At 30.5% G+C, this 72,089-nt stretch overlaps 1 protein-coding gene and 1 pseudogene across 1 annotated transcript; both read left to right on the top strand.

Moving 5' to 3' along the window:
• The first annotated feature begins 24,044 nt into the window (after positions 1–24,044).
• On the top strand, positions 24,045–25,674 carry LOC111316999 (thaumatin-like protein). The gene is made up of 2 exons (XM_022919284.2): positions 24,045–24,422; positions 24,819–25,674. The coding sequence occupies exons 1-2, from the start codon at positions 24,356–24,358 to the stop codon at positions 25,517–25,519; spliced, it is 768 nt and encodes a 255-aa protein (XP_022775019.2). The 5' UTR covers positions 24,045–24,355; the 3' UTR covers positions 25,520–25,674.
• An 11,049-nt stretch (positions 25,675–36,723) lies between these two features.
• Positions 36,724–53,040, top strand: LOC111316990 (uncharacterized; annotated as a pseudogene).
• The last annotated feature ends 19,049 nt before the right edge of the window (positions 53,041–72,089 follow it).

The raw sequence follows: 72,089 nt of genomic DNA, 5'->3' as shown, positions 1-72,089 counted from the left end.
TGTCATGATAGCTTGGCAATTCTAATGGAGATACATTTTTATAAAGTCAAGTCAAAGATTGGTTGCATGTTACCTTAGATTTTGGTTTAATGGTCCTAATTAGTGTTTAATCTTAATTCCTTAATTTTAATTTTCTTATTTTCCCAAAAAAAATGAAAAAATAGAAAAAAAAATCATAAAAATTGTTTTAACTGTAATTTTCTTGTTTCCCAAGAGCATAAATATAAAAAAATAAAATGTATGTGTGTTTTTTACATTCCATGCATATTTTATCATGGCAGTTATTTTAAATTGTTATTTATTTTGCTCTTAATAAATTGTGGGGCATTTAAATATGGGTATTTTAGGAAAGTGTGAAAGGTTTGTATGTTCCTTCACACACACTCACATTTGTATTATGTGCATAAGCTCTATACCCAAGCTCTAACCCTTTTTAGGAGGAAGTAAAGTAGCTACATTCTCATGAGATGTAAACCTTCATAATGGCTAGTGAAACACTCCTACTTAGATTGAACCTTTTTTTTCATTTAAAGCTTGTAATAGGTGAGGATCGAGCTTAGTCTATCATGGGCAATGATGTGAAGAATAGTTTAAAAACTTTTAGACGTGTTAATTCCTGACCCAACATATAGTGAGTTTTAAGGAGCCAATCTTAGGTAGAGCCATACTATACCCTTTTCGTAAAAATTACTTAAATTAGGACACATGAGGAACACTCTGATTGAATTTGTATTTATGAGGTAATAATGGTGTACATGAAACCAACATTTTTGAAACAAAAAGGATTAATAATAAAAGAAAAAAATTATTTTCAAGAAAATTTTCTTTTTGAGATGTATTTCTTTCTTGTATGTTTGTCCAAAATTTGCATTTTCAAGAAATAAAAAAAAGTAGAAACAAAATTTTCAAAAAAAAAAAAAGAAAAACAAACAAAAAACAAATAAAAAGTTATTCCTTAAATTTTTTGTTTATTGCCCTAATAAAAAAAACATAAATGTAAAAAAAAAAAAAGGAAAAACCTTTGAATCCTAGTTATTTTGTGTAATAAAAAAGATGCGTATTCTTGAATTTAAAAAAAAAAAGTTTTAAGTTTGAATGTTGCTTCATTTCTTGCATTTCATTTAATCATTTTTAATACATTTTTGTCATGCTTTTGGATTAAGAAATAATAAGATAGAACATGCACCTCATTTCATGTACATCTTGATAAAATAATACTTGTATCCCATCTCATATACACCTTAATACATGCATTCCATGTCATACACACCTTAATAGATAATACATGCATTTCATCTCATGCACATTTTAATGGATTGTACATGTACCCTATCCCATGCACATATTAATAAGATAAGTATATGCACTCCCTTTTATGCACATCTCAATAGATAATACATGCATTCCATTTTATGCACATTTTAATAGATAGTACACGCACTCCATTTCATTATATATCTTAAGTTAGTGTCAATTTCATTAGGTTGGCATAAGACGTGCATTGTATTTCATGTAAACAAATCTCATGCATACAATGTCAATGCATTTCATATAAACATGTTGCATCAATCATAGGTATACATCTCATTACTCATATAGTATCATTGCATTTCATGCATGTGGATGCATGAATGGTTAGATTTTATAAAACATGCCTTGCATTCCATGGGAAAATGCCTCATGACTCTTACAACAGACATTGCATTCCATGTATGCATATTTTTGGGTAATGTGAATTTTATCATTTGGGCCTTGTACATATGAAAATCTATTGTCTTAGGCATCATTGTATTTCATGTTATTCTGCTGCATCATTATCACATTCATGCATTTATAAACATGTTTTGTGAGTCAGAGATTATTTTATGGTATTCATTCAATAAGAATAAGAACATAGACATTTTTTGTCTAAACCCCTGCAATAAAATATCTTCTTGGTGGACATCAAAAAGGCAAAAATGAAAGATTAATTGGATGTAAGGATCAAAGCATTAGGATTGAATCAAGAGGAATTTGGGCACAAGTTTCAAGAGATGAAACGATAGCTCACTTAATTGGTAGAAATGATTAAAGGTTATGGTAGGGTTAAGTTTGTTTTTCAAGGATCTTTATCACTTCCAATCCAATCAGATCAAGATCAATCGATCCTTACTAGGTCCAACATCTATAAAAAAGATCTCGAGGCACATGGTATCTCAAGTGAATATTAGAGTTTGAATAAGCTTAAGAAAAGAATGGATGGATTGGCCGCACATATTACTGAACTTAAAAGTTTGATTTTTGAGATTGGGTCACTAGATTTCAAACAACCTTCACCAGTTATCTCAAATCCAAACCTACACTTAAACTCTTCTAATGATTACTTTTGACCTTTTCTTTTATCCCCCAAGATTAAGCCCCTAAACTTCATGCAACCATTAAGAATCTCACATCTGAATCTACATTCTAAACCACCTACTCCACCTCCTATTCCATAACCATTTATTCAACCTGCTACTCCTTGATCACCTATTCAACCTGCTACTCCTTGATCACCTATTCAACCAATGCTCTAAGTTCCTACCTTTACACCTTTGGGTCAATCCCTCAAGAAAAAGACAAAAAAGGATAAGACTCAACTAAACCCCATTCTCATGACATATGCTGACTTGTACCCTTGCTTGGTAAATGCCTACCTCATTACGGTTGTACTTATAAAACCTCTCAAACCCCCTATATCCCAAGTGATATAATGCTGATGCTTATTACGGTTATCACTATAGTAATATAGAACCCTCCATAGAGAATTGCCCAACCTTAAAATACAAAGTGTAAGGTTTGATCAATGCCGACTTGCTAAATTTTAGCACCAAAACAAAGCCAAGCGTTCATGAAAGTCCTTTATGCGATGGTAAAAGTGATGAGAAAATGATTTTGACAAAACATGTACCTAAGTGTTTAGTTGAGACTAGTTCGGCTCTGAATAAGTTAATCCTTCAAAACATAGAAATGAAGAGTGGCAAGATTAAAGTGAGTGATGTAGATGATGGTGAAGGAGGTAATGCATATAAAAAAAAGAAAACAGAGGCACAAATAGTCACACCTCAAGGGTAAGAGACCTTAGGTGCTAAGAAAACTCAACCACCAAGAAAAAAGAATCAAAGACCTAGGTAGTAACCTTTGGAAGCCCACCACCTAGACCTTTTATCTTGTACCACCCATATTTGACCCATTCCCTCTATTATCCTTTAGCTAATCAAGTCTCTCAAACACCAAACCCTTATCGATCAATACTAGCAACAACTTTTCATCCTATGTTTCTAACCTATATTACCCTATCCACCACTAGACCATTTTAAGGCTACATATAACAAGACAATTGGTTCCGAGAAATCACGAGTTTATCAAGAAAAAAATCACATTAACCCAATTTTTATGTCATATGTTGAGTTATTCCCAAAGGTCGTTAAGAGTCATTTGGTATCAACTGCTCATCTGAAACCATTAAAGCCTTCTTATCCCAAATGGTTTGATGCTAATACTACCTATAACTATCACAATCGAAACATGGGTCATTCCATAGAAAGTTGTCCAACTTTTAAGCACAAAGTTCACAGTCTGTTCAAAACAGGCTTAATAAGTTTTGATAAATAAAAGAGGTTGGATGTTAAATCAGAATCAGACTGTATAGAGGTGTAATTCTCAAAATGATGAAATAGGCAAGAGTTGTTTGAAAATGACTTTCTTGAATTTCTTTTAAGGGTTACTTAGAATTTTTTTTTATGTATAATGCATTTTCATGGCGTCTCCACTTTCATCCAATTGAATCATTATTTTCTCTAATATTATTTTTGTGTTCATTCTCAAAGGAGTAAATGTTTTGTAGATTTTATAAGATTTTGATTTTAAATAAAAATTAAGAATAAAATGTTACATAACTAATTTCCAAAATCATAAAAAGAGAAGTGTCTTAAAAAAGAGAAAAAAAGAAAGGTTTTTTTTATAAAAAAAAATATGAAAAAGGTATCAAAAGAATTGACAATCTCTATTAGAAATAAATTCATTAAATACCCTTACACCTTTTTCAGTTCATTTAAAAGATTTCACTCATCAACCATAATCCCTTAAGAAACATGAATTTGAATTCGTGAATCTTACCTTCTCTTAATAATATTGTAATATAAAAGGGTGATGATCTTTTCCTAGGTGATGAATAATGGGATAACTAATTTCAAAACAAAAAGAAAATTAGATTTCTAAAAGATCAGGCAAACAAGATATTTCTTTAAGAATCTAGATGTGATAACTTGATAACTGCCAAAGCTATGTTGTAAGCTTCAAAATTTCCAAAATCAACCCAAATATCTTAAAATAACCTCAAACATGCAAAACTTTCAATTTTCTACCCTAAAATTGTCCATGTCCAGTGTATTGGACTCCCATCACCCTTAAAATAACTTGAGTTGTAATCAATCTATTCTTTTTATAGAGTAACATGAATTCTTTCACCTTAAATGAGTTCATTCATTAACTTTATTAAGGGTGGTTTGTCAAAATAAGGTATCTTTCTTGAATTGTGGTGGGGCATGCAAAGAAAAAGAAAAAAAAAATTAAATGAAAAGAAAGAAAGAGAAAGAGAAAAAAAACCTTTGATTGTGACATCATGCACTCAAGGCATTTGAATAAATAAAAAAAAAGAAAAAAAAGAAGATATCTCAATAAATTTACAAAAAAGCTGATAAGAGAAAATCAAAGAGTTTAAAAAGAGCTAAAGACTGGGAAAATCCCAAATAAAGAAATAAAAAGAATAAAAAAAATAAAAATTTTTCTTTAAATCTTTTTTTTTGAAAAAAATTGCTATTCAAATTTAAGTAAATTATGCTTAAGATCATAAATGGCTATATTTCATCACCGTTTCATGAATATAGAAAATTTTTCCTTGTTACCCCTTTAAGCCTAATAAATTTTTTTCAAAATGAACCCTGACCAAAGATCACCATCTGCATTGGAAGGCAAAAAAGATATGTTTAGGGGTTACGCATGGTAATATCTAAAAAGGAGCCTTATATGTTAAGGGCAAAATATCCAATAAAATGTTCTTAAAAGTTTTGAAACCATTCAAAGAAAAAGAAAAAGAAAAAGTGAAAAAAATGAGAAAATAAGGAAAGGGACAAGAAATGAAGGAAAAAAGAAATAAATGATTGAGTGAAAAGCATAGAAAAATTAAAAGACAAATAACCAAAAGTGAATCCTTCAAATGAAAAAATAAACCTTGGTTTAGTCACCCTTAAACACTTATTTTAGGCCTTATCTATACGTTTGTTTGAAAACCTTAAACCTTGGCCTATGTTACATCCCAAGAAAAATCTATATTAGATCAAGCATAAATGCTTAAAATTGAAGAACATCTCTTTGAGGAATGGCCATAAAGCTCATGAATCTTTTTTGTCTCACTTTATTACCTAATTACCCATTTGGACCATTAATTTATTTTGGATAAGTTTGAATTCTTAAGTACATGGTGTAATAATAAAAAACAAATAGGATGAATGTGGCTCTTGGGTGAAAAACCTGTAAAAGGGTAGTCTAGATTAAACATTAAAGGCCTAAAAGTCACTCATGATACTAAATGAGATGGATGCTAACCAAAAACAACCTATATCCATTGAAAATCCAAAAATATCAGTGTCTCAGAAGTTTCAAATCTAGTAAAAGTGTTAATTTTAAAAATTTGAGCTTTCTTTCCTCATCCCTAAATGACCTCTTAAAATTTTGAACCCATTATAGCTAACTTTGATATCTATCCAAATGTCACATTTGGATAAAGAAGAAAGCATCAAACATGTTTGATTTTCAAGGGATTCATATTTTTAGAAAATCTTATGTTTCATTTATGAGCCTGCATGAAAAAAGTGTACATCTCTTTTATCCTCTTCAAGTGTTGAAACCCTTATGAATAAACTAATACCTCAACGTGCTGAACCATTCAACCTATTTGAAAAAAAAATCATCACATAATTCATTTCCAATAAAGTATGCCAATTTCTAAGAGATTGCCAGAGTCACATTTGTCCATATATTTCATTCCTTTTGGTTAAGGAATTTATTTATGTGGGGCAAATTTTGTTGACCATTTTGAAAGTTTTGAATAACCAATCACACATTTTTGGTGTAAAAAGAAATTCATGAAATGTAAATCTTCAAAACCAGTTTGGATTTAAGGAATAAAAATATTTTTCACTGAAAAGTTATTGGTGTTGAAAAGGAAAGAGGAAAAATGTTTTTAGAAATGGTGGTGTGTTTTCCTATTTTCATAATTAAGTCTAAAACACATGTTACATGTTGCAAGTTTGCATTCTAGAACTAAAAATGAAAAGGAAAGCATGTTGAAAATGAAAGGAAAATCCAAAAGGATGGTGAAATTGGAAAAGATACAATAATGAAGATAGGTGAAAAAATAAAGAAAAAGACAAGAGAAAATGGAAGATGAGACTTTTATGAAAGGAAGTTAGAAAGCCAGTTTGATGAGTAATGAAAAATTTATAGAATTAGAATGTGCAAAATGGAAAGAAAAAAGAAATTTTGCCATTTGCATTTTGATACAAACATTTATATCATGTAAAAGGAATGTACTTTTTCCTTATGGTAGCGATATTCGCATCTATATTTATATATTTGCATTTACATCATGGAAAAGCCATTTACAGTTGCATCATTATGAAATGTTTGCATTACTGGGATAAAAATTTGCATTTGTATCTAAAAAGAGACATTTGCACATTTGCATAGAGCATTTACTTGCATATTTACATAGAGTAAAATTTGCATTCACATGATCATTTCAACGGCCTTTTGCGTCTTGGTTATGTTTGCCAAATTTCAATGATAGAACAAGAAATAAAGGACATTTATCCTTTGAAAATGCTTAAGAAATGAATTGGGTCATTTTTGAAAGAAAAAAAAAAGGATTATAACAAAAATGAAATATTAAGCAAATTTAAATCTAAATGATAAGATGCCTTAGAATAAAGAGTGAAGAACTTTTAAGATGAAAAGTGAAAATTTTGAAATGAAAAGACTTCAAACTCTAAAGAAGATTATAACTGGGAGAATGAACATGAGAGTTTCAAGACCTCCTAGTAGAATTTTAAATTTTTGAAAGAATTTTCAAGACCTACAGGTAAAACCTTAAATTTTTGAATGATTTCTAAGACTTTTCAGCAAAACCTTAAGTTTTTAAATGATTTCCAAGACATTCGGCATAATTTTAAAATTCTGAGTGACTTACAAGACCTCAGGACAGAACTTTAAAATTTTTAAAGACTTTTAGGCAAAACTTTAAATTATTGGATATTTTCAAGTATTTCAAGCAAAGTTTGTTTTAGTATTGATACTTATAAAACCTCCAGGCATAGTTTTTGAGTCCTTTAAGCAAGATTTGTAAGTTTTTCAAATTGAATTTGTTTTAAATTAAGATTTATAAAACTTTTGGGCATAGCCCTAAGTCTTCCAAACAAGATTCGTAAGCCTTTTGAGTTGAATTAGTTTTAGGTGTAGAGATTTGTAAGACTTTTAGGTGTAATCTCCAAGCCATTTGGATAAAATGCTTCAAATTTCAAAAGTTGTGGAGCCTATAATGAAAGAAGTATTTTCAGAAAAAAAAAACACATAAACAACAACAACAAAGAAAAAAAATTAAGAAGAATAAAAATGGATGCAAAAACAATGAATTAAAAAAATAAAAAAAACATGTGTCAAGATTTTTTTGGTGGTAATACTTTTTTTTATTCAATTCCTTCGATGGTGGTATCCAAGTTTTTTGTATGTTTTGATATGATTCATTTCTCTCAGTGGTAATATTCGACTTTTCTACGTACGTTATTATTACATGTGAATAAAAACTTCTCAATGGTGATATCTAACTTTTCTGTATGTTTTGGTGATAATATATGGATTTTACTAAAACTTCTTGGTGGTAATATCCAAGTATTCAAAAACTTCATATTTCATTCAAATCCCATTGGTGATATCCAAGTGTTCAAATTCTAAGTTCTCAAATCTTGATGGTGATATTTAAGTGTTCAAAATCCAAAATTTTAAATCTTAATAGTGATATTCAAGTCTTTGTCATATTTCTCGATGGCGACATCTAAGCATTGTTGAAGTCTTATAACAATATTTTTATATGCATCACTCGAAAGTGATGTCTAATCATTTAAGTTTAAATTTTATTAAATTTTCTTAATAGTTGTATCTAAAATTTTTCAAAATCACTTAATGGTAATATCCAAGTATTCATGTTTGAATGTCTTTAAAATTCTTAATGGTGATATCCAAGCTTTTTCAAAATCACTCAATGGTGATATCCAAGTATCATTGTCTGAATTTTATTAAAAACTTTGGTCAGAGCTTTAGAAGAATTCACTCAATGGTGATATCTAAGTTCTTTTCTATGGTGATATCCGAAGTCATTTGCATTTACTTGATAATGATATCTGACTATTCTATAGTAGTGATATATGAAGTTATTCGAGGTCTCTTCAATGGTGATATCCAAAGTCATTGGCATTTGCTCAATGGTGATATTCAAGTACTTTTCGATGGTCAAATTTGAAGTCATTTGTATTTACTCAGTGGTGATATTCGAGTATCTAAGTTTTAATTTGCATTCCACTTCAGTGGTGATATCCAAAGTCATTTCTTCTTGGTGGTAATGTTTGAGGTCTTTTTTATGGTGATATATGAAGTCATCTTATCCTTCGATTGTGGTATCCAAGTTTTTATTTAGATTTATTTTCAAAAATCTCTAAAAGTGAAAAAAAATAATAGCAAAAAAAATGCAAAGTCCTTTCAAACCTTGATCCCGAACAAAATTGATATATTTGGTCTTTACATTATTTCTAATTTTCAAAAATATGAAAAAAGGGGCAACTATAAATATCTAATTTTGTCTTGACAAAATTTGGTCAATTGTGAATCTTTTAAAATCCAACTTGGTTCAAATCCAATATGTCTTTAATTTTGACAAGTTTTAAAAATCAATATTTAGCCAATTTGACCGAAACGCCCTAAGGTCAAACTTAGTCAAAATTGGTGACAATCGGTAAAAAAGGATGAAACTTGAGTTAATTTTCAAAATTTACAACTAATTGGATTCAATATGGCTTGGAATTGAGATTTATGATTTTAAAGCATTGAAAACCTGATAACACTCTGGGAAGGATAAAATAAATGATTGCCTTCAAGGGTATTTTCATAATTTAGCCTTCTTGAAGTTGGATTTTCATAAAAACTTCTAGATCGAGATTACATATTTTTAATGATTTTTTTGTGTATTAAAAACCTTGATCACACTTTGAGAGGTCTAAAATTACTAAATACCTTAAGAGTATTTCGAAAATTGACCTTTTCTCAGGTTGAAATTTTGTGAAAAGCTTTAAATCATGATTTTATATTATTTGATAATTTTTCAAATATTGAAAGCCTTAATTGTACCTTGAAAGGTGTGAAATTACTAAAATACATTTTATGAATACTTTTATAATTTGACCTTTTCAAGGTTGATTTTTTGCAAAATATTTCAAATCATATTTTTAAATTATTTGATGATTTTTAATGCATTAAAAACTTTGGTTACACCTTAAGAGGTATGAAATTACCAAAATACCCCTTATGGGTCATTTTGTAATTTGATGTTCTCGAGGTTAGGTTTTCACAAAAATTTTCAAATCATGATTTCATAATATTTTGAGATTTTTGGTGCATTAAAATCACAAAAATGAATAAGGGAGCATTGTTTTCCAAGAAAATGGCCAAAAAATTGAAAACTTTCTAATAAAGGTAGATTAGTCTTTTCACATGATTCCAATAGCATTAAAAATCCAACCTTTGGTCATGAAGATTCTAAACCATGAGATGATCTTAAGGGATTGGATCCAATTGTGAAAGGTGGTTCTTTGCAAAATAAAACAAAGGATAAATGATGACATTAAATGAAGATTTGATTTAATGGCTTGCATGGCTTGTGCATAGGATATTTATTTTCATCAAAGGGTTAGGAGAAAAGGGAGGTAGCTGGGAATTCACATAAAAATAGTAGAGAAAAAGAAAAAAAAAAGAAAAAATTTTGGAGAGCTTTATAGAGGTATAATTCTTACTAGCAGTTTCCTTTGCATTTCATTACATTTCATTACATTTCATTCCATTTCATTTTGTTTTCATATTGTTTATCTCTCAATTTTCCTATTTTAGATAAAAAAAAACTCCATAGTTTCTCATCTCTTTTAATCCAAGCTTAAATCAAGATTTCATTCAAGTAAATAATAGTTTGGATTGAAGCTAAAAGGATCGATCAACATTAACAAAAAGTCCACAATTGTTGGCCATTTGAAGGTTTAGCCAAGCACCATGCCACCATGATCGAACCTTCTTTTAGTTCTCCTTAGATGTTTTTCCTGCTTATAATAATGATTATGATGATTTGAATGTTATTTCATTTGTTTAATGTGTGTATATTGGTTAGTTTAATAGTTTATGCTTGGTGTTTCACTATATAAGTATGTTTTCATGGTTTCTCTATTTGTTAGTTTGTTACATGTTTGATAAAATTTCATTCATGTTATAAATGTTGTTATGATATAGTATTACGAAGTTGAGGCATGCTTTAGCTAATTAAAGTGTTTAGTAATTATGTGAGGCCATGCTGGCATTTGACCAAGCTTCTCATGCTTGAGTTGAATCTCTCTCTTATTCTTTATGGCTAAATGTTGGTTATACTATATGTGTTTGCTTGTGTTCTTACTTTGTTCTTCAAGTTTTCTATGTGTTTGATCAATTTTCCAACAAAATAAAAATGTTAGATTAATAAATATTTTAGTTTTTTCATGATTATTGCATGAATTTCAAAGAAAAAAAAGTTGTGGAACATGTCTTTTAAATTTTTTAAAACTTTATTGTTTGATCCATTTTCATCATGCTATTGCATGCATGTAATAAGTTTGTTCCATAGTCATGTATTTTTCATACATCAATATATTACATTTTTACCAACGGTATTTTTTAATTTATTTTTTTCACATGCATTTTTATGAAACCCCAAATTTCAAACCCTAAATCCAAACCTCAAACTTAAAACCATTATCCCAACCCTAAACTATCATCTAAAACCTCACCTATACCTTAAACCACCATCTAAACCTTAAATTACCATCCAAACCCTAAACTACCATCCAAACCCTAAATCCTAAACCAAACCCTAAACCTTAAGCCCCAAATCCTAACCTAGACCCTAAACCTACCCCAAACTCTAAAATCCCAAAGCAACCCTTGAACCCTAAAATTAACTCTCGATCCTATTCATGCATTTGTATTTCATTTTACTTTATAGTTACATGCATTTTTAAATTACCATACATTCATATTTTGTCATTTATACTTAATTGTCTTACATTCATATTATTTTCATGTTCATACATACCAGGCATATATTTTCAAATTAGTTTTCAAAGAAAAATGTTTTTAAATAAGATGACATCTTAAGTAAAAGTAGCCTTTGAGATTTAACCTAAAATATAAAGGGACTTTCGATGGTTATCATTTATGTAAGATGTTTTCTTGTGTTAGCCTTGAAATGATCCTTATTTTGAAATGACAAAACATTAAGCTAAATAAGCTTGATCAAGATTTTGAAAAAGATTTATTTAGTACATGTTCTAAAGTTTTATATTTTGGTACTAAATAAATAATATGTTTTTCAAAGTGTAAACAAGCCTTTCTTTGTTTTCATATTTCTCAAACCAAATCTATCTTTAAAGAATATTTATTTAAGCTTAAATGAAAGTCCAATTGTTGTTTTTAAAGTGAACTTATTCATTTTGGACTTAATATAATTTTGATAAAATTGGTTTTGAGAAATAGATTAACTTAAGAAAGTTATTTTACAAGAACAAAGTTTTCCACCATTGAACTTGTTTTATTTTTTTGTATTAATTCACAAAGTTTTAATATTTTAATTTTATATGGTTGGAAAGCCCTTTGAGTCTACTTTCTAATGGATCAAACAAAGTCAAAATCCAAATTTTTTAAAAAAAGATTTTAAATTTTTACTAGACACTCTACAGTTGTCTAAAAATTGCACAAGAGGTAGATTTAAAAATTCACTATAATTCGTACATAATGAATTTGGTGATTACTTTTATATGGATAGAAATCCCTTTAAGTCTAGTTTCTAAATCATCAAATGTTTTGTGATTTGGACAAGATATCATCAAATTAGTAAGTGGAGTGCAAAATAGGATACAACAGAGTAGCTTGACAGGACCGATCACCTGGGTTACAGGATCGATCCCCTAGCTAAACCAATTAATCCCCTGAAGGAAGGGATCGATCAGGTCATGATTTTCAAAAGCAAATTGGTTCAAAACATGAACCAATTGATCCCCTTATGGAAAGGATCAATCGGGTCATGCCCAGAATGTTCCAACAGTTACTTTTTCTTACTTTCAACGGGCATTTCTTCACTGTAAGCTTCCCCAACAGCTAGTTCTTCATTTTCTCTACATATTGGCCACTCCAACACACCGAGAATGTTGATGAAACATGAGAACAAGTGCTAATAAGTTATTTTTTCATTTTCTCTTAGAATCAAGAGTTTTTAGAGCTTAAATTCAATATCCCTTGTATTTCTTGTATCCAAAATATTGTTGTGTTTTCATTCATCATTTTCTTTGCACTTTATTAGGCAAACACTCAGCCTTGAGAGGTATTTTAGTTTGCAAAAATTATTTGGGTTATCTTGTAAGCAAGATGTGAGGTACCTTCTTGATATTGTAAGGGTAAAAGTTGCTATCTAAGTCTTAAGAAAAAGACAGAGATTTAGTAAAAGATAGGTTTGTATCTTGTAAGAATTTTTTTTCAATTAGTGGATTGAAGCCTTGGTGTGAACAACCAAGAGAGAGGACGTAGGTACCTTGTGGAAAAGGACCGAACCTCTATAAATCATTGTGTTTGATTTCTCTATCCCTATCTCCTTACATTATTGTTGTTTATATTTGATTTTAGGTTCATTAATTGTTATTGTTTGCATTATATTTTCATCAAAAGTACTTATTGTTTTAATTTCTATTCAATTATATTGAAATCATTTGTTTGGAAAGAATTTGAAGAAATATTATTCACCCCCTCTTGGATCATCATCTCACCTAAAAATGTAATATCTCGGTTTTATGAGGTGATTTGAAAACCCTTAAGTAAAAAATACTTTTGAAGCTCTACCTAAATATAAAAGAGCGAGAAAGGTGTCTCGATACTCAAAACGTGTTACTCTTAATCTAAAAAATAAAATGCTTTATTTCCAAATAAAATTTATTTGCTTTCAAAAGAAAAGAAAAAAAATCAGGTTTTGAAAAAGAAAGGAATTAATTTCTAAACATTAGAAGAGGACCATTTTCATCAAAATCTAAGGATGAAATCAATCAATTGGTACCGTTTTCGATGGACATTGTGGATATGCTAATCTTTCCTACGTGTAACCAACTCTTGGACCTAACTTTATTTTTGCAAACCATAAAAATAATTTTTTATACAACTTTAAACATATTTTAAATGTTTTACCAAAAGGACAACATTTTTTTGCAATGAATCACACCTTAAAAAAGATTGGTGGGAACACATTATTTTATTTCTTTTTATCAAAAATGCTTTTTAGCACCCTTCTTTTTTCCATTCCTTAAGTCTGTTGGTTGGGTTCCTTAGATCCGTATGTTGCAACAATAGTAGAAGGTTTAAATTTTTATGAACTATACTACATAGACAAAATTTCTAATTTTATTTAAGTGCAAAGATTCACTGTATAATTTGATCTAATTAATTAAAATTTAATCTTAACTAGCTTGTGACTCTGCGATGCACGAATTAGTTATACTTATTTAAATATGTATGGATACACACAAATTAAGATTTTTTAAAATTATATTTAAGTTTCAAAATTTATAAGATTAATATTATATTATAATTTCCAATTATAATTTTTAAACTAATAGCCATGAAATTTTTTTTATCTAAGCATAACATTTGTTTATTTATAATAAAATAAAATTGAATTTTTAAATAGAAAAAAATCAATTAAAAGCAAAATAAGAAAGTTGAAATTATGGTAATGGATATAAATAGACATAGACCACAATAAATCAAGAATTAAGATTTGAAGAAACAACTTTAAAAGAAAAATCAAAAGGAGAAAAATGAATGAAAGTGAAAATAATATATTTCTTCTTAAATCTAATTAATAATTACAACTTATTGAATAATAAAGCAAAAAATTGAGATAAAATTACACAACATGAAACTTTGTTTGACAACATGGTTGTATCCCTCCATAAGCAAGATGGTTATAGCATCATATATCAAATCTAAAATGAAGGAGCCAATAACCACATTTTTTTTTAAAATATAAATTTGATCGTTTTAATAGAAAATGACATATAACACATTTTATAATTCTTAACATATTGTTAAATGATGAATTAAATCATTAAAAAAGTATTGACATACCTTCACTTATGTGATCTTGATTAATTATTAAATAAAATATAAAAAAAGTTAAGAGATTTGTGTCAAAAAGAAAAAAATGAATTGAAAAAATAATAGTTATAGAGAAAAAATGAAAAATAATATACCTTTAAACTAACATTTACAAATAAAAACAGAAAAGAATGATGTAACACATACTATTTATAAACACAAAAGTATAGTGTAATTTTTGGATGACAATTATGATGAATAAACAATTTTTAACCACTTAAATCTTAAAGCTATTTGAATTTTAAATGTTGTACATGTATGAAAAACCCATGAAAACATGGGTATATCCTTATACAAGTAAGACGGTTGTAATATCATATATCAAATCTGAAATGAAAGAGCCAATAGCCACATATTTTTTAAATATAAATTTGATAGTTTTAATAGAAAATGACATATAACACTCTTCATAGTTATTAATATATTGTTGAATGATGAGTTAAATCATTAAAATAGTATTGACATACCTTCACTTATGTGATCTTGATTTATTACTAAATAAAATATAAAAAAGATTAAGAGATTTGTGTTAAAAAGAAAAAATAAATTGAAAAAATAATAGTTGTAGAGAAAAAATGAAAAGTGATATACCTTTGAACTAACATTTACAAATACAAAAAGAAAAGAATGATGTAACACATACTATTTATAAACACAAAAGTATAGGATAATTTCTGGATGACAATTATGATGACTAAACAATTTTTAACCATTTAAATTTTAAAGTTATTTGAATTTTAAATGTTGTACATGTATGAAAAACCTATGTAAATTTTAAATATCATACGCATTTGAAAATGGTGAATTGAGAGATAAACTTTATTTGATTTTGAATAAGATAAACCATATATGAGTTAAAGAATTAAATAAAGTTAATCTCTGTAATTTTTAAACATTGAAAATTGATTAGATAAGATTATTTGAAATATAATGTAAATTTAAGAATTATTTATAAGATCCTATTTGTTAAAAATATAGGTTATTCATATAGATGTCTACATGGTAGACCTTATCAGCTATGTATGTATCAGTAATATAATATATGTTAGATTAGCAACATTAAGCTAAGTCCAATATAACCTGAAATCTTTGTTCTTTTCATTATATGACAACAATTCCAATAGAATCTCTTTATCCAATGAGCAAATTAAAAATATATTTTTATCTTTTATTCACATGTGTGCATTGCATCATTTACTAGTATACACATTCACATCACTTTTATTTAGAAACCAATCTTTCTTGTCCATCTTAAAATCTCTGACTTCGCCTAACTACCTTAGGGCATATGGGTAGGTGTGCTTGAAAATGGAAAAAAGAGACTTATAAATCTAAAACCAAATATGAGATAACACGAGAATGTGGGAAAAAAAAAACATAAAAATGACAATTTAGAATTTTAGCAAAAATCATATATGCACTTAAAAAATTAAAAAAAATGTATTTTATATTTTTGTATTCACAAGAATTATGACATGTAATTTTCATAGAAAATATAATATAAATATACAAATTATCAATATCATAATAATATAAATAAATGAATTACTAAGCAATAAATAAAGTAGAGAAGTAAGAGTAACATTGATAGGGGGTATTTAGGAAACAAATTGAAAAAAAGTGATTCCTTTGCACATGTGAAGAAGGCTTTTTTAATTCGTTTCACCATCTAACAACTGGGGAAAGATCCTTTCCACTATTTAAAAATTAGTGAAAGTTTTTACTATTCTATTCAAGGGTGATAAATGCATTTTTAACCAAATCTATGGTCAATATTTGTTCAAATCATATTTACCTTTATAATTCATTTTTATTTATTTTTATGCTCAATTTAAAGTCATTAAATTTTAACAATTGATTTGATTAGAAGTGCATTATTATCTTTTGGATAAATTAGTGGAAACTTCCATTGGTTTGAAGTAGTAGAAATGATCCTTTTCCTTGACAACATTAATAACTAAAATTGTTATTCCATTTTTTTTTTTTTTTTGCATTTAAATTACCCATTTTACTCTATTTTTGTTGTTTTCCCTCTATTTTTATTTTACTATTTTTTCTTTTCAAAACTAACTACCTTATAAATTTGTAAATTTGGTAGTTCTTGAATTTATATTATATTTATTTCATGTTAAAAATGTCTAAAATTAAAAATTTTTTATGCTAAATTCGTGTTGATGTGTTAAATACAAATTTTTTTTATCATACTCATATCTTTTTTATGTTATGTTACTATATTGTATTTAAAATCAACATATTTTATGTTCTATTAATAAAAATTGAATCTATCATTCCAATCATTCAATCAAAAACTCTACTCTGAATCAAAGACATATCAAATTGTTAAAAAATCTATCCACCTTATGGTTAAATTTGATTGAATTGAATTTTGTTAATTTAATTATTATTTAATATTCTCATAAAAATTTAATTGTCATCAAGAAAAATATTTTGTTTTCATTAAAATTTTATATGTAAAACATTCAATCATTTCTAAGATTGAAAAGTAAAAAATGCTTCAAAGCTTATATGATGAAATATAAGAAATTAATATAAAAAATATTCATAAAGATAACAACCAAAATATTTGGAAAGGTGAGCTTTCACTATTTTTTCCTTGAGTGATGAAGAGGAACAATTCAAAATTGTTAAAAAGGGATTATTGATAGACATGAAACCGCACCTTTAGTCTTACACTCTAATAGTACTCAAAATTATGAGTGTTGTGTTAATTAGTTGTCATATTGTGCAATTTGTCTTTTTAGTCTTTACTTAAATGAATTATAGATTTATTCAAGCATAATATTTGACAAAATTGAATTATTTTTTTAAATTATAAATTTTAATTAATTGTTAACAAAGTTACGATATTGCCATTGCTTAAGAGGGAATATTAACAACTTAACATGATTTTTATTGGACAGCTAATGATGACATAGATATTTTTGTTTTGTTGACCATGTGGCCAAGAGATGGGATTGGCATTTCTAATTTCCTTTTCATTTATAAATGAATAGAAAACTAAAAATAAAAACCTTTTAATTAAAAAAATATTTAAAAACTAACCTAATCAAATATCAAAGCTTGGAAAGGTTGAGAGAAAATTTCTTGGAGAATTGGTATAAGGTTTTAACTTTTAACTTTCAAGTGTAGGACAAGAAAGGAAAAGTATCAAGAGAAAAAAAAATAAAAAAAAAAGTCTAGCCACTTTACTTTTGCTTATACCTATTTTTCTTTTTTTCATCCATCGCTTTTTCATTTCTTTAAACTTTAATCCTTGAATTAGTTTTTCAACTTCTAGTTTAAGACTTCAAGTGTAGGTTTATTTCACTTCATTCTTATTTATATATTTCTCCCTCGCATCAAAATTAACCTATATATATGCTTTTTCTTTTAACTCTAATTGAAAAAAATTAGTTCATTTTATTAATAGATTGTCTCTTATTATATTAATATATAAGCAAAACAAATGATTGTTTTGTGCTAACCCTTTTTTTTTTTTTTATGAGTTCAAGTGACTGAACTCAAAATGGGTTTGAAATGCATGTACCCATCTAGAGAAAGCATAAAATTTTATGGGTTTAATAGCAAAAGGATTGACACAAAGGTGGAGATGAATTTTTTTCTTTATGGAAACCATGGACTATACCAAAAAGTTTTTGGCTATTGGAGTTAAGGTTGAAGCTCTTATGAACTTGGCTACCAAATCCTTAGAAAACCACTAACATGATTAGGAAGGAAACCTTGGTTCATGAATGGGATTCTTGTAAAAAAATTGTTTTATTTTCTTTTAAATTTAAGTTTTTTGAAAGCCATTTCATTTTATATATTAAGTATCTAACTTAAAACAATTGATTAAATAGAGGAATCTAATTTGAATATAAGATCATAAGAAATCCAAAATTTAATAGATGTGATATAACAACACATTAACAAGTCTTGTAATATGTATTGTAGGTTGAAACAGAAGCTTATCACATTACAAATAGAATCTAGGCTTTAATGACATGTTAAACATCCAACCTAAAATTAATTAGCAATAAATGGAGAGTCAACTTGAACATAAAATCACAAAAAAAAACAAAAAATTTAACATATGTAGAATAACATCACTTTAACCTTATAAATGTTGCTTGATTTCATGTTGGGATTTTTGTTCTAGACCAAGAAAAATGGGATTCAAAGAAATGATTTTTCATCCATTTTTTTTTTTGTCCATCTAACAAACAAGTATATTGAAAATAATAGACACGGATAAACTTTTATAAAGAAGGGATAGGAGTTGAGAAAAAGATAGAGATAAGAGATAGCGTAAAATGGATGCTAGATCTAGTAAAAATGACCAAATTGGCGACCATGACTGCAATTCTTGATTTTCTTTTTTTATGTTTTTACTTTCTAAAAGAAGAAATGAAAAAAAAAAAGAGGACATTTGTACATTAGAAAAAAGACATTTGACCAACACATAAAAATTTCACATCATTAGTTATCCAATAAAAATCACCATAATATTGTCGCATAAACAAGATCAACGTTACACCAACCAATCAATATCCACATCAATGAAGAAATTGATGGAATTTTAATACTATTAACGATTAAATATGGAATTATAATAATAGTTCATATATATGTATTATTAAAAAATTATTATATGTATTATTATATATGTATTACATAATAATACATATGTAAATTTTATCAAATTATTATATATGAACTACATATGAATTATTATATATAATAATTATGGAAAGAGAATAAGATGAGAAAAAATTATTATATATGAACTACATATCAAATTATTATCAAAAAATACAATCATATGAATAAATGGATGAATTTACAATTTGACTTCAATTTTTTTACAGTGTTACATGTATTAAAGCATTGCAATGAAATTACGTATTCATATTTATTTCTTATTTTAAGGAATGTATTAAAGCATTGCATTGAAATTACGTATTTATATATTTGTTCCTTATTTTAAGAATTTAAGTGAAATGTATTAAAATTTTTGTTTTATAATAAAATTAAAATTTATGTGAGTGTATAAAGTAAGGTTAAATACAAATTTAGCCCTTGTATTATTCAACTTTTATTAGTTTGATATTTGAAGAATTCAAATACGCAATAAGATATTTAAACTTTTGTTTCACCAAGTTCTTTGATACTTTTAGCATAATATTGTTAGTTAACTTTTTGAAGTAGTATGGATATGAAATAACATCATGACATATGGTAAAATAACATGTCCTTAGTCACCATGTCAACATAAAAATAAAACAAAAAATTATTTTTTAAAATTTAAAATAAAATAGAAAAATATAAAATTTTATTTAAAATTACAAAAAAAATCAAAAAAAAAGAAAAAGAAAAAGGGAATCAGGGATAGAGATAGAGGGAAGAAAGGTAGGAGGGTGGGGGTAAGGAAAAGGAAAAGGAAAGGGAATAAGAGTGGAAGGTTGGCTGCCAATTAGCCGATCATGGTGAATTTAGATCAATCCACCATGGATCGATTGATTTGCATCAATATCGGTTAGATCTACTTCAATTTCCTCCAAGCTGGTGAGGAGGCAAATAAGCTCTTACAACCACCTACCATTCCTTTCCAACCCTTCCCATTCTCCCCTCTTCTACTTCTCATCTTATTCTCTTTCCATAATTTTTTCTCTTTTTTTTTTCTAGTTTGAGCTTAAATGGAATCCAGATTTTAATTTTTGAAAAAAAGTTTTCAATGTTTAAAAATTTTCATAAAATTTTTAATTTTTAAAAGTATTAATTTTGGATTTTTTTAATTCTTTAATTTCAATAAAATTTAGATTTAAATTTTTTTACAAAGTTTTAATGCGCTAAAATTTTTTTAAAAAAATTTCAAATTTTTTAATTTAATTTTTGAAAATTTTGTATATATTTTAAAATTTTTTAATTTTTGATTTTGAATTTTTTGAAAATTTTTATATTTTTTATTTTTTAAAATATTTTTTCTCTTCATGATGACGTGGTGACTAATGATTTTTTTTTCATGTGTGATATCATTTTATCATATATCAATGGCACATCGTCAAGTTAACAAATGATGTTAGGCTAAAGTAAAAAATATTTGATGAAATAAAAATTCAAATATCTAATTAAGAATTTTAATTTTTAAGATATTAAATTGACAAAAATTATGTAATATGGGACCAAATTTGTATTTAACCATATAAAATGTGTATTAAATTAATATATATTGTTGCAACATCTCAGAACTCGAGGGCGGAAGACCCAAAAGCTGGACGAATAGGAAATTTTGAAAAATGAGGACAAAAATATTTTTAATAAAAACAAAACACAAAGTCGCTACTAATCTCTTTTAGGTTGTAATGATCACCCAAAAATTTTGTCTTTTTAATAAAACATTTTAAAATGAGTTTAAAAGTTTCATAAAAAGAAAATTTACGATTTGCGAAATTAAAATTTAGAGCTTGGAGTCAATTATGCTTGAAAAAATATTAGTACCTTCACGGCACCCGTCAAAGACAATACCAATTAATTGCATGTTATACTTAAATTTTGGTTTAAATGGTCTTATTTTCCCTAATGTTTAAAATAAATTCTTTTTCTTTTTTTATTTTCAAAAAAATCGAAACAGATCAAAGTTTTATAAACAAAACTTTTTTTGGATCAAAATAAAAACATTTTAAATATAGAAACACTTATTTCACTCTCCTATAATTAGGTAGAGTTTCAAAAATATTTCTAATTTAAAATTTTTCAAATTGCCTTAAAAATTTGAGATAACACCTTGCATAAATTATAATCACGAAGAGTCCCTCTATAGTTAAGCCATATTTTGATGACTATATTTAATTAATATGTTACCTTGTTTAAAATATTTTCTTTTGAAAACCAATTTTTGAAAACAAATGCATGAGATGCATGAACATAATAAAATATGATAAATGCATGACAATATAATATGAATGATAAAATATGAATCCATGACAATATAGCAATGCATATGATGACAAGCTAATATGAAATGAAAATGCATGATTAGTATTAGGGCTTAAGGGTTGGTTTTAGGGTTTAGTTTGGTTTAGGGTTTGGGACAAGGGTTTAGGGATAAAATTTACGATTAACAGTTTATAGTTTAGGGTTTAGGATTTCAAGGGAATTTGGGGTTTTAAATTTTGAGGTTTCAAATTTTGGGATTTCAAGTTTGGGGTTTTATGAAAAATGCATGTAATAATTACATATTACAAAAATGTCATTAATGATATATGTGCCCAAAGTATGACATAAGAAAAAATAATTACAAACCAATGTATTTATAAAATTAAATTACAAACATTTTGTGCAGGAAAATTCAAGAACAAAATGGATCAAAAATGAAAAAAACTCTGAAGCTTGTTTGAATGTTCCACCATTTTTTTCTTAAAACTAACCAAATAAACACAAAAAAAAAAAATCACAAAAACCACTTACTAAACTAGCATTTTTTTTCATTAAAAATTCATTCAAACACATTGAAAAATTGCTAATCATCATAAAAAACATAATCTAATATATGAATCAAAGTAGCAAATAACTTGAAATGATGAATAAAGTTTGGCCAAAGCATGAAACACCATGGCTGAACCTTCATGGGACTATTATCATGTAATCTTCACTTCATTCAAGCCAAACATGCACTATATACTTACTTAAACATTACATAAAGGTATTTGAATCATGAGGAGACATTTATCAAACATGAAATAAACTAAAATAACTAAGGAAATATGAACAACTTGAACATGAGCCAAACACCATCACATACCACAAAACTAAATCATAAACTAAACAAATAACAAGTGAACCATCAACCAAACATACATAGGTAGCAAAAGAAGCAAAGAAAACAATTAGAGGGAACCGAGAGGAGGTTTGGCCATGGTGTAGGAGGTTGGTCAAATCTCCAATTTGGTTTTTAAATGGTGAATTGTTTTGTTTTTCTTATTTTTCTAGCTTCACTCAAACTATTGATTAGTTAGATGAAATTTGATTCAAACTTTGAACAAGAAAATAAACTACAAACTTTCAAGAAAACCAATAAAAAAATTGATGAAACAAGATGAAAATGCAATGGAAAATGTAATGAGGACGCAAGAAATGCAAATATAGATGTTGAGAAAACATACCTTCATGCAAATAAAGCATAAAGATTTTTTTTTCTTTTTTCCTCATGATTTTTCCTTTTTCTTTTCTCTTCTGTTTTCTCACAATCTCCTTTTAGTTTTTTCAATGCAGAAACATCCCCTCTATTTTGTGAAAAAGATGGTGGAAATATCTCCTGCAAATTGAACATTGACCCTAAGATAAAAAAAAAATCTAATAGCTCAAATTTCTCTCTTATTTTTGTTTCAATGAACAAACTTTAGCCATTGGATCAAGATTTTCCATGTGATCCAATGGTTCATATTGTTCACTATAAAAGTTAGATTTTTGCAACCATTAAAACCAAATTAAAAAACCATTTTACCTCAAATATAAAATTTTTTATCATTAGGTCAAATTTTTAAATTAATGTTCCTGTGCTCATTTTTAAAATTTTAAAGCATAAAAAATCATGAAATAATATGAAATTAAGATTTAAAAATTTTCGTGAAAATCTAACATCATGAAGGTCAAATTATGAAATTACCCCATAGACATATTTTGGTAATTTCACACCTCCTAAAGTACTACTACAGTTTTGAAAGCATAAAAAATCATCAAATATTATAAAATCATGATATAGAAAGTTTTACAAAAAACTAAACTTGAAAAGGTCTAATTACGAAATTATCATTATATAGTATTTTGATAATTCATACCTCTAGAGGTACAATTAAGGTTTTCAAAATTCTAAAACTTATCAAATAATATCAAACAATGATATTGAGCATTTTACTAAAATTTGACATTGAGAAAGTTAAATTACAAAAATACCATTAAAGGACATTTTGATAATTTCATATCTTCTAAGGTGTGATTTAGGTTTTCAATGAATCAAAAATTATGAAAATATATTCAATTATTTTCTAAAAGTTTTCACAAAAATTCAATTTTGAAAAGGTCAAATTACAAATATTCTTCTAAAGATATTTTAATAATTTTACACTTCATGGAGTCAATTAAACTTTTTAGTACTTTAAAAATTACAAATTTCAATTTTAAACTACATTGATTTCAATTGAGTTATGAATTTTAAATGTTGATCCGGGTTCTATCCGTTTTGATCAAGTTTTATTAATTTTAACTATGTTTGACTAATTTTAACTTAATTTGGTAAAAGTTGACTTTGAAAATTTTGAATCAAATTGGTTTTAATTTTAATTTTAAAATTTTGTTAAAATTAAATAAATGTTAGATTTAAATTGAATCAAAATTTAATATACTTTACAAATGATCATATATTATCCGGATAAAATTAAGTGTCCATGTATATATTTATTCTTTTTTACTTTTTTTTTTTCGGTTGGAATATATTTGCCTTTTTTCAGTATTCAAGTCATAGAAACAATACACCACCAAAGCTCTTTAAGATTACAATTGCAGTAAGCGGTAGTTCCATATTGCGGCAGGCTTTATTCACGTTTCTCAAAAAAAAAAAAAAAAAAACAAATTTTGACCTTTCAGTGGTTACTAGTATAACGAGAACCAAACCATACTTTGGTTTATTTTATATGTATATAAAAGGGCTACGGCTATCATAGTTACAGCTAAGTAATGGTCAGGCCTTTGGTTATCTCTCCCTCTCTTCTACGCTCCTTAAACCGCTAAAGTTCCAGCCATGGAGACATTGATGAGATCTCTGCTAACTTTAACACTCTTCACTCTTCTATTATCTCACATTTCAGGTATTTTCTTACTCCCTGTCATCTTTTTCCAAGATCTGTCGATGCCATGTAATGCTAATGTTTTTCAGTTTTCTCCATTACTATCTTTCACATTTTCTGTTGATTCAACTGTGTTTTTTTTTTTTTTTTTTTTTTTTTAACTTTGGAGAGAATATTTCAGAGAAATTATGGTTAGTGTCTAGCATTTGCTCTTGAATAAGCTTCTTTTTTTCCTAACTTAATTAAGACCAATTCCAAATATCTTGGATTAAACTCCTTTTTTGACATAATTTTTCTGTATTCTTTGGCGTTTGGAAATGTCTGTGCTTTCAAACTCCGACATAGGTAAATAGATCTGCATTAATATTTTAGACAGATCCTTCACATTTTTATAACCATTGTTTTTGTTTTGAACAGTTGAGGTATCAGCAACAACTATAACACTCTACAAGTGCCCTCACCCAGTGCGGCCAGGGATCCAACCAAGCGCTGGAAAGCCTCTTTTAGCCCGCGGTGGCTTCAAGCTTCCACCCAACAAGGCCTACTCTATGAGTCTCCTTCCCCTCTGGTCAGGTCGTTTCTGGGGTCGCCATGGCTGCTCCTTTGATGCCTCTGGACGCGGTCGCTGTGCCACAGGGGACTGCGGAGGCTCCCTCTTCCGTAATGGGCTTGGCAGCACCCCTCCTGCCACCCTAGCGGAAATCACCATCGGTAAAGAGCTAGATTTCTACAACATCAGCTTGGTGGATGGGTACAACATAGCCATGTCTGTAACTCCTTTCAAAGGGTCAGGCAAATGCAGCTATGCAGGATGCGTCAATGACTTGAACTTGATGTGCCCCGTTGGTTTACAAGTGAGATCAAGGGATAACAAGAGAGTGGTGGCCTGCAAAAGTGCTTGCTTTGCTTTCAACTCGCCAAGGAATTGCTGCACTGGGGCTTTTGGGACTCCTCCATCTCGCAATCCAACCGCATATTCAAAGATTTTCAAGGCTGCTTGCCCAAAAGCGTATTCTTATGCTTACGATGAGCGCACTAGCATTGCCACTTGCTCCCGCGGTAGCTATTTGGTTGCTCTCTGCCCCACCACGCTAGATTTTAGGCTAATCGGTCCATAATCCGTTGTTATTTTATGTAATTATATAATTAGCATGAAATTTGGTGGTAATATCTACTTCTGTCCTCTCTAATCTCTATCATATACTATATTGCATGGTCTGTTGTGGGCTTTTTGTTAATAGAAAATTTATGTTATATCATATTGGCTATGGCAGTACTCGTGTGGCGAATTTGTTTGTTTTCTGCTTAGATCTACACAGATAATTAGAGATATGAATGGAGAACCTGGGCAGTTTTGGCCGTTGGGGAGTGGGGACGTGGGGTCCTACCCCCTATACTCTTGAGTAGGTGACCTGTGTTTTGTGGATGAAATGAAATTGAATTGACATGGAAAGCTAGCTTCTGAAAAGTTCAAAAGAAGGCAAGGAAATCGTCGATGCAAAACTACTCCACTTGTAGTAAATTATGCATTAATCAACATTTTGATTAAGCAAGAAACGAATTTTTCTTTGGAGTATTTGAATTTTACTTTTTTAAGTATGGATACATATATTTAAAAGCTATACAAGACATTGTTTATGAGACGAAAAGAATATTTATTGATATGAATTCATATTTAATATATTGAATTACTGAAAATGTATAAAATTTATATATTTTAATTAAATTATAAATCATTATATAATTAATAAAAAATAAATTTAAAAGTTGAGAAATTCCTAAAAATAAATTGAATATATATCTTAGAATTTTTAATTTTTTAAAATTTGATTATTAATGATATAACAACATATGGTTTAATAATAATGTATAAAATTTAAACACTGTCAATATATTAATAAATTCAAATTAGCAAAATCAACTTAGGTACTGCATGATAGAATAGATAAAAAATGAAAACATCAAAAATATTTTTTATTAGTATGCTTATAAGAAAAAGGAAAAATTAAAAGAAATATTAAATTTTGTTTTCATCTATTACTTAGAAAAAATAAAAAATAAAAAATATTATTTTATCATTATATTATTTATAAATTAAAATGAAAAGATAAAAATCTAATCAATAATAAACAATCTTGTATATTTACAATATTTGACTTCATAGTTACACTTTGCTATTTTTTTTTCTTTTATATTCTCAATTTGTAATTATTTATTTTTATAAATAAATGTAGGGTTTAAATTGTCATAACGTCTAGATCCGGGGATCTATCGCTAGACATTGACTTAAGGGAGTCGCCACCAATCTTTTTTATCTAGGTGCGATTGGCCACCTAAAGAATCTGTCCTTTCAGGGAACACCTAAGTTTAAGGGTCCCTAAAAGAATAGGTTCAGGTCTACTAACCAGAACAGAGTTCGGGAGTTCGGTTACGTGTGAGAAAGGTTATAGCACCCTCACAACGCCCATCAAAAGATGGTACCAGCTTAAATTTGTGTTATCCAAAAGCCTTAAAATTTTACCAAGTAATTAATTATTGAAAATTTTTCTCAATTGACTCTAATACTTTTAGCAGAAAATTGAGAAAATTTCCTCACCTCAAGAGCATGCAAGAAAAACTACTGTTTCACTTGCAGAGGCTCCGTCGTCAGATTATTTAAAGAAAAATCAAAATAAAAAAATCAAAATAAAAAGGAATGAAAGAATGATTTTTTTTATGTAGGGAAAATTGATACTTTCAACTTTTCTCAAAAAATATTTTTTGAAAATTTCGATTTTCAAGGAAAATTGATACTTTCAACTTTTCCTCAAAAATCCCTTTTTTGAAAATTTATTTTTTTAAGGAAAATTGATACTTTCAACTTTTCCCTAAAAATATTTTTTTGAAAATTTATTTTTCTTTTAAGGAAAATTGATACTTTCAACTTTTCCCTAAAAATATTTTTTTTGAAATTTCGATTTTTCAAGGAAAATGGATACTTTCAACTTTTCCTCAAAAATCCTTTTTTGAAAATTTACTTTTAAGGAAAATTGATACTTTCAACTTTTCCCTAAAAATATTTTTTTTTTAATTTTTGATTTTTATTTAAAGAAAATATACTAATAAAAAACTAAATAAAAAAATAAAAATAAAAAGAATATTAAATAAACCTAATCTAATAAATAAAAAAATAAACAAAGAAAAAAAAAAAAAACCCTGGAAGCGGCTCGGATCACGGCTCGGCTCGGCTCGGCTCAAGGCAGGGAAACGGCTCGGGGAGAATGGCTTGGAAGCTCGGCTCGGCTCGGCTTAGAGGAGTGCAAGAACGCGCAGGTCAGAATCGGGTCGACGTTCGGGTCGGGTCGGGTTTCGGCAAAACGCGCGGATCCTCTGATTAACTTAAAGCCAAAACGACGTCGTTTTGGGAGGGTATAAAAGGCAATCCCCTTCGTTTTTCGACAGAACGCTCCTCCCCTCTCTCTCTCTTCCTTCCCTTTTCTCTGCCTTCTCTCTAAAGGCTGAAGAACACCGGTGTCGGATTCTGGAAAATGTCACCGGGATCTGGAATTTTCGTCGGAAGTTCGCCGGAAGTGGGTCGGAAGATCACCGGTTTCTGGGATTTTCGCCAGAAACTGGGCAGATTGCCGGAAACTTCAAGGTTCGCCGGAATTGTTGCCAGAAAATTCAAATTTCGTCGGAATCTGGAAATTTCTCAAAAATTTCCAAAAAAATTTTTCGCAAAAAATTTCTGAAAATTTTTTTTCACTCCCAGAACACTCCTAAACTTTTCCTAGCTTCCTATACACCTCTTTTTCTCTCAAATCAGTAGCTTTGCTTACTGTTTTCTCTGTGTGTTTCATTCTGTTCCAGGAGGTGCTTTATATAGGGATTGATCAGGAGTTTCTGATCAATCTCAATTCTCCTTTGGATGGGAATTCAATCTTTGAATCCAGTCTGGACTCTTCTGATTGAATTCTCACTCCCAGGGGGATTCTTCAACTTTCAATCCTAGCCCTCCAAAATAAAAATCAAAATAATAAAAAAAAACTAGATAATTAGAAAAGATAAATCAAAAGATATTATAGGATAAAAATAATAATAAAAAAAATATCAGATATATAATTAGATAAGTAAAAATACAAAAATAAATAAAATAAAAAAGATAAAAAATATATATATACATATTAGTAATAATACATAAATAATAAAATACACATAAATATTAACAAAAAATAAATAAATATATACATATATTAATACATAATAATAATAATAAATAATACAATACATAAAATACAAAAGAAGAAGAAAAAAAAATATAAGATAAAATTGAATTGGGCTTACCCATTTGGGCCAGGCCCAATCGATCTGGGCCTTGATCCAATTGGGTGTTTACAGCTGCCCCTCTTTGCACATTTTCTGTGAAACAGAAATTGCGCAAAGACGTAGACACCCAATCAAGACTCAACTCAACATTTTTTTATTTTTTTGTTGTTTTTTTGTTTTTTTTTTTGTTTTTTGTTTTTTTTTTTTTTTTTTTTACGAAAGCTCCTCTAAACAGAGGCTCAACGACTTTGAGAAACATAAATTGCTCCTCTAAATAGAGGAACCACGACTTTTGGAAAGTAAATTGCTCCTCTAAACAGAGGCACCACGACTTTGGAAAAGTAAATTGCTCCTCTAAACAGAGGCAACGGAACTTTGAAAGTAAATTACTCCTCTAAACAGAGGCATCACGACTTTGGAAAAGTAAATTGCTCCTCTAAACAGAGGTACCACGACTTTGGAAAAGTAAATTGCCCCTCTAAACAGAGGCAACGAACTTTGAAAAGTAAATTGCTCCTCTAAATAGAGGTACCACAACTTTGGAAAGTAAATTGCTCCTCTAAACAGAGGTATCACGACTTTGAAAAAGTAAATTGCTCCTCTAAACAGAGGCAACGAACTTTGAAAAGTAAATTGCTCCTCTAAACAGAGGTACCACAACTTTGGAAAGTAAATTGCTCCTCTAAACAGAGGCACCACGACTTTGGAAAAGTAAATTGCTCCTCTAAACAGAGGTACCACGACTTTGGAAAGTAAATTGCTCCTCTAAACAGAGGCAACGAACTTGAAAAAGTAAATACTCCTAGACAATCATGTCCGAAGGAGTTGAAAGTTGTGTTTGAGGGAATTTCAGGAGATCATGCCCAAAGGTCTTATAAATCAACCCTGATACCAAAAAATATCCTATTTCAAGGATTAGAAACTTACCTGACAAGCTTTTTCTTTCTCAATTTTTGAAAGTGTCTTCACATCTATCTTCTCTATGTGGGATCTTGGGACACCCCTGCTTTTTGGATTTATACACTATACTTTTCTGAAAGTAGTGTATGCTATGCAAATGCATATGAATTTCAATGCATGCTATGCAAATGTTGGCCAATTAATTCCTGTTCACTGTATGGTACTTAAGTTTCTCAAGCTCTTTTCTTTCTTGGGTGTCAAGTCCTTTGATTCTTCAAGGATCCAATTACACTGCTCTTCTAGGATCGAACCAGTGTAGCTCTTAATTGTCTCTTCCGCTCAGATTCTTTCCTTGTTCAGTTTCTCAATTCTTTGGAATAAGCTTCATCAATCGATCATCCCTTGACCATCATTCAATGAATTTTTCAGCACTAGCAAATTTCAAAACAAATTTCATCCACCATTACTAGGTCCTTGTCTCAACATCAACCATTCCAAAACAGATTTTATCTTCATCATTCAATCACAACTTGCAAGTCATATCGATCAATTCATCCTCGTACTCATCACTTGATTGTATCACTGCCCCATTTCTTCATTTGATCACATCATATATCCTTCTAAATCATCTCTTCTAGGTTTCTATCATTTCTTCATTTTGTCTCCACCATCATCTTAGATTTCTTTTCAAATGAATGCAAGACTCTTTTAAGCACATATTCATTCATTCATTATCATTTCAAATCCTGACAAATACAATGCAATCAAGCATTTTCTCAATTCATTCTAGGGGTGCAATGATAAGAGAATACAAGGTGAATTATGGTAAAGATAAATAATGAAGATCTGTTTTGGTACAAAACAAATGGGAAACGAAATAAATTGGATACATGTCATTGGGGTGAATGGTATGTCCAAATGATGAATATTCAGACAATTTTCAACATTAATCTAGGATTTTTTTTCAAAAACTCATTCCATTTACTATTGAAGTCATCTTGAGCTTGGCGAACTCTGCCCCAGTCTTTGAGGGATCTTCAGATGTCTTTGAGGGACTTCAGATGTCTTTGATCTTTCATTCATGTGAGCCATTTGACCTGGATCTTTTTTTTTTTTGGTACCAAAATCACCCTTTCAGGTTTTCAATTTGAATCTCCTTTTTTATTTTTTCATTTTCTCATTTTTTTTCTTTTTTTTTCTTTTTTTTCCTTTTTTTCTCTTTTCTCATTTTTCATCCATTGTTGATATCTTTCATGTAGCATGATTCCATTACTTCATCATGAGCATGTCTTTGCTCAACCTATGATCATTCAAGTTGAGTATTCACATTTGATCCAAATGGACTTTTCAAGGTTGTAATGTAGGCCAAGGTGAAGGGTCATAAAAAATGGATATAATAGGCTCAAAACATGTATTAAAAAGGTTCAAGACCGAAGGATCATTTGATGCAGCTTGACATTTTGCCCCACATCGTTTTACTACTTTTTTTTTCTCACACAAAGGATTCTCATTACTTTGCCCCAAGTCATGTGTGGCTTTTATTTTTCTTTTGCTTTTCTTTCTCTTTCCATTTTTGAGACCTTTTGTGGTGTTTTTTTTTTCTTTTTTTTTCAAAATTTACCCTCCAGTGTAGAGGGTGATCCTTGGTTAGGGTTCTTAAAAAAAAAAATGATAAGCTCAAAGGGGTAACAATAAATGGTTTTTCAAATGGTAAAAGAAAGATGGCCATTTTTCATCTCAATTGTGAATACCTTTCTTGAACATCATCTATTGAACAAAGCTCATGAACTTGTATAAAAGATTGCACACCTTCAAGACATATCTATTTCACCTTTAGTAACAGCTTACTTTTTGCTCAAATCATCTTCTCATATTAATATGGATGAGTTCTCAAAATTAAATCCCAGAATCATTGTTATCATTGTCTAAATATTCATCATCTGAAATTTAAGAATGGGAATGTGAAGTTATGGAAGGTAACAAGGCATGGAATAATGGTCAAGTGAAAGAGAGAAATGTAATGAAATGCATTGACTTGCCTTTATTAAAATGATAACAAGTGAAGTCATATTGCAAAAAAAAAATCTAACATTGTTTGAAAAGAAATCCCAAAATGACAGAAGAAACCTTCAACCAGCCTTATCTCCATTGACATCTTGCCCCTCAATTCATTGTGAATCTCCGAATCTTTTCTGTTCTTGACTTTCGCTCAGTACACTAACATTAGGTGTTGTTGCTTTTCCTTGATCAAAACTTACCATTCCATCATTGATCAACCGTTGCACCTTTTACTTTAAAGCAGTGCAATTTTCAGTAGAATGGCCAGTAATTCCATAATGGTAGTCATAACGGGCTGTAGGATCATACCACTTTGGATAGGGTGGTTTAAGCGATTCCACATGGCTGGGGACAATCAAGTGGCTATTATAGAGTTCTCGATATAACTCTGTATAAGTCATAGGGATTGGATCAAATACAAGTTTTTCTCGAGTAGTTCTTTGTTCTCGTGAACCACTTGCTGGGTTAGTAGGGCAAATTTGAGTTCTTACAGGAGCTTGAATATTAAGGCGGTAAGTGGATGAATAAGATGGTTGTGGAGCTAGCTGGTATGGGTAGGATGAGGCATTATTCACAGCAGGATAGTATGAAGAGTAACCTTGAGATGGATAAGGTTGATAACCCTTGAATTGTTGTCTATCAAAGCTCACAGCTTGAGCTTCAGTTTTTTTCTTTTCTGATGTCTTCTTGGTTTCTCCTCCTCTCAACTTGCCATTTTTTATGGCACTTTCAATAATTTCTCTAGAGATTACCATGTCAGCAAAATTTTTTGTTGCATTCCCTATCATCTTTTCATAATAGGGAGGCTTTAAAGTGCTAACAAACAGCACTGTAGTCTCTTTCTCTGTCAGAGGAGGTTGTACTTGTGAAGCTATATCTCTCCATCTCTGGGTATATTCTTTAAAAGACTCGTTTGACTTTTTCTCTAGATTTTGTAAAGATAAACGATCAGGGGCCAAATCGATGATGTGTCGATATTGACTGATGAAGTCATGAGGCATATCGCTCCAAGAGCGAATGTGGGTCCTATCCAACTAAACATACCACCTGGCAGCAGAACCAGTAAGGCTATCCTGGAAGACATGCATCAAGAGTTTTTCATCATGTGCATGAGCTACCATCTTTCTGCAATACATGGTGATGTGGGTTTTGGGGCACTTTGTACCGTCATATTTTTCAAACTTCGGTACTTTAAACTTATGGGGGATAACCACATCAGGAACTAGGCAGAGCCCAGCAGCATCAACTGACCCATAACAGCTAAATCCTTCCACAGCCCGTAGCCTCTACTCTAGCATGCTAATTTTAGAGCTTTCCTCAGCTTCCACCCTTATCTTTTCCTTCTCCTTCTCTTCTAGATCAGGAATTAGTTCTGCTACCTTTTCAGTGAAGACAGGATTTATATAGCTATTATACTGCCCTGGGTTGAAAGCTGATGGCATTCCAGGATAGGCGAAATGTTGTGGCGGGACTTCTTGGGCAGACTGGGCTTGAGGTGGGCCAAAACCTGGAGGGTACAAAGGGTCAGCCACTTCTTGCTGGCTTGTACTTCCTTCAACTCTTTTTTCTTTATTCATATTATTGAGGGCCTCCAGAATCTTGCTTAGTTCACTTTCAATCTTCTCCTGAGCTTTTTCTAGCTTTTCAAATCTATGAGAACTTTCTTCTTCCATTCGCCTTACTCTGGATCTTATGTTGTATGGATGAGCAGGGTTTTCGCTAGATGGAGCTATCCTCGGACCTTGAGTACCATACTTATGATTAGAAATGTTATGCTATGCTTTATGTATGGTGCTCAAATGAAATACACATTTTTCTAAATGAAATCTAGTATGAAATGAATGCAAATGATTGTGTTAAAACAATGATCATGAAAATAATACAGATGTATACAATCAGACAAACAACATAGTTAGTTTCATGGATGAGATGAAAGTGATGCTGGTGCATAATGTTACATATGATAAAAATAATACACAAAGTTAAACAATCAAAATGATTAGACAAACACTCTTTTTATGTCTAAATTTCAGGGTATATCTATCATTGGATAGAAAGAGCTCTATCTTAGGTGTAGGCACTCTTAAAGTTCACTACATGCGGTTTTAAGGTCAAAGTCTAGAGGTTCCCAAATTGCTCCTTACATCCTTGTCCATCACAGACTAGTAAGGCACCCTAATCCTCACCCATTACAGGCTACAAGCGAAAAAGGTTCAATTTGAGTGAGAGTATTTCGCTAGCCACTGCGGAGGCATTAGACCTCACGAAAGCAATAGGTACTTTACTCCCTCCTAGAGGGACGGAGCTCGGGTGTAGAGCTCATGTTATGCACATGCATATGAATGACATAATTAACAAGGTAACTAAAACATGAATGAATAATAACACATATATACAAAAAGGTTCAATTTCATTAGGCTTTTTGGATAACATAAATTATTTGCTGGCCTGACTCTCAAGGTCCCCAGTGGAGTCGCCAAACTGTCATAACGTCTAGATCCGGGGATCTATCGCTAGACATTGACTTAAGGGAGTCGCCACCAATCTTTTTTATCTAGGTGCGATTGGCCACCTAAAGAATCTGTCCTTTCAGGGAACACCTAAGTTTAAGGGTCCCTAAAAGAATAGGTTCAGGTCTACTAACCAGAACAGAGTTCGGGAGTTCGGTTACGTGTGAGGAAGGTTATAGCACCCTCACAACGCCCATCAAAAGATGGTACCAGCTTAAATTTGTGTTATCCAAAAGCCTTAAAATTTTACCAAGTAATTAATTATTGGAAAATTTTCTCAATTGACTCTAATACTTTTAGCAGAAAATTGAGAAAATTTCCTCACCTCAAGAGCATGCAAGAAAAACTACTGTTTCACTTGCAGAGGCTCCGTCGTCAGATTATTTAAAGAAAAATCAAAATAAAAAGGAATGAAAGAATGATTTTTTTTTTGTGTAGGGAAAATTGATACTTTTAACTTTTCCCCAAAAATATTTTTTGGAAATTTCGATTTTCAAGGAAAATTGATACTTTCAACTTTTCTTCAAAAATCCCTTTTTTGAAAATTTATTTTTTTAAGGAAAATTGATACTTTCAACTTTTCCCTAAAAATATTTTTTTGAAAATTTATTTTTCTTTTAAGGAAAATTGATACTTTCAACTTTTTCCTAAAAATATTTTTTTTGAAATTTCGATTTTTCAAGGAAAATGAATACTTTCAACTTTTCCTCAAAAATTTTTTTTGAAAATTTACTTTTAAGGAAAATTGATACTTTCAACTTTTCCCTAAAAATATTTTTTTTTGAATTTTTGATTTTTATTTAAAAAAAATATAATAATAAAAAATAAATAAAAAAAATAAAAATAAAAAGAATATTAAATAAACCTAATCTAATAAATAAAAAAAAATAAACAAAGAAATAAAAAAAATTCAAAGAAAAAAAAAAAAACCTGGAGCGGCTCGGCTCGGCTCAAGGCAGGGAAATGGCTCGGGGAGAACGGCTTGGAAGCTCGGCTCGGCTCGGCTCGGCTTAGAGGAGTGCAGGAACGCGCGGGTCAGAATCGGGTCGACGCTCGGGTTGGGTCGGATTTCGGCAAAATGCACGGATCCTCTGATTAACTTAAAGCCAAAACGACGTCGTTTTGGGAGGGTATAAAAGGCAATCCCCTTCGTTTTTCGACAGAACGCTCCTCCCCTCTCTCTCTCTTCCTTCCCTTTTCTCTGCCTTCTCTCTAAAGGCTAAAGAACACCGGTGTCGGATTCTGGAAAATATCGTCGGGATCTGAAATTTTCGCCGGAAGTTCGTCGGAAGTGGGCCGGAAGATCACTGGTTTCTGGGATTTTCGTCGAAAACTGGGCAGATTGTCGGAAACTTCAAGGTTCACCGGAATTTTTGCCGGAAAATTTAAATTTCGTCGGAATTTTCGTCGGAATCTGAAAATTTCCCAAAAATTTCCAGAAAAATTTTTCGTCAAAAATTTCTAAAATTTTTTGTCAAAAATTTCTAAAATTTTTTTTTCACTCCCAGAACACTCCTAAACTTTTCCTAGCTTCCTATACACCTCTTTTTCTCTCAAATCAGTAGCTTTGCTTACTGTTTTCTCTGTGTGTTTCATTCTGTTCCAGGAGGTGCTTTATATAGGGATTGATCAGGAGTTTCTGATCAATCCCAATTCTCCTTTGGACGGGAATTCAATCTTTGAATCCAGTCTGGACTCTTTTGATTGAATTCTCACTCCCAGTGAGATTCTTCAACTTTCAATCCTAGCCCTCCAAAATAAAAATCAAAATAATAAAAAAAAACTAGATAATTAGAAAAGATAAATCAAAAGATATTATAGGATAAAAATAATAATAAAAAAAATATCAGATATATAATTAGATAAGTAACAATACAAAAATAAATAAAATAAAAAAGATAAAAAATATATATACATATTAGTAATAATACATAAATAATAAAATACACATAAATATTAACAAAAAAAAAATAAATATATACATATATTAATACATAATAATAATAATAAATAATACAATACATAAAATACAAAAGAAGAAGAAAAAAAATACAAGATAAAATTGAATTGGGCTTATCCATTTGGGCCAAGCCCAATCGATCTGGGCCTGGACCCAATTGGGTGTCTACATAAATGAATTAAGCTATTTCTAAATTATTTAAGTTTATTTTAAAAAAAAATTGAATTGAATTTAATCATTATCAAATTAAATTAAAATTATTTGAATAACAAGTTAAATTAAACTCGAGTAATTTAATATCTTATTTAAGAAATTCTTAAATTTAATCAAATTTTTATTTTTTAAATATATTTAATACATAAATAAATGATAAATTTAATATCAAAATTTATAAATTTATCGAATAATCGAGCATGTGCGTATTTAAATTAAATTTGGAGCAGGCTACTTTCTTTATTATTGTTCTTATCGCACTCGTGAAAAGTATTTATTTATTTTTTTGTAGTTCTTTTGTCCAATGGCTTTTCTATCCTATCGAGCAAAGACCAGAACTTAGCCAAATTGTTGTGGGCCCATGGACTTCGGGAGATCTGACTCTTTAACACCTCAAACAAATATTTTTGGCAAAAGGCAATGAAAACAATGCATGCTTCTCCCCTCGTTTCTTGCTGCAAAGAAGAATTTAGTTGCATGATGTTTGGCAGCACTTACTCAAAAACCTCTATCAAACTATTATTATGAATATGATCCTCAACAAACTGAAACTCCAATCACTCCCTAAATCCCCAACCTTTTCTTTTGCATTCCATTTTTCAACTTCTTCTCCACCACATTACCAAAAACGACGACGACAACAACAACCCATCACCAACAAGCCATACTAGATGGACAAAATCCATAACCTCTGTACCAAACACCGAGACATCGACGAAGCCCTTCGTCTATTCGACACTCTCTACCCCCATGGTTATCACCCTAATTCTAGCATAATCCATTCCCTTTGTAATTCCAACTGCTTCATTTAAGCTCACCATTACTCTCTTCTCTCATTATTTTTTTATTAATCCCTGATGAATGAACGTGCTATGTTCTCATTACTCGCTTGCTCCATTCTAAAACCCGACATTCCACATTTCATGTTTATGTTCTTCACTTAATGTAAAACCTAAGTTCTGCCTTCGTTAACAAATTTTAACCACCTAATTTTTCAATTTTGTACGGATTTATTATATATATAATGGATAGGGTTTTTTTATATGAAAAGTAAAGGATAATTTCCTAATGCTGTTACTTACATTACTTTGATTGTGGGATTATTGATGATATTTTTGGATGCCTTAGCTAGATGAGAGCTAGTTTGAGGTTATAAGTGATGGAACCTGAACTTGCAACCAAAAAGCACGGTCAAGGGGCACTGGAGTTAGTTCTCCAAGACGCACTCCAACACTTAGGTCAGTACAGAGTTTAGCTTTTAGGAGGAAGAAGGTGAAGTGTGCTGAAGGAGTTATGATAAAAGGAAATGCTTAAGTCTTATATACTTGAGCCTCTTTTTTATCTTAAATATGAGATAAATGATGATGATTTAATTAAAACAGTTGACAATTGATAATAAATTTTGTAAAATTCAAGAAGTATCCATATAAATGATTATAAACTACATTTAATAATTTTAAATATATATATTATATTTAATGATTTCAAATAAGATAAAAGTCAAATATTCAATTTTAAAGTGATGTTTTGATGGGACGGAGATGTTGGGCGAGTCCTTCCTCGGTGAAGGAAGAGCAGTTCTTAAGGTGAGGTGACGTGGTCGCCGGGAATCCAAAAAAGTTGACTTTATTGACCAAGCAAATAAGCATAATATTGCCCCTAGGTTTAAGTACGTTATAAAGTGATCATCCTTAAACCATTGACAAAAGTCTATAAGAATATGCTTGGCAGAAAGGCAATGTCGGTTTGGCAAACTGTTTTTGATAACATGTCCTTTAAGGCGAGGGGTACACTCATGGTGAGCTATGTTGATAACTTGTCCATATGAAGCGTAAGGTTCTTTTTTGGCAAGCTGTGTTGATGATGTGTACCTATGAGGTGAAAGGTGCGCTCTTCTTGAGCTGTGCTGTTGGTTGAGGCACAGGGATAATAGGTGGGGACTTAGAGAAATTTTGAGGAAAAAAACTGATGCTCTGTAATCAGTGTGCATAAGTGGAGTGCGTCTATTAGGGCGATGTGAGGCGCACGCCAGTGTTTTTGAATGGTGAGCTGGTGTTGAGGAGTGGTCAGGTGTAATCAATGGTTTTAAATTTTTGAAATGAATCAATTTTTTTAAGGGGACTGGATGTGTCTATTTGCAGAGAGAAGTAACCAAAGGATCGATCTTAAAGGGGATTAATTTAGATCGTTTGAGGATCAATTGAAATGGTTCATACCGGTGCCATTTCAAATGTGTCATTTAATGCTTGAAATGGTTTCAATTGGTACCATTTCACTCGTGGTGTTTGGCTGAGTATAAATAGGAAACTTAGAAAATTTGTCACTCACTTATGTTATTTGTTTTCAAAAGAATCTTGCTGTGAGCGTATTTGTGCTTGTTTTTTGTTCTTAATTGTTCTACAAAAGTTTCTGTTAGTAAGGTAATTTTTTTTTAGATTTTTATTATCTTTTGTTATTTGTGAGGAAGTAATGGCACTAAAAAAGAGAATCATGGTTAAGAGCTCGAGTGATAAGGAGAGGGTTAAGGTATCAATCACCATCACCGGTGGCCAACGTAGAGGAAGGCTACTCAGGGCAAAGGCCACGGGGGTCAAACAAGGCAAAGCAACGGAGGCCATGGGTGTGGCATTGTAATTAGGGAAGTGGGGCCTCTCTTGGCTGACGTGAATGCCTAATTGCTATGAAAAGGAAAAAGAAAGAAAAAAAAAAGGCAAAAAAAGTTATTGTGGAGTAGCATAAGGACTTAGCTCTAAGGACATGGCTCTAAAGACATGGCTGCCAGATGTTTATACTTTTCATGCAATGCCAGTCATGGTGGAGCTGGTGCTAGATCATGTGGCCTTCAACCCTCGTGATCCTATGTATGAGATTTCCTTGTCACCACCACGCTTTACGATTACTTAGGTGGGAACTTTGAGGAAATGGTAAGGTTCTACCTATACAACTTTCACCATGGGTTTCACCTACCTTGCATCCCTTCCTTCATTTATTGCTAGCCACCTACAACATAGCAGCATCCTAAATAGCATCAAATGCGTGAGTGATCTTAGTCACAAACCTGATCTATTGCAAATTGAAGAAATGGGTGCCTTAGTGAATGTGATTCTAGCACTTTACATGTTGTTGGAGATTAATGGCTGGTTCTGTTATGACCAGGTGTATGTGTCACGGGTCGAGACTCAAGCTCCGAACCCGCACGGCTCCGGGACCCGGGCATTCACCCTTCCGGCGTCCCAGATCAGCCTTCCGCCACGGTTTACACCCTTGTGAGGTATTATCCGCTCTGGCCCTCTGGCCTCACGGTTTTGTCCTATAAAAGGCGCCTCACAAAGCGAAGATGGTGTGAACCCTTTTATACCCCAGGGACCTTCCTATTATGTTCGATGTGAGATTCAGGACTCCTCCTTAGGTCCGTGACATTCTCCCGCACCCAACCTTGTGACGCCCTCGTCACGGAGGCCGGCCACCCTGCCTACCTCCCTCGAGGCACTCGGCGTGGATCGAACGGTTTAGGGATGGCTCTGATACCACTTGTCACGGGTCGAGACTCAAGCTCCGAACCCGCGCGGCTCCGGGACTCGGGCATTCACCCTTCCGGCGTCCCAGATCAGCCTTCCGCCACGGTTCACACCCTTGTGAGGTATTGTCCGCTCTGGCCCTCTGGCCTCACGGTTTTGTCCTACAAAAGGCGCCTCATAAGGCGAAGATGGTGTGAACCCTTTTATACCCCAGGGACCTTCCTATTATGTTCGATGTGGGATTCAGGACTCCCCCTTAGGTCCGTGACATATGAGTGGTCTTGCATAGTAGAGCTACCTTCAAACGGCTATTCCCATTATTATAGGTACGTGATGATGTGTACAAGAATTCCTAGCGTACGATTCCCTTTCAAAATCAGGTGGTCTAACGCCAACGCACCGACCATAAAAGTGCTTAAGCTCGGGGATGATAAGGCTAGGTAGATTCATGCATTGAAAGATGTCGAAATATCATACTTGGAATAGGCCAGACGTGAGAACACCTTGATTACTGCTTGGTTCTAGGTGAAGATGATCAATTGGCTACTGCTATCTAGGGGTGCTGGACAAAGAGAAAGGTAGGAAGGAAATGGTAGCCAAAGCAAAAGATAAGGACAAAGAAAAAGAGGCTCATTGAGGCAAAAACATAAGTTTATTGTTTGGTTGACTTGTGTATTATGCTACTGTTTGTGTGGATTGATAGTGCTAGTTGATCATGGTGTTGTTATCGTATTGGCTAATTGACATTGCTAACTAAATTTGTTATGTTGTTGTAGTGAAGAGGGTAGTTGTGAAGCCCAAAAAACCTGTGGCTTGTCAGGAAGGTCCCCTTGTTACAGGCGTACAGCAGGTTCCAAAAGAAAAGCCATGAAGGCTATCCCTATTAGCATATAGGGAGCTGAGAGGGTTAGTGTGCTGAGCTAGTGAAAAGTAGTGGGAAGAATGAAGGGGTAGTCAGTGTGGGCATGCCTACTACGAGGGTCTCTCATAAGGGTAACTGTTGTTCCTTTTACTAATTTTTCTTTTCAGTTGACTGATTATAATCGTCGTGTCTTTGTTTTGTAGATATGGATCTAAACTTCAGAAGGTATTCTAACTAAAGAAGCAGTGAGGGAAAAGTTCTCTACATACTAGTCCTCCTTCTGTAAAAAGACAAGCAGTAAGGAGCTCACCTGAGTAGTGCTATACCTGCACCAACTATTTCTCTTCAAGTGGTGTCTGCCACTACAACCGTAAATACCCATTCTTGTCCATGTTGCTCCACCATTGCTTAAGCCTCCAGTCAGGGTGTCTAAGCCTACAACAGTCGCACCAAAGCCCCCTACAATGACTACTACCTCCATTGTATTGCCTCATCCACCATCCATCAGCATGCCTTCAATGGTTGTGAGTACTGATGCCAGCAAGCCCAACAATGAGTAGATGGAAACCGGTTTGAAAGCTGTTATGCTAGCCATAAGGTATTCTGATGATCGTATGGACAAGACATCCTTTGCTGACTTTATAGCAATCAACGAGAGGCCAACCATATAATTCCCAATAGAAGCTTCATGTCGATAGGCCACCATCAACCTTCCCAGGTTTGCCAGGGAAAGAGTGCAATAGTTCCCCCTACTCAACAACTTGCAAGCTGAATTATGCCTGGCTATTGAGGTAAGTGTTGGCTAAACACTAATGTATTGTTTTTGTGTCTTGTAGTGTTCAACTTGTTGATTAATGCACTTCTTCATTTTTATAATCTTTGGCAAATAAGGTGGACCTTTATGAGCAAGTGAAGTTATTGGTAGATAATTGTTGGTTAGGGCAAAATACTTGTAAAAAGAGGCAAAGAAAAAGGTTGATTAGGAGATGTTGGTCGAGGAGAAGAAGGCCTTCATTGAAAGGTTTGAGACTCTCAATGCCTATTACATAAGGAAATAAAAAAAATTAGAGGTGTAGCTGAAGAAAATTACTGCTAGAAACCTAGCTTTGTAGCAATTATTGGATGGGACCAACATCCACCTAAAGGAGGTTAAGGGGAGAAAAATCAGCTATGGGATAAACATGTGGTAGCCATTACATGCACTAACTAGATGCAAGTAAAAAAGGATCAAGTTTTAGCCCGTACCCTTCAATTAGAGGAAGAGCTAGCCAAGTAAAAAGTAGATTTGGAAAGTGAAGAAGCTTAGTCCACTAAGAAGTTGGCGAAACAAAAACAATGAGTGGATTGGCATTTATTTAGCCACTAGCGAGCAATACAAGTTATATGCCTTATACTGTACCAAGTTCAAGAACAAATAAGGCCTCTAGACCTAAGGGGGTGGACCTTTAAGAAATAAGGATGCCATTAAAAAGGCTTCAATGTTGAGTTCCCAAAAAATGTGATCTTACTAGAGGGTGTAAAGGTGTCCGAAAGGATAAATAGAATCTCATTGGGCCCTGACCTAAATTCTCTACCTGCTTCCATTGGTGACTCTCAAGCTAACAATTTTGGTGTAAAGCTTACCTCTATGGGCCGTGAAGTTGAAGTTGATATAGCTACTCATCCCTCAATAAACTTATGATCATGCTAACTAATGATGCTCTTGCTTTTATTGATGGCCTTTCTTTTACTATTTCTCTTTAGAGATTTTTTTTAATTGAATGTGTTGGCATAGAGACTTAACGCAATAAAATGGTGGCACAAGCACGTGTTAAGCATGTTGGTGTAGAGCTTTAAGACAAGATAATGGTTGATTGCAAATGTCATTAGAATAAGGTAGGATGCCATATTTCTTTATTGAGAGTTTTCTTATACATAAGTTCTTACAATAAAAGGTTCTAGCGAAACCCAATTATACATAATAAAGACAAGTACTTCATAAAAGTGATAAATTTTAAAAATAAAGTAACCTGACAATGGATGTTTTATCAAACATAGTACCTCTTCAGATGAATGGCATTCCATGTCCTTAGTATATGGTTGTTCCCTATGTCTTCTAGTCTGCATGCTCTAAACCTAATGATAGCGGAGATACTATATGGCTTTTCCTAGTTAGGCGATGACTTCTTCCTTTGCACAACTAGTTTACTAGGTTCATAGTTTTTTAATATCAGGTGTCCTACTTGGAAATGTTTATGCTTGACTAAAAAATTATAGCATTTGGCAACCTATTAGGCCTTGAAACTATATTGACTTCAAATAGGTCACTAATTTCTTGTAACAAATTTAGGTTAGCCCTCAGAGCTTCTTTTTTATATTCATGGTTGAAGTATGTTGTTCACAGTGTGTTTATGCCCATTTTAGTAGGTATCATTATTTTCATCCCATAAGTCAATATGAATGACGTTTCTCCTATTGTTAAGTGGTCTATGGCTTTGATCACCTAAGTATCCCAAGGGCTTCTTTCACCTAGTCCTTTTTGCCTCATTAAGCTTTTTCTTTAAAGTGGTTAAGATCTTTTGATTTATGGATTCTACTTGGCCATTGGTCAAGGGAAGGGCCATAGAGCTGTGTACAAGAGCTATCTTGAAGTTTTGGAAAAATCATCTCAATTTGTCAGCCTAAATTTGTGTCCTATTATCCACCATAATGGTGTGAAAAATACCAAATCTACATACTATGTATTTTCACATAAAGTCTTTCACTGTTTTAACAATAATAGTGGCCATAAATTCTACCTCGACCCTCTTAGTGAAGTAATCATATGCCATAATCATGGACTTCCTTTATACAATTGCCATAGCGAACGGACCCAAGATGTTAATGTTTCATTGTGCAAGTGGTTTGTAGACACCTTTTTTGTCCAAAAAACTAAACCTTGTGTCCTAATAAATCCAAATCAGTTCTTGATTTCATTTAAGTCCATTTGAATGCTTTAATTAGGTATATCAAGCTAATCTTATAGTGAGTCAGTTTAAATTTTATTATCACTCTAAATTTTATTATTATTATTATTTTCTTTCCTTTCTCATTTTTTATTTTTCATTGCCTAAAGTCTTAGTGCATTAAATGCACTGAATGTTACTCACTAGTCAACCTCTCCCTATCCACCTTTCATTGCCAAAGTCATAAATGGTGGCCAAAAGTCTTCTGTAATCCCTTAAAACATGAGATTGATGACTTAATCAACTCTATAAATTGAGCTACAAAAAAAAAAATTAAAAGAGAACTAGAACAAAACCTTACCAAACCAAAAAAGAAAAAATCTTTGAAAAAACCAAAATCTCAAAAAAAAAAAACTTTGCAAAAAAAAAAAAAAGAAATTTTTTTTAAAAGACGAACGATTACTGTCGAAACTTTTCTTTTTTTTAAAATCCCTCGTTTTTTTTCAAACTTTTCCACCACCAAAGAAAAAAACACGAACACCATATCCTCGAAGGGAACCATTAGTAAAAACATAAAACAAAGCAAAACAAAGATTTAAAAAAATTAATTGGGTGAAACTTTCAACATTAACCAACTTTTTTATAGGACATTTTTAGAGAAATGAAGCCCAGATCAGTATTGAGAAGGTTGAGAAAAAAATTTTGGTGCTTTTGGTGAATTTTCCAACCACTAGATTGGTGGTCGATAATGGAAGAGAAGGCAGTCGACGGTATTGGTCTTTAAGATTTTGAGTTCGACTAGGTTTAGAGAGAGAAGCTCTCTCTCTAAAAAAAAGTGAAGAGAAAATATGAAACAAATTTTTTTTTCTTTTTATAGTTGAAAAAAAAAAAAGCAAAACGACGTTGTTTTAAGGGAAGAATTCACGTATTGACCCATGATCCACGTAACTGACCTAAGACCCATTCCCTTTGAGCCAAACGAAGATAGACCGACTTGAATCAAACTGAATTGAGTTAAATAGGCTTGAACCATCCCAAAATCACACTAAATCGCAATTAACTAGTTGAACCATTCAAAACCACCTCGAATCAGCTAAAATGCATCAAACCATCCAAACCACCCCTTGGACCATTGGCTGCATTGATTAGGGGCATTTTTGTATTTTTTTCATAATTTTTGGTTTTTTTTTTATTTTTTACTCAAATTTTTATATATTTTTATTTCTATTTTTTGTAATTTTTATTTTATTTTTATGTGAACTCTAGTAGAGAAAACTAAATTAAAATGAAAAATGTTGTATTTTTTAAAAATTCTAGGGAAAAAGTTGAAATATCAAATTTTCCTAAATTGTTTAAAGATAAAAATGCTAGGAAAAAAGTTGAAATATTAATTTTTCCTAAAATATCTTTTGAAAATAAGAATGTCATAATAAACAAAATTTTTGTTTTGAAAATATAAATTTTGAACTAAAAAATTTTAATTTTCAAAACTGATAAGGAAATGGTTGAAATATCAATTTTTCCTTAGAATGAATTTTTGAAAATATTTAGGGAGAGCTTGAAATGTCAATCTCTTCTTAAAACTAAAAAATAAAATTTTTGAATCTTCCAATGATGGAATTACTAGAAAATTGCAATAGCAATTTCGATGTAAATTCCTAGCTGAGGTATTATTTTCTAAATGTTGCTAAAATATTAGAGATTTAGAAAATTGTCTAATATCAAAGGTTCTAATAAGTAAATAAAAAATAAAAAATATATTTGAATCTAACGACAGAGCCCCTTTAAGAGTGTCAATAGATATCTTAAATACTCTTGAGATGAGAAAATATTCTTAAATTTTTTGCTAAAATATTAGAGTAACTTAGGAATAAATTTTAATTTTAAATCTTTTGAAGATATTTTTTTAGAAATATTCTCATACTTAATTGATAACATGAGATCAATTGGTACTGTTTTTGAATGGGTATTATGAAGGTGTTATAACATTTTTCATATGTAACCGTAATTCTGAATCCAGCTCTGATTTGTAGACCAAAATATTTTTTAGATAAATCTTAATTAATTTTGGGATTTATTTAAACATAAATTTTTGAGTGAGCAATCACACCTAAGCTAAAAGATTGGTGGCAACTCCTAATTATTATGTCTAGCGATCAAGTCCCTTGGATAAAAAATCGTTATGACATGGTTAAGGGGAAAACATCCAGTTAAGTGCTTCTGCTAGCTCTCGAGTGACTTTGTCCTACCTTTTGAAACTTATCAATCTTTTTAACCAACTAAAATGCATTTATTTTCATGGCGAGCCAATAATAACCTTATTATAATGCATTTTATGCAAGTGCTCATTCGCTTATATAATAATAGTACACCCCTTTCATGGATTTCCTTTAAGACGTATACTACTTCAGAGGGTGACAAACACCTGAAGAAAGGGGCTGAGAAAGCTTTCTTGTATAAAGTGTCCTCCAATAGTGCAAATCAAGCTGATCTCTTTTGGATTTTCCTATTTTTTACAAGGTTAGAGGGGTGCTTTTCTTTAAAATAGGCTTTAATGGGGGTAATCCAAGTGTTTTTTTTTTTTTTCAATACATAGAATAGAGGGCTTGTAAGTATCAAGGCATTGGTGCATACTCCAATAAGATTTTTTTCACGCTCTTTGATCTCAATAAAAGTTGCTAGCTTAGACAATAAGTTAGCCTTAATGTTGTTAGCATGAAGAACTTGTTCAAAACTTAATGTTGCTAGATGATGGCATGATATTTAGCCAACGTAGGATTTTTTACTTCATACTTACCATTGACTTGGTGGGCAACCAACTATGAATCTGTGTATGCAATTAAATCCTTCACATTTAGGCTAGTTGCCAACTTTAGCACTACAGCTAATGCCTTATATTTACCTAAATTATTAGAGATAAAGAAACCAAAAAATAGGCCATACTACTACTTTTGACCATGAGGACTCAATAGTAAAATCCTCCTGCCAGAGCCATCTTTCCCTTAGGAACCATTAACATACAACATCCAAGTTTACTTTGGCAGAGGATTTTATATTGAAGGGCGTTGGATGATTTAAGGGGTGGGTTATGAAACTTTGTTGGCCTATCTGTTTCTTTTGTCATCTCTTGTTCAAGCAGCTAAGGTTAGGGCTTTTTAGCATGTTTTGGTTAGACCTCAACTTCAGGTGTGAAAAAACACTTAGTGAGGAAATCTATAAAGGCCTAGGCTTTGATAGCCTTCTTAGGCTTGTATTCGATGTAAAACTTACTGAGCTCGCCACTCCATTTCATCATTCTTCTAGAAGTGTCTATCTTTGTGCAAGATCTTTTTAAAGGGCTAGTTCATTAATACAGTAATGGTCTGTGCTTAGAAATATTATCTCAATTGACGGACGTCTATCACATAGTGAAGGCAATCTTTTTCAGTCATGTGTAATTAACTTTTTCATTCTATAATGCACTGTTGGTGTAATATATTGGAATTTGATTGCCATTTGCCTCCCTAACTAACATTGTTACCACTATTTCATTTGATATTACCAAGTAGACATATAAGGGTTAGCCATGAGCAAGATTAGCTAATAAAGGAGGTGAGTGAAAGTACTACTTTAGCACTTCAAAGGCATTTTTACATTAGTCATTCCACTTAAACTTAGTTACATTTCAAAAAAACTTTAAAAAAGGGTAAGCATTTGTCGACCAACTTGGATACAAATCGATTAAAGGCTACCACTCACCCTGTTAATCTCTGTATCTCCTTAGTTGTTCATGGGGGATTCATATCCAAGATAGCCATCAACTTCTAAGGGTTTGCTTCAATGCCCTTATTAGAAACTATAAATCTAAGAAACTTGCCTGACTTCACACCAAAAATTTATTTAGTAAAGTTTAACTTCATGTTATATTGATGTAAGATGGAAAAAGTTTATGCCAGATCTTGTACATGCTATTTTAGGGAAAGGCTTTTTACCAACAAGTCATCCACATATACTTCTAAGGATAATCCAATCTGATCATTTAAAATCTTGTTAACCAACCTTTGGTAAGTGGGTTTTATGTTCTTAATTCAAAGGACATAACCGTATAACAAAACAGACTATCTTCAATTATGAAAGACATCTTCTCTTGATCTATCCTGGCCATTCTAATTTGGTTATACCTTAAAAATGCATCCATAAAACTCAAATACTTATGACCCGTAGAGAAGTCAATCGAAGGTAAAAATAATATATCATTGGGGCAAGCTTTATTCAAAATAATGAAGTCCACACACATCCGCCATTTTTTATTTTCCCTTTTTACCATTATGACATTGGCGAGCTATTCTGGATACCTTGCCTCCTTGATAACAATGGTAACCAACAACTTGTCAACTTTTTCCTTTATTGCCTATATCCGTTCAGAAGCAAAATACCTCTTTTTTTATTTCACTGGCTTAACTGCTAGGTATACATTTAAGTAGTGAACAATAATATGCTCATCTATACCAGTAATCTCTATGGCAGATTAAGCAAAGACGTCTGCATTTTACTATAAAAACCATTATGGAATACCTTTTATTTTGGGATCAAATAGGGAACCCCTTTGGGTGACTAACTTTGGATTGGGTGGATACAACTACACTAGCACTATTTGCTCAACAAGGCAAGCCTTATATTCTTTAGTCTCATTACAAATGTCTAAGCTAACAATGTTAAGTGTTTAGGCTAAGGTGGGTTTGATGAGGTTTAATAAAGGTGGGGGGTTAGGTTGTGTTTCAAGATTTTCTATTGGCAAAGATACTATCTCCACTGCTTTATCCTCTTTTTGTGTTAGTTGAATGCTTAATAAGTAGCATTGATGGGTTGTGACTTGGTTGATTCTTATAAATCTGATCCTTATAAAGTGAGGAATTTGACTTTCAAATAATAAATGGTCATCACCATTTTTTAGTGGCCTACAAAAAATAATGTTTTATGCTAAAGGTTGATCCACCAACAAGAAATCCACCAAGATTGTAAGCATTTGCTCGTCATGTCTCATGGTAACTGGTAAAGTAATGAACCATTTCATGACAATCGACTGATTTGCAAAACCAAATATAAGCCCTAATGATCTTAGGTCATTGCTTAAGAAGCCCATTTGCTTAAACGCCCGGTACTATATCAAGTCAATCGCACTTTCATTATCCACCAAGATTTTTTGTACATGAGAATTGACAATGGTCATCGAGACTACTAAAGGGTCATTGCCATTATCAACCAAGATATCTGTATCATCTTCTGAGAAAGCCACCAACTAGTCCTTCATTTTTTACTTTTTAGGTGCCACGTTAATGGCCATGACATTGTGCAAGTGGGATTTATGCTTTGATTTGCTATTGGCCCAGTCTTTTGTTTCTACCATGATGACATGGATTATCCCTTGAACAAGACATTTTTTAGCTACCCTTGCTTGGCAAGTTTCTTCTTTTTCTTAGTGGGATGAACTTTCACCCTGCTACAAGTAGGTGTGTCATTTTTTGGGCGGGGTGGTGAATTGTTTTAATGCTCGTCATTGCGATTAGGTTGGCTATTAATCAAGCCTTCCAATCTTTTAATCTCTTTTTGGAAGGCTATACACTCGTTTAAAGAATGCTACTTAATTAAGTGGTAGTCACAGTGTCTTTTTAGTGGAGGTTGGTTGTTCAATTATTTAGGGAAAGGTCTCACTTGGTTAGGTTTTTGGTTGTTTTTTGGGTGGGCCATTGGGTAATGGCATTAAGGTTTCGGTTTGGGGTTTGGTAGTGGTTAGGTTATGGTTAAGGGGTTCAAGTGCTGCTATTCTGTCAGTCTCTTTTCTTAGATTGGTTGGCAGTTGTCATGAAATCATTGACCAGGGGAACCGATGACTAGAAGTTTTTGTTCACCTGCTATCACCTCGGGAATGTTTAAAGCGCTATTCACACATTTCTAATATATTTACAGCTCTAATTTTATTAGCTTTAACAAATTTTGGGCCTATTTCATAAAACTAGTATAGCTACTTAGGTTTGCTCTCTGTCAATGAATATTTGAGGTAATCATGCCAAACCCTAAAAATGAAAGCATGGATGATCCACTCTATGTTAAGGTCTTTAAACCTAGGGTAGGTGTATTGAATCGCTTTAAATACTATCGTTAAATCTCATTAGGCTTCTATTTTATGAATAGTAAGCTTGTAAAAGAGCATGTTGTGGACCTGCTATTGAGGAAATGAGCCAATAATTACCTGCTAAGTGTGTCAAAGTTGTCAATAATTGTTAGAGCCATAGAGTTAAACCACGTACAGGCTCTTTCTTATAAAATTATGGGAAAAACCCTACATTTTATCCTATCCGAAGCATTGTGCAAGTCCATAAAGGTCTTGAAGTGATCCAGGTGGTCTTCTCGGTCAATGGCCCTGTTATAGGTTTTTTTAAAGAGTTTGATGGATATGGGGATATTGGTTTATCTGATAAGGATAGTTAGGGGTTGTGGTCATCCTCTAACTATTACAGGTCTTTGTTCTTTTGCTTTTTTAAGTCAATAAGTTCTTTGTGCAAGACAACCAATTGTGTGACCAGTTCATTCTCAGGGTTAAAGTTGGTAGGGTTTTGGTTTTGTGTGGTGAGGTCATTAGGGTAAATACTATCTTGGATGGGTTAGGGGTTGCTTTCTTTAGGGTGGGTAAGGTATTGTCTTGGATTTCGAATGGGGTCTAGGGTCTATTATGTTGGTTGTTGGGTAGTCTGCTAATACTATTATAGTAACTTTTGCTAGGTGACTACTTAGGCATTTCATAGCTAGATTTAGTTCATCAATGCATGGTAAAATTCTAGAGGTGGTTGTTGCATGTTGGTTTGGTATATAGGGATTTGTGAGGTGGTAACACGTACAATTTATGTTATAGGAGTAATGTTTTGACAATTAGTGGCATTAATGGGTTGTGAAGACTGGACCTATATAGGAGGTGATTAGGTTATTGGGTTTGAAGGTCCAATAGTAGTAGTATAGACCAATGGTGGGGTTAAGGTCATATTTGGAGATAAAACTCCCATCAAGTTTAGTATTTTCCTAATGATTATGCAGTCCATTCATTTAATGATAGTACATTGGGAAATAGAGAAAAGGGTCATACCTTTAATTCAATGAAGGAAGGTTTGGTGATGAGATTTGTGGTGGGGTTGGTAGCATGGCTACTTCATCAGAGACAACTGAAGGCTGGATAGTTGAATTTATGGTAGGCTTTGCAGTTTTAGAAAAGTGATAATGGTGAGACATGGCTGTTGTTTCCTACAAACAATGTCAATTATTGATGGTGTTTTTGGGTGTCTTAGTTAGGTGAGAGTTGGGTCGAGGTTAGAGGTGATAGAACTTGGATCTACACAAGAAAGCATGGTTAAGAGGCGCCAAAGTGGTTCTTTATGAAGCATTTTGACCTCAAGTTAGTAAGGTGTTTAAGGGTTTTAGGAGTAAGAAGGTGAAGTGTGCTGAAGAAGCTATAATGGAGGGAAATGCTTAAGTCTTTCCTACTTTGGCCTCCTTTTTGCCTTAGTACAAAGGATAGTGACTTAACTAGGATAGCTGGCAATTGAAGTAAGTTTACGTAGAGCTTGAGGTCCATGTGAATGACTGCGAACTGCATTTAATAATTCCAACAAGCATGGATTACATTTAATGATCTTAGGCAAGTTGGAGGTTAAATGTTTAGTTTTGAAGTGATACATTGATGGAACATTAGTGGAGGTATTGGGTGAGCCTTTCCTCGATGAAGGGCAAGCCAATTCTTAAAATGAGGTGACGGGGCCACTAGGCATACACTGACTGGACATCTAAGAGAGTTGATCTTATTGACCGAGCAAATAGATGTAATAAGGATATATTAGAAATAGCGATTTAGGTGTTGCCTTTAAATTGTTTAATGAAATGCGTGACTTAGCAGTGTTTTCGCTTACTTATAGTCTTCTTATTTGAGGGCTTTTTAGGAAAAAAGACGTTGCTTACGGGAAGGAGTTGGTGGAAAAGCTTTGGGAAAGAATGAAGGATGAAAAGGACGATCCGGCTGTGAATGTGGCAGCTTTCTCTAATCTCATTGATTGTTTATGTAGAGAAGGGTATTTCACGTTTTTAGAATTGCAGAAAGCATGCATCAAGCGAAGAGTGTAAGCAAGAGTTTGCATGTGGTCATATAATCGATTGGCTTCGTAGAGCTGGAAGAAACCATGGCACTTCTAGGGTTGTTTACTTGAAGCGCAAGAAAGGTTTTCTGCCGAGCTTATTTTCTTATAATTGCATTATTCATGGGCTTTGTAAGGAGGGAGGTTTTATGACAGCTTACCAGTTGTTTGAGGAAGGAACTGAGTTTGATTACTTGCCATCCGGGCACACTTAAAAGGTTCTAGTAGAAAGGCTTTGCAGAGAATCTGACTTCCATAAAGCGAGGCAAGTTTTAAATTTCATGTTGAATAAGAATGACATGGACAGAACTAGAATTTACGATATATATTTCCGAGCTCTTGTCTTATGAATAATAACCCAACTGAGCTTTTAAATATACTTGTTTCCATGCTTCAGAACCAGTGTCAAACTGAAGTGATTACCTTAAACACGGTTATCAATGGGTTTTGCAAGATGGGTAGAATCGAAGAAGCTTTGAAGGTACCAAGTGACATGATAAATGGGAAATTCTATGCTACTGATGTGGTGACATTCACTACGGTTGTTTGTGGTTTATTAGATGTAGGAAGAACACACGAAGCTCTTGATGTATTGAATCAGATTATCCCTGAAAGAGGTTTTAGGCCTGGTGTTGTTACATATAATGCAGCTCTTCACAGTTTATTTAAAACCCAACATGCAAATGAGGCAATGCGGGTATTTAATTGCATGGTAAATGAAGGTGACTCCCAACAGTACCACTTATGCTATAGTTGTCGATGGATTTTGCCAATCTGGCCTGATAGAGGAGGCTAATAAGTTTTGGGATAATGTTATATGACCTTCAGAAATCCACGATGATTTTGTATATGCAGTTATTCTCAAAAGGCTATGCCATGCAGGCAATTTCAATCAGGCTTGTCATTTCCTATATGAACTGGTTGATTCTGGTGCCCACTCCAAATATTGTGAGCTATAACATTGTTATTGACTAAGCTTGCAAGTTGGGTTTGAAAAAAGAAGCTTATATTTTAGGAGAAATGAGAAAGAATGAGCTGGAACCAGATGCTGTAACGTGGAGGATTCTTGAAAAACTGCATGTTGATATAAGAAACACTTTTTGTACTGAGGATTCTCTACTAAAATCTAGAGGTCCATAATAAGGTAGGTTCGTTTCACTCGACCTTGCTTCTGTAAAATGGGATTTGCTAGTGTGGGTCCTTTTTCTGCTTCCTGCTTCATCCAAAGCAACTGGCAACAACAGAATAACATTAACAATGTCATTCTTAAATAAGAAACAGAATAAGCACTCTTTGGGAAGAATTATACGTCCAGGGGAATTATAACTCGAGGGTTTGTCAAACTGCATGTGCAATAAATCTGAACTTGAAAGCACTTTAGATGTTTTTTATTGAGGTATCATGCAGAGGAGTATATTGGAGGCTGGCTTTAGATGTCAACATGAAGGCATGTTAAAAAGGCTGTGTGTATACACATTATACTTAGATGATAGTGACAAATATTGTATTCAAACTGCTGGATTGCACATAAACTCCATCAGTTCATATTTCTGTAGCACAAGGAAACATTTCTTGATTCTTTCACTACAAAAAAAAAATGTTATTTAGCAGCATTTTATTTCTAAAAGTTGCAGTATGAGATTTAAATAACGGTGGGACAGCTGTATAACAGCCGCTATTTCATGATAACACCACCATCTGCCACTATTATTGAAGAAAAGACAGAAGAGAATTTGAATCCCTACTGTAGAGCATTTCATGGTCGTGAATTGCAGCGTAATATTGAATAGCGGTGATAGCAGGTCGCTATTACCCATTACTCTGTTTTTCATTTAAAATTTCAAGAAAAAATTTTCATTTGACTCTAGTTAAAAACTTAAAACAAAAACAGCAAATCAGAAAATAGACATCAATTCACAAATTCAGCAAAAAAAAAACCTACAAAACTTAAGACTTCCAAAGACATCAATTCTCTCAAATTAAACTTCAATCAAGATCAAACACATGTAGTTTAAGGATAAAATAAATTCAACACTCAAATTACTTTTTTTTTTAATTCCAAATTTACAGTGATTTTGTATGTTTGGGATTGGTCTGGGCTATGGTGCATTGCTAAGAGGGGGTAGAAGCTACTAGGACTTAAAATGAGAGACAAGAGATGAGAGTAAGACTTGAGGTTAAGGGAGACAAGCAGAGAGCACACATTGGAAAAAAAGAGAGATGAGGATGAGGATGAAAGCTTGGAGAGAAAATTTATTGAATAAAGGGTGAAGGGATGAGAAGTTGTGGTGTGAGTTTGTACAATTTAATCAAGAGGTAAAGGAAATAGACTTGGAGGCTATTGTTGTTGAAAATTGCCTTATGCGTGTAGGCTCGCAAGTTTGATTTTATTGTAGACCCATAAAAAGTAATTTTCTTGGCCATAAATAGTAATATTCTTGCTTAATTTATAGATACTTAATCACTTGTTAGTTAATTTATGCGCAACATAGTTCGGTAATAATTTGATGAGTATGATAATTAAATAATTAAATAATTAAATATATCATTAGTTATGGTTATCTATTTTTCACATATTTATTTATCTCTTATTATTTTCTAATTATCATATGAGTAATTTTTTAAATATAAATATTTTATTATAAAAATTTGTTTTTAAATAAATAAAATATATGACATGATATAAATTACTTTAAAAATCATAAAATAAGAGTTTTTATGATTAATAATTAAAATTATTATATTTTATAGTAAGTTGAACAAAATTAAAAAAAAATTCATGATCGCAATAATTACAATGACCGCAAAGGTCTTTGTTATATCTGAAACTACAACAAATACGATGTAATAAAAAATATTATCATTACCGCAATTTAAATCTCTAGTTGCAGTACCTCTGAAAGTTTTTATATTAATAAAATTTTCCTTATGGGATAAAAGAATTGTCAGCTGAGGAGCCTCATTAGTTCTCCCTTTCTCATGAAGCCCTTATCATCAGTGCTTGCTTTCCCTCACTTCCCTTTCTTACCATTGCTCTCTAGTGCCCTCTTTTCCTCATTTTCTCTTCTGTTGATTCATGGATATAAGGACAGCAGCAGGTGTTTGGCATTTGGCTTTATATTGTGCTGCCATTAGCTGGTTCCTTACTTTTCTCTCTAATCTGTGCCTCTTCAATTTTCTTCTTCCCTCCAGCAGTTTGCGCTCTCTTCGCTGGTAAGCTTTCTCCAAGGCTCTAACGTTCACAAATTTTCTGAGACATTTTGTTGCTCTGAAACTCTGGACTCGCTGCTTGGTCAGTGCTCAACTCGCCCCTCTATTAGTCTTGTGCAAACAACCGGTTTGTTTTATAAGTTTTTGGAAATTTTAGCGCATTTCAGTTTTCCTGATTTTTGATTTACTAATTTCCATTCATGTTAGATATGGAGCCATTGTTGTCACACTTAAGATTCTTGCCTTCACTAGTGTTCAAGGTCTCTCTTTAGCAATCCAGCCATTTCTGAAATGGTTTGATAACTGCCGACCTCGCTTGAGATTCTCACCGTTATTCTGGTCTTTGATTCACTTAGTTCAACGTTATTTTCCTGTTTCCAAGTTTCTGAGCTGCTGAGAGTGAGCAAACAAGCTTTCCTCTCCCTTTTTCTTTTCTGTTGTGACGTGTGATTTTGCTTTCAGTTATAGTTAAATTTATTTGGGGCTTTAGAGTTAATTCAATTTTAATTTAAAGATTATTATATAATTATCTTGGAACTAAATTTTGAATCAGATTTTGCTGCACTGGGTTTAAATAGTTATCCATTAAAACTTGAAATTAAAAAAAAAAAAAAAAGGTGCTGATTCAACTCTTGTGGATGATTTCTGTGTTTTGGGACACAGAAACTAATTTTGATAATTTTTTTTAGGATATTTTATTTTATATCATTTTATTTTAATCTTATGTATCAATCATATTATAAATGTATTATAAAAAAAATTTTAGTGAAAAGTAATAAATTTGTATAAGCATTTATTAAAAAGTTTGATAATTGTTAAAAATCTAAAAATAAGTAGTTTATAAAGTTGAATGCTAAAAATGAATTTTAAAAAGCTAAAGGAGAGCATGAAAGGATAAAATGGAAATGTAACGTTGTATTTTTCAAACCACTCTCGTTTATATTGTAATCTAACATTTTTAGATGAAGATGAGATTATTTGTAGATATATTGCAATTTAACCTTTCGGACTCCAAGGTGAATTAAGGGGGCAAGCATGGCCAGACCCTTCCAATTTTTTTTCTTTTGTGTCAAATGATTTTAGAGGCTTTTATTCACCGCTAAAATTTAGAATTTATAATTCATATAAATTTAATTTTTATATTAATTTAATTTAATAATTTTAATTTAATCATTAATTTTATTAATTTTTTATCATTAAAAATATTGACGTAACCATTAACTTGATGACTTGAGTTTTAATTTTGTTGATGTGAGATTGAATTTGTTAAAATGATAATCTGAATAGACAAAATCAATTGTTAAACTATATAACTGATACATGTACTCACACAAAATTTAACATTTAGTCCTTATAATATAATTTATAAAAATATTATCGTCATACCAGTTAAATTTAATAATATCATTCCAAATACTTAATAAAAATTATATTTTTTACTTTTTTTTTTCTAAAAAACCATATTTTAATTTTTTTAAAACAATCAATATTTCATATTTTTATAGAATATTTTCATATTTTTAAACTATTAAGTTCAATATATTTAATATATTAATTTTCAAAAAACATATTTTTGGATTTTTAAAATAATATTCTTTAAAAATTAATTTTTTAATTTTTTAGAAATTATTTGGATTTTTAGAAAATATTAAATTTATGTTTTTAATACTTTAATTTTTTAAAATAAAATTCATTTTTGAAAATTTAAGATTTTCTTTAAACAAAATATTTAATTTTTATTTTTAATATTTTTGAATTTTTATAAAATTTTATATTTTTTCTATTTGCATTTTTTTAGAAATTTTCTAAATTTTTTACAAAAATATAAACACATTTACAAAAAAAACATAAATATTTCAAAATATATAAAATTTTATAAAAATTACAAAAAAGTACAAAATATTAAAATTAAATATTTTATTTATACAAAATGTTAAAATTTGAAGAAATACAAAATTTTCAAAAAACGAAACTTTAAAAAAATTATAAAAGTAAATTAATACTTTTAAAAATTCTAAGAAAATTAAATCTTATTTAAAATTTTCAAAAATGTTATTATTTAAAATTAAAATATTTAAAAATATCAAATTTAATATTTTAAAAATATAAAAATTTTCTAAACAATTCAAAATATTAATTTTTTAAAAAAATTAAAATCTGATTTAACAAATAAAAAAATGATTTTTATTAGAATTTGGACCAATATTATTAAATTCAACTTATAAGAGGACAATATTTTATGAAATTATACTAAAAGTATTAAATTTTAAATTTTGTATGAGTACAAAGGTCATTTGTATAATTTAATAATTGATGTCATCCAACTATATTGATATGCCAATAAAGTCAATGTTTATGCCATCAAGTCAATGGTAACATCAGTATTTTTAATGACAAAAAATTAACGTGATTAATTACTGGAGTAAGATTACCAAAATCAAAATAATATGAGAAATAAATTTATATAAATAGCACTACAAAAACTAAATTCTAAATTTTGATATAGTATCACTACAAAAATTCTAGTTACTATCCATAGAATTTTACCTACAAAATTTTTTTATCACTAATTATCAACGAAATAACAACGGAATTTAAAAAAAAAAACATTTTTACTGATGAATTATGCACAAAATTAAAATATGTTAATTGTAGTCAATTTTACCAATGGATTTTTTCGTCAATAAATTTGTCGCTAAAAGTTACTAACAAATTTAGTGACGAAAAATTCCATCAAAAAAAAATTTGCAAACAAAAATTTTTTATGACATTACCGACAAAATTTTCATTACTAAATCTGTTGATAAAAGTATTTGCAAAAAAAATTTACATTACCAATGAAAATTCTATTGATAAATTCGTCGTTAAAACTAAAAAATTTTAAACCCTCCCCAACGAGCAAATCTATTTTCCACCAATTTCTAAAACCAAATCCCTAATTCTCTTTCCCCTCCCCTCTCCCACTTTCCCCCCTCTCCCCTGCCCTTTCTCCGTACTGTCGTCATTGCTCCTCCCCACCATCCAAATGCGCCCTTCGGTCAGTCTTATCGCCCCTCTTATCTGATAAGTTTTTTTTAATATTTTATTTTATGTTGTATTTTATGTAGTGTATTAATTAAGTTTAGGATTAATTTTTTCTTATAAATTTGTTGAAATTTGTTTGGGTTTTGGTTACCAATGTGTTGAGTTTTTGTTGGTTATTCATTTGTTAAAATTTCTTTGGGTTTTGGTTACCGATTTATTAAGTTTTTGTTGGCTATTTGTTGAAATTTGTTTGGGTATTGGTTATATATTTGTTGAAATTTGTTGATTATATATTTTTGTGTATGTTTTTGGTTGAGTTTTAATGTTGAGCTTTGTTAATTTTTTTGGATTTACTTTAGTAATGTTCATAAATTTTTTTATTTGTTGAGTAATTTATTTTTTATTTGTGAAAGTTTTGTTGAGTTTATTGCGTGTTGTTATAGATCTATTAACTTTTAGATGTGCATAATCTATATTGGTTAATTGGGTTTGATGTGTATTAAGATTTATATATATATTTTATAGATGTTTTATATTTAATGTTTTCTAAATTTTAATAATTATTATAAAAATTAGAATTATATATGTTGATTTGAGGTTATAATTTATATATTACTAATTTTATATTGTTTTGAAGTAATTATATATTATTAGGATCTATATTTGTTTTGAAGTAATTTATATATTTGATAGTTTAGTGAAATTTATATATTACTAATTATTGAAATATTGTCGTCTTATTATATTGATCAAACTTAATATAAATAAATTATTTTATTTTATTTTTTTACCATAATCTATCTATGAATATGTGTTATTAAAATGAATTTATGTAAATGTATATTTTGTAATGAATATGATGTTTTATTCATTTCATTATACTAACTTGCTTTATTTTTTATTCCACCTACTTTGAAAGTAAAATGACTTTTGTACGTAGAAGTGCCTCGATCAAAGAAATTCTTCATAAAGTCAATGGAATTGCACTAAGCAGGCACAATCAAAAGTAAAATTTTGTCATTAAAACTAATAATATTTTATTGAGAATGTATTGTTTTGTAATATCTATGATGAATTTTTGCAAGACTTTTTTGTGTCATTGATGGACTATTTGTTAAAATAGACCAATAATTACCTCATTTTATCATTTAAATAATTTTATTTATTATAACAATAATTGCTCATATGGTTAATTAATAAAAAGGTTTAACATTTTATATAACTTTAATTTCTCATATTTCAATTCAATTAGGGTTCAATAATGGATAAAAATTGCTTTTGGATGTACTCTCGTTTAGATGTTAATGGATACATTACTCAAAACTTCTGCAATGGCGTATAGGAATTTATTAAATATGCTTATTCTCAACAAAACTTTATTAGTAATGAGAAGATTATATATCTCAAGTAAATGTAATGCTTTATTGTTTGTTTTATCTAAAATAAAATATATTTTTCTAACTTTATTTAATCTTGTATTACTAAAATAATATTATATATGTTTGGTTTTTCCTGGTGTTATTGGAATACTTATGGAATGCTTTAATTCTATATGGGTCAAATGATGGGACGTCATGCAAAAAGTACGATCCATTGAGATGGCTCTAGGGTAGGATCCATGAAAGGTGATTTACGTATCAAGTCATTATCAGAACCGATACAACATAATCAACCATACAAGTCAGTTTCACCATGCGGGTTAGCTTCACCTCAAATGCAGTTTAATTGACTATACTGGTAACCTTCAGCATTAATGATGGATGAGCTATACATCAATCCAAGATTAGCCAATGATCCACTAGTTGGAGAAAAAGAATGAAGGACAACTAGGTAGAGGATTAGAGGGCAAACAAAGGGTTACCGACTCTTTCAAATCTAAAGAAATGAGTGTGGATTACTCCGCTAGGAGAAAGGTATTAATTGTTTTCTTATTGTTATTTTTTTAATGAATTAGTTCAGTTAAACTAATCTTACTAACAAATGGATGTTGGTAGTTGTTTTAAGCAATCATTGGTTAGCTTAACAATTTTAGAAATAATTCAAGTGAATTATACTAGTCCTTAGCCGACATGGGATAAAGTACCTATGTCAATTAAGTCTATGATATTTGATAAATTTAATGTAGTAAATGGGTATTTATTTTTTTGCATATATTTTTATTTGATTTGAACTAAAAATTCAAATTATTGTCAACGACTTATTGTATTCCTATTTATTATGTTACAAAACATGTCAATGGGCTAATTCAGACGATGATCTTGTTCAACGAGCCTGAAACAATATTTTGAAGAATTGATTAAAAAATTTATTATCTAATGAAAAATAATTAGCAATGAAAAAGCATAGAGTCGATAACATCATAATGTGTAAAGGTATGAAGCGAAGGTGGATCGATTTGTGATACTCTTATTGACAATGTATGGAGCACTAACAAATGGCAAAACATCTCCGTCAAAGCCAAACAAAATCTTTGGACATAAAAAAAAGGAAGTATTATGAAGCACATTAATGGTTTAATTGCTTTTCCTATTAAAAAAATGAATTATACTATATTGTTCATGAGTTATTTTTATCATAAAATGTCAATAAATTTATATAAATTGTATTGTTACATGTCTCATTAAATGTGTCTAAACAAATGTAGTGACTTAAGTTGCAATGAGAACCCACATTTATAGAACTTTTTAATCATATTTACAGACGTTCAGAAGGATGTAGTGACTTCGTTGATAAAAAGTCCAGAGTTGTTAGTGTATGTGACTTTTAAATGATTGTGAATAATTTGACATTGCTACCTTGCTTTATTGAAATAGATAATATCTTGTGTGTTTTATGATGCAAAGACTTTGTGAAAAGTGAAAATTGTTCCGTAATTTGCATTGTGCTTCTGGTTGTGTATTGTGATTGTCACTTAACAATTTTTATAGTATATTGTGATGAGATGATATTTGTGAAATGTGAACACTATTTGCGTTTTTTGAATTGTGATGACAGTTATGTATTGTGATTGCTAATCAACTAACTACCTTTACCTTATATTATGTATTTGCATTGTGATGATGGTTGTATATTATGATTATTGATGAACTATATATGTTAATAGTATATTGAGATAACTACTTATTTATGAAAGGTTTCTACATATTATCTAGATAAGATCACTGTTAGCTTTTTAGGTAAGATAGTGAACCAAAAAAGGGGTTGAATTGGATTGCTTCAAATTCTTTCAAAACAATGATTTTAATATAATTGAATGAAAAATTAAGTTCCTTATCAAAATATGATGTAGATAACAATAAATTAATAATCTTAAACCAAATGCAAAGTAAAAAGATAGGGATATAGAAATCAAACATAAGGATTTATAAAGATTTAGTCATTCTCCATAAGATACCTACATTCTCTCTTCTTGGTTATCCACACCAAGGCTTCAATCCACTGTTCTTGAATTAAAATTATAACTCTTTCTTTCTCTTAAGGCTTAGATAGCAACCTAACACTCTCTACTTTCTAGGCTAAGTAGTAATATCTCAATCTCACAAATTCAAGAGGATACCTCAACTCTTGATTACAAAATCCTCTAATAGAAATGCAAACTTAAAACACCTCTCAAAGGCTAAGTATTTGCCAAGTTTAAGTATGAAAAAATGATTAATGAACAACAAATATGAACTGGATACAGTAAATACAAAAGATATGAATTTTTAAGCTCTAAAACTCTTGATTTCTTTGAGAAAATGAATATATGGCTTGTTTGATCTTGCTCCCTTGATTATCAACCTTTTTGGTATGTTGGAGTGCCCAATTTATAAAAAAATTGAAGAACTAGCCATTGTAGATGGTTTGAAAGAAGAAATGCTCGTTGGAAGCTTAAAAAATTAGCTGTTATACACATCTCTAGGTAGACCCAATTGATTCCTTCTTTAAGGAGATCAATTGGTTCATGTTTTGAAAAGCCATTTTACACTTAAAAATCACAACGTAATCGATCCCTTTATGTAGGAGATCGATCATGTCAAAGGGGTGATCAATCCTCTACATAGGGTGATTGATCCTCTTTTGCCTTTTCAAAATAAAAAATGCTTCTGTAAGAAAAATCAATCGATCCATTACAAGAGGAGATTGATTGGTTTAACAAGGGGATTGATCCTATAACCCAAAGGATCAATCCGGGCAAGCTGGTGGTTGTCTCATGTTTTGCACTCTACTCACTAATTTAATCATATCTTGAGTTATACAAGTATTAAGGTCAAATTGAACCAATCATCATATGAGCACATATCATGACCAAAAATATAGATGAACAAAGAATCAATATATATCTTTTAAGCACATAAAGTTTATCAATTAGTGAACATAAGAGAATAAATAAATCTTGAATTAATAAGGATAAAGAATTAAAACATATTTCAAAACTATTTCATAAGAAATCAAGAGATGAACAATCAAATATCGATATATATGATTTAGGCACAAAATGATCATCAATTTCTAAAATCACAAATCAAGAGTTAAAATAATTGAAAATAAAATAATCAAGTTTTAATAATATTTCATAATGATCTAAGCATTACCAACAAGTGGAGCAATTTCAAATATCATGGTTATATAGACATGTTTAACAATCACAAATCAATATGCATAAAAATCACAAAAATCATTTCCATCATGCCAAAATCATTCAAACAAATATATTTATGCAAAATACAATAGGATGGTCCATTCAAAGCTTAATATGTCTAGGATTTTGATTTTGCACTTTAAAACGCATTTTTTGCTTAAAAAAACCTTAATAAATCTCAAAACTAGTCAAGCTTATTTTTAACCATCTTGAACCATTCCAACAAGTTTCAATTAACAAAGTTGTTCAAGTAGTAATTTGGCCTTAGAAACAAGAAAATCAAAAAGTCAATTCTTAAATCCTATATTTCTTTCAAAAAGGCTATTAAGATGGGCAAATATGTTTAAACTCACATTTAAGCTTTTCAAACCATTTATAAAAGTTTTATATCACACTCTGAAAAAGTCCACATGGTTTTTATGTCCAAAAAATGTTCAAAAATAAGATTTGATCATTTAAGCTCAAAAAACCTTTGAAACTTGCATGTAATGCTATGAAAAATTATAAGCAATGTAAATTATCAAGTTTATTTGTTTGAGCAAGTTTAAAATATTGAACACAAGATATTTAAAATTATTTTGTATCTAAAAACTTGTTAAAACAAATTTTCATATTTTTAAGCTTGACTTTTGCAAAAATCATTTTCAAAGCAAAACTTAAAAAAATTTAAAATCATTAAGCTTTGTATGCTCCCCCTAAGTTTGTGCATAAATATGAAAACAATTAAGCACATAAATAATCATACCAAGCATTAATAAAAAATTCATCAACAAAATTATGCTCAAGCAATTTAACACCACAAACAATTTCAACAAGCATCTCAAATATATTTAAGAGCAAAATAAATGCATATTCAATTCAAGCTCACATTTTCTCAAGATTATGCAACATATGTCTTGTAATCAATGTCAAGCAAATTTTGCATAATCAACAAGCATTCAAATTTCATCAAGAATAGGTAGCCAAATTAAAATTCTCTTCAAATAAAAGTTTAGAGGTTACTTATATCTATTATGTGTCTAGAGTTACATTCTTTAAAATCTCAATGTAGCTCCTTGCTCTAGCACAGATACAATAGACAATGCTCATTTGATTTTTTGTACCCAAATTGCTTTAGGTCTTTGAGAGTTAGTAACCAAGTCTATAGTTCTTTTGGAACCCACACTTGTCTAATTCTAAATGTAACTTTTCTTTTTATAGGACAAGTATATATACTATGACTATGAAAATTACAAAAATTGCATTTAATCATTTTAGCACTTAAACTCTTATCTAAAAACTTTTGTTTTTCATTCATCAAAATATCAAATTTCTTTCTCAAATCAAAATTTTCTTTATCTAAAATTTCATACCTAATTTGAGAGGTTTTTAAATCTATTTTCACCTTTTCATTTTCTTTTTCTAAAACATTTTTTGCATTCATGAAAAACTTATTCTTTACATTCAACTTTGAAATCGTTTTGTTATAATTCCTTATCAATGATTCATATTCATCATACAATTCATTGTAAGCCTTTTGTAATTCATCAAAAGTATATTAATTTGAATCAATAGAATTAAAGGTTACCAATGGTTCTTCAAATGCCATAAGACATGATATATTTTGGTTAAAGGTTTGCGTTTCATGTATTTCTTCCAATGTCTTCTATATCTCATTTGAGGTGGAGCAATTTGAGATATGTTGAAGTTATGAAAGTCAAGAGCTCCATAGAGTAAGCACTTTACCTTGGTATCATTCATCATTTGCCTCAAATAGTTTGCATCATTTGAAGGAATTCCAAGCCCTTTCTCTATCACATTCCAAGCTTTAAAATCATTGGCTATTGCAAACACCTTCATCCTTATTCTCCATTCACAAAATTCAAATTTATTAAACATAAGAACTTTGAGTACTTCACCATCTTGGAACCCAAATTAAGCCATAAGTCTTTACTCAAAGTGGTTAAACTTACAAAAAGAGACCAAAACTTTAATACTAATTGTTAGCATTTTAGGTGAGATAGTGATCTAAGAGGGGGTGAATTGAATTTCTCCAAACTCTTTCAAAATAATGATTTTAATATAATTGAATGCAAAACTAAGATCAATAACAAAATATGATGCAAATAACAATAAATTGATAATCTTAAACCAAATCCAAAGTAAAGAGATAGGGATAGAGAAATCAAATGCAAAGATTTATAGAGGTTCAGTCTTTCTCCATAAGGCATTTACGTCCTCTCTACTTGTTTGTACACACCAAGGATTCAATCCACTATTCTTGAATTGAAATTACAACTCTATCTTTTTCTTAAGGCTTAGATAGCAACCTAACACTTTTTACTTTCTAGGCTAAGTAGCAACCTTTCAATCTCACAAATTGAAGAAAATAATTCACCTCTTGAGTACAAAATCACTTAATAAAAATGAAAACTTAAAACACATCTCAAGGCTAAGTGTTTGCCAAGTTTAAGTACAAGAAAATGATGAATGAACAAAAAATATGAATTGGATACAATAAATACAAAAGATATGGATTTTTAAGCTGTAAAGCTCTTGATTTCTTTGAGAGAATGAATATATGGCTTATTTGATCTTGCTCTCTTGATTCATCAACCTTTTTAGTACGTTAGAGTGCCCAATTTATAGAGGAATTGAAAAACTAGCCATTGCGGTGGTTTAGAAGAAGAAATGCCCATTGAAAGCTTAAAAAACTAGCCGTTATGCATGTCTCTAGGAAAACCCTATTGATCCCCTCTTTGAGGGGATCGATTGGTTCATGTTTTGGAAAGCCATTTTACATTTAAAAATCACAACCTGATCAATCCCTTTATGTAGGGGATCAATCCTATCAAAGAAGTAATCGATCCCCTACATAGGGTGATCGATATCTTTTTGACTTTTCAAAACAAAAAATGCTTTTGTAAGAAAAGTCAATTGATCCATTACAAGAGTGGATTGATTGGTTTAACCAGAGAATCGATCCAATCAAGCTGAGTGGTTGTCTCTTATTTTGCACTCTACTCACTAATTTGATCATACCTTGAGTTATATAATTTCAAGTAAAAAACTACTTAAAGATTTAGAAACTAGACTCAAAAGGCTTTCTATCCATATAAAATTCATCACCAAATTCATTATATTCAAATTATAGTTAATTTTCAAAACTACCTTTTATGCAATTTTTAGATAACTACAAAGTGCCTAGTAAAAATTCAAAACTTTTTTAAAAAAAATTTGGATTTTGATTTTGTTTAATCAATTAGAAAGTAGACTCAAAGTGCTTTTCAACCATATAAATTCAAATACTAAAGCTTTGTGAATTAATACAGAAAAATAAAACAAGTTAAATGTTAGAAAACTTTGTTTTTGTAAAACAACTTTCTTAAGTTAATCTATTTTTCAAAATCAATATTATCAAAATTGTATTGAGTCTAAAATAAATAAGTTCACTTTAAAAACAACAATTTGATTTTCATTTAAGCTCAAATAAATAATGTTTAAAGATAGTTTTGATTTGAGAAATAAGAAAACATAAAAAAAAAGGTTTGTTTAAACTTTGAAAATCATATTATTTATTTAGTACCAAAATATAAAACTTAAGAACATGTACTAAATAAATCTTTTTCAAAATCTTGATTAAGCTTATTTAGCTTAATGTTTTTTCATTTCAAAATAAAGATTAATTTAAGGCAAACAATTTTCCCCTTTTTGGTATGACAAAACTTAAAAATAAATTTGCTTGAAAAAAAAACTTTCTTTAAGACATGTAAGATTTTGAAAAACATTTTGAACAGCTCCCCTTAAACTTTACTAGGCAAAACTCTACCTCAATTAATACATCCTAAACTAACACTACTCAACAAACATATGTTAATCAAATATATGAAGTAAGCACGATCAAACATATGCATGTCAAGCACAAATAAATTTGTCCATATGATATTTCTCTCTTTTTTTGTCATAACAAAAAAGCATGAGTAAATAAACACAAGAATAAGGTATTAGCAAATATATTTATGAAATATTTCTCTCCCTTTTTGTTTAACCTTTTTATACCAAATATTAAAACTCATATACCAATTGCTATAAACATACAAGAACAAATATTTATGAACTTCCCTTTTTTTATCTTTGTAATAGAAAGAGAGATCAATTCAATGTATGATACAAAACACTTGATACCAATAATATCAAGAGTGTTTTGAATGCATATAATCAAGTGTAAAATGCACAATGAAGTTCACATACGTGTATTCAAGTACAAAAGCATAAGTGTATCTAATTAAAATGTTATAACACAAAATAATTCATCCAAACTAACCACATGAAATTTATGAGCAAAAGGATAATAAATGATATGCTACATACTCATAATCATGTTATCATAATTGTTTTGTTATAATTCGTTATCATTGATTCACATTCATCATACAACTCATTGTAAGCCTCTTGTAATTCTTCAAAAGTATATGAATTTGAATCAATAGAATTAAAGGTTACCAATGGTTCTTCACATGCCATAAGACATGATGCATTTTTGTTAGAGGTTTGCCTTTCATATATTTCATCCAACTTCCTCCATATCTCATTTGAGGTGTAGCAATTTAAGACAAGTTGAAGTTATCATTCGTCATTTGTCTCATATAGTTTCATTATTTGAAAGAATTTCAAACCCTTTCTCTATCATATTCCAAACTTTAAAACCATGGGCTATTATGAACACTTTCATCCTTATTCTCCATTCACAAAATTCAAATATATCAAGCATAGGAGCTTTGAGTACTTTTTCACCATATTGGAATCTAAATTGAGCCATAAGATCTTTACTCAATGTGGTTAAAGCTATAAAAAGAGACCAAAGCTCTTATACTAATTGTTAGTTTTTTAGGTGAGATAGTGATCTAAGAGGAAGGTGAATTGAATTTCTCAAAATTCTTTCAAAACAATGATTTTAATATAATTGAATGAAAAATTAAGATCAATATCAAAATATGATGCAAATAACAATAAATTGATAATTTTAAACCAAATGCAAAGTAAAGAGATGGGGATAGAGAAATCAAACATAAAAATTTATTAATGTTCTATCCTTCTCTACAAGAAACCTACATCCTCTCTTATTGGTTGTCCATACCAAGGATTCAATCCACTATTCTTAGATTAAAATTACAACTCTAACTTTTTCTTAAGGCTTAGATAGCAACCTAACACTATTTACTTTCTAGGCTAAGTAACAACCTTTTAATCGCAAATTGAATAGGATATCTCACCTCTTGATTACAAAATCATTTAATAGAAATGCAAAGTTAAAACACCTCTCAAAGGCTAAGTGTTTGCCAAGTTTAAGTACAAGAAAATGATGAATGAACAACAAATATAAACTGGATATAATAAATGCAAAATATATGGATTTTTAAGCTCTAAAGCTCTTGATTTCTTTGAGAGAATGACTATATGGCTTGTTTGATCTTACTCTCTTGATTGATTAACCTTCTTAGTGTGTTAAAGTACCCAATTTATAGCAAAATTGAAGAACTAGCCATTACAAATGGTTTGAAAGAAGAAATGCCTGTTGAAAGCTTGAAAAACTAATCATTATGCACATCTTTGGGCAAACTCAATCAATCTTTTCTTTGAGGGGATCGACTGGTTCTTATTTTAGAAAGCCATTTTACACTTAAAAATCACAACTTGATTTATCCCTTTATGTAGAGGATCTATCCTATCAAAAGGGTGATTATCCTTTATATAGGGTGATCGATCCCTTTTTGCCTTTTCAAAACAAAAAATGCTTTTGTAAGAAAAATTAATCAATCTATTACAAGAGGGGATCGATTAGTTTAATTAGGGAATCAATCCGATCAAACTGAATGGTTGTCTCTTATTTTACACTCTACTCACTAATTTGATCATATCTTGAGTTATGCAATTTCAAATAAAAAATCAATTAAAGATTTAGACTTAAAAGGCTTTCTATCCATATAAAATTCATCATCTAATTCATTATATTAAAATTATAGTGAATTTTTAAAACTATCCCTTGTGTAGTTTTTAGACAACTGCAAAGTGTCTAGTAAAAATTTAAAATCTTTTCTTGAAAAATTTGAATTTTCATTCTGTTTGATCCATTAGAAAGTAGACTCAATGAACTTGCTAACCATAAAAAATTCAAATATTAAAGCTTTGTGAATTAATACAAAAAAAATAAAACAAGTTCAATATTGAAAAACTTTGTTATTGTAAAATAACTTTCTTAAGTTAATCTATTTCTCAAAACCAATATTAACAAAATTGTATTTAGTCTAAAATGAATAAGTTCACTTTAAAAACAACAATTGGACTTTCATTTAAGCTCAAATAACTAATGTTTAAAGATAGTTTTGATTTGAGAAATAAGAAAACATAAAGAAATGTTTGTTTAAACTTTGAAAATCATATTATTTATTTAGTGCCAATATAAAACTTGAGAATATGTACTAAATAAATCTTTTCAAAATCTTGACCAAGCCTATTTAGCTTAATATTTTTTATTTGAAAATAAGAATCAGTTCAAAGCTAACAATATTCATGCCCTTTTAGGACCTTAAGCACTGCCAACTCTCCCAAAAGCAATTGTTGTTAGGAAGGTGCATACCCAGCCTTATAATACTTTCAACACACATAAGTGCCCATGACGTTGGAGCATATAGAGTTGATGGATGCGATCAACCTTCAATCTACCAACAATCTCTCTGTTAGCAATACCACTGGGACTCAAACTCGTGACCTTGGCTTTGTTACCATTTGTAGGACCTCAGGCGCTACCAACCCTCCCAAAAGCAATTGTTGTTAGGAAAGTGCATACCCTGGCTCTATAGTGCATTCAGTAGACACAATGCCCATAACATTCGAGCACATGAAGTTGATAGATGCAGCCAACCTCCGATCTACCAACAATCACATTTGCGAAAAGTAAAAATTATTGCTTATTTTTTTTATGATTCTATTTGTGTATTATAATTATTGATGAAGTATATAGTGAAGTAATTGAAAGCAAAGACATTGTGAAAAATCATGTATTGAGATAAATAGTTTGGTGTATTTTGAAATGTAATGAATTTGTAAAATGTGAAAATTATGCCTGAAGTTGTAAATTGTTTGAAGTTGTGATATTTTAGTAAACTATAGAAGTCTTATAGTAATGATTATTGTTTTAAACTTTTTATAAGAAAACTATGCAGCTACATTATCTCAAAAATTTGGTGAAAACTATTTCAATCATTCAGATTTTGATTCACAAGCATAAATTGAAGCTATTGGAGGGGTTGAAGCTACACACACTCATGTATATGGCTTTGGATAAGCAAATAAACCTAGGAACCTCCTTCACTCAACTCAATCCATTGCTTAACAGGATCATTTAACTTTGTTTATGAATTGTCATCTGTGCGTCCTTAAGCTTGTCAACCTCAGATAGAAGAATGAATTGATGAGTTGAGAACTAAGCTGAGAGCTGAGCTTAGGTCATTCATGGATCAAATGATATAGTTGATTAGGTCTACACAAACTCCACCATCATAATATTCTAGACCTGATAACAGCACCGAAGATTCTGGATCAAGAGATGCAGTACTAGCACAATGACATTTTTTGTTGGATTTGTATGAAGTATTTGATAAATGGATGCTATGGATATTTATGATGTTTTATGGATATTATGGATGTTTGATGGATGTTTTATGATGTATTTAATGAAAGTTATATGGGCTTGATATTTTAATTAATAATAATAGCATATTTATATAATTACACATGTTTAAATTGTAGTTTATAATGTTTGAAAATAATTATAGGTTTCTTGAATAATAATAAATATTTTTATTTAAATTATTGATGAAATTGTATTTTTATTGATGAAATTTTACTATTATCGATGAAATTTTTATTATTATCGATGAATTTATTAACGAAAAAAACTACTATTTACCAATAAAAAATTTTGTAAGTAAAATTGTTGGTAATAAATCTGTTGATAATTATTGATGAAATTTACAAAAGGATTTTTCATCAGCAGTTACTAGTAGATTTCAACTATTTTTGATGGAATAGTATTACTGATATAGCTAGCACTGATAGAATTTTTTCATCACTAAAACTGTCACTAATGCTATTACCGACAAATTTTCAACTTTTACCAATGGAAAATTCCATCGATAAAGCCAAAATTTCTGGTAATGTATAGATACTTCTAACATAATTTGATTAATTTTTTTTACACCACTACAATAAGCCCACCTAACATAATACTTAGCCCATTCCCTATTTACTTCCTTGTTTACCCTTTTCATCTTCTGTCTTATGTCTTATTTCACTTAGATTTGATAAATTATGTATTTATATTTTAAAAATTATTAATAATTTATATATTTATATCATGTTTTATAAAAAAAAATTATATCTTACAATTTATGTCAACGTAAAAATATAAAATATATTTTTTAATTTTTATTAAGTCTATATATAATTTTATTAAAATCTAATTTGTATCACTTAATATTTTTTATATCCTTTTATATTATATTATCATCGCATTTTAAATTGCATTTATACTATTACTCTCGTATCTATAACTATAACATAAAAGTAACCTTTCAATTTTTACTGTTCAAAGTACTTTTCACCAAGATTGTTGATTTCATGCCATGTATCACATTTTGATTGGCATATGAATTAAGATTAAAATAATCTTTTTTAAGTCTTCAAATATTTTAAAGATTTTCTTTTTAAAATCATAAAGTCTAGTAGATCAAAGTAATTTGAAAACACAAAAAAAAAAAAAACCAAAGGAATACACAGACAAAATTCACAAGCAAAAACCCTTTGCCCATCATAACTTGATATTCTTGAACCACCATACCATTCTCCATAGTCTTTTCACAAGAACAGAGCATAAAGCTCAAGCATAATAGATTGAAACCCAAAAATCCTCAATCCTTCTACTTCCTAGACTGAACCACCCACTAAACCCTTATACTAAAATCAACTATCAAATGAAGGACTGATTAAATGAAAAGTAGATTAGAAAGATTGAGAAAAGAAATAAAAAGAAAAAAGTGTGGAGGAAGGATAAGCTTAAAAGGTTTAAAAAAACATGAGGCAAAGGCTAGTGTTTATATATTTATATCATGTTTTACAAAAAAAAAATTATATCTTATAATTTATGTCAACGTAAAAATATAAAATATATTTTTAATTTCTATTAAATCTATATATAATTTTATTAAAATTTAATTTGTATTACTTCATATTTTTTTATATCCTTTTATATTATATTATCATCCCATTTTAAATTGCATTTATACTATTACTCTCATATCTATAACTATAATATAAAAGTAACCTTTCAATTTTTTCTGCTCAAAGTACTTTTCACCAAGATTGTTGATTTCATGCCATTTGTCACATT

Source organism: Durio zibethinus, chromosome 9 (assembly GCF_047325235.1).
Source record: "Durio zibethinus cultivar Kanyao isolate XHJ-2024 chromosome 9, ASM4732523v1, whole genome shotgun sequence".
In the NCBI taxonomy this organism is placed as follows: Eukaryota; Viridiplantae; Streptophyta; class Magnoliopsida; order Malvales; family Malvaceae; genus Durio; species Durio zibethinus.
Note: the sequence above shows the minus strand (reverse complement) of the source record. Positions and strands in the feature narration are given on the sequence as shown.

What these genes read in the sequence shown, in the direction of transcription:
- LOC111316999 (XM_022919284.2), top strand. Translation starts at nt 24,356, where the DNA reads ATGGAGACATTGATGAGATCTCTGCTAACTTTAACACTCTTCACTCTT. An exon ending in TCTATTATCTCACATTTCAG is followed by an intron (nt 24,423 to 24,818) that starts GTATTTTCTTAC and finishes TGTTTTGAACAG; the next exon opens with TTGAGGTATCAGCAACAACT.